Consider the following 69,854-nt stretch of genomic DNA (forward strand, 5'->3'; position numbering starts at 1 on the left):
CTCTGGGCAACCTCGTCCAGTGCCTCACCACTCTTATTGTGAAAAACTTCCTTATATCCAATTGAAATCTCCCCTCTGTTAGTCTGAAACCATTTCCCCTCATCCTATCACAAGAGACCCTGCTAGTCTGTCCCCTTCTTTCTTACAGCCCCCCTTTAGATACTGAAAGGCTGCTCTCAGGTCTCCCCAGAGCCTTCTGATATTTGACCAGCTGGTGAGGTGTCAGGAGCACAAGTCTTACGGGAAGTAGCTAGGGGACTGGGATTGTTCAGTCTGGAGGAAGCTCTAGGGAGACCTTATCCTTCTCTACAACCCTCTGAAAGGAGGTTGTATTGAGGTGGGGGTTGGCCTCATCTCTCAGGTAACAGTCATAGGACAAGAGGTAATGGTCTAAGTTACACCAGGTGAGGTTCAGGTTGGATATTAGCCAGAATTTCTTCTCAGAAGGAGTGGTGAAGCACTGGAACAGGCTGCCCAGGGAGGTGGTAGTCACTGTCCCTGGAGGTGTTCAAGAAATGTGGAGATGTGGCACTGACGGACATGGTTAGTGGGCACGGTGGTAGTGGGTTGGTGGTTGGAACTGATGATTCAACATGAGCTGTCAATGTGCACTTGCAGCCCAGAAGGCCAATCATATCCTGGGTTATATGAAGAGAATGTGACCAGCAAGTCAAGGGAGGAAATTCTGCCTCTCTACTCTGCTCTCATGAGACCCCAGCTGGAGTACCGCGTCCAGTTCTGGAGCCCAAAGCACAAAGACATGGAACTGTTGGAGCAGGTCCAGAGGAGGGCCACGAAGATGATCAGAGGGCTGGAGCACTTCCCCTACAAGGACAGGCTGAGAGAGCTGGGGCTCTTCTGCCTGGAGAAGAGAAGGCTCCGAGGAGACCTCACAGCAGCCTTCCAGTACCTGAAGGGGCCTACAGGAAAGCTGGGGAGGGACTTTTTATAAGGGTGGGTAGTGACAGGACGAGGGGAAATGGCTTTAAACTGGAAGAAGGTAGATTTAGACTAGATATTAGGAAGAAATTCTTTACTATGAGGGTGGTGAGACACTGGAACAGGTTGCCCAGAGAGGTTGTGGATGCCCTCTCCCTGGAAGCATTCAAGGCCAGGCTGGATGGGGCTGTGAGCAATCTGGTCTAGAGGAAGGAGACCCTGCCTATAGCAGGGGGGTTGGAACTAGATGATCTGAAAGGTTCCTTCCAACCCAAACCGTTCTATGATTCTACCATCTTTGTGGTCTTTTCCAGCCTTAATGATTCTACTAACGATGCTATGATTCCAGGTGACAGGCTTTCTGTAAGCAGAAAAAGCAATAGAACCGGGCTTAGGTGGGCATTGGCACGGCTGTACTTCCCAGAGAACAGGCAGCAGAACTTCAGATGCCATACGGCAACAGGACCGTGCCGAGAGGGACCGCGCAGGACTGCCTCCCGGGTCTAATTCTGCTCGCTTTTAATGGGCGATGCGGGTGATACAATGACACAAGCCTGCGGTCGGCTGCCAAGCTCACAGGAGGCCAGCCTCAGGCATACGACGGAATTAAAATGGGGCAGCCCCGCCCAATGCAGCGGGTGTTCCCGCGTTGCTCCCTCCCGCTGCGGGGCTGACTACAGCTCCCAGAGCCCCGCGCGGCGCCGTCGCTTCCTCCGACGGCACTTCCGCCGGGCGCTGGTGCGGTGGCGGCGGTGTGCGCTCTCGTCCGGTACCGGAGGCGGCTGGAGATCCCGCGGCAGCATGGTGAGCGGCGGGCGGCCCCGCGCCGTGCCCGCGGCGCTTCCACCCGAGGGGGAGAGGGGAAGGGGGCGGCGCGGGGGTTGAGGGGGCCCGCGTGGGCCGTGGGGGAGGGGGTTGGGCCTGGAAGGTTCCAGAGCGCGCACGAGGCGCGCCCGTTAGGCCGCGGGCGGGACCCGGCGCCGGGTGGGTACCGCTGGGGGGGGGGGGGTGGGGGGGGGGCGCTCACCCCGAGGGGCTGTGCCGGGCCGGCCCTGCGGAGCGGGCGGGCGGCGGCCCGCTTCTGGCCGTGTAAATTCGGGGAAGCCGTCGCAGTCTCTTCCAGCAAATGCAGTCTATCTCGTCGTCCCTTCGCCACATAATTCACGTAATCTCGCAGTTAAGAGATGGCGGTATGGATTTCCAACGAGTAATCAAGGTCTATTCAGGATTAATGTAGTTGTTATCAAAACCAAACGTGTCACAGGAATTATTTCAGCAATAAAACTATTGTTTAGATTGTTAGCGTCGGGGATTTGTTCTTAAAATGCAGTGTTTTGTGAAAGCTACAGAAGTATTTTCTGCCCGTGCCGTTGTAGGCATCCATTTCCCTTGCTCCCGTCAACATTTTCAAGGCAGGTGCAGATGAAGAGAAGGCAGAAACAGCTCGGTTGGTAAGTACATTCTCTAAGATAAACTGGTGATGCTCTGAATAATTATAGTCCTTCTTTTAAATTTAAATTTACCATCAGTTTGTAGTGATGTAGAGCTTCATCTGTCTCTTATTGTCTTTTGTTGCAGAAGGTAGAAGTGTTTTGTGTATATCGTTAAGAGTTTCTCTGTATCTCAGCGTAGAAGGTTCATGTTCCATGGAAGTCTTCTTTTGGTTCTGATACGTGGTTTTATGCTTACTGCAAAAAATTAAGCACGTTTCATCTGATTATTGAAATGTAGCACTTAAGAAACTTGGAACCAGATTCTGCTGAAAGGAGTTTCTCTATAGAAGAGCTTGGTTAAGATGTCCCCTTGGAAGTTATAGCCTAGCATTTACTTATTCTTTTAAAGTAGAACTACAGAATTTTCTAAGGCATATCTGCTTTCATTGCAGTCCTCCTTTGTTGGTGCAATTGCTATTGGTGACCTGGTCAAAAGCACTCTGGGACCTAAGGGCATGGTAAGATAGCTGCAAGTTCTCAGTGGTCATACCTGTTAATCTGTGACTTTGACCCATGCAAGTGGGTCATGGAGTGCAAGATCTTGCACATGGGTCAAGGCAATCCCAAACATGAATACAGACTGGGCAGTGAGTGGATAGAAAGCAGCCCTGTGGAGGAGGACTTGGGTAGATTGTTGGATGAAAAGCTGAATATGAGCCAGCAACATGTGCTTGCAGTCCAGAAAGCCAACTGTATCCTGGGCTGTATCAAAAGAAGTGTAACCACCAGAGAGAGGAGGGCATCTTCCCCCTGTTCTCCTCTCTTATCCAGTACTCTGTCCAGGTCTGGGATGCCCAGCACAAGAAAGGCATGGAGCGATTGGAGTGGGTCCAGCAGAGGTCACAAGGATGATGGGAGTGCTTTTCTTATGGAGACAGGCTGAAGGAGCTGGGCTTGTTGAACCTGGAGAAAAGAAGGCTCCAGGGAGACCTCAGTGCAGCCTTCCAGTACCTGAATAGGGGACTACGGGAAGGCTGGGAAGGGACTCTTTATCAAGGAGCATAGTGACAGGACAAGGGATAATGGCTTTACACTGAAAGAGGGCACGTTTAAATTAGGTGTAAGGAAGAAATTCTTCACTGTGAGGATAAAGAGGCACTGGCACAGGCTGCCCAGAGAAGCTGTGGGTGCTCCATCCGTGGAGGTGCTCAAGGCCAGGTTGGATGAGGCCCTGGGCAGCCTGAGGTGGTGGGTGGCCCCCAGCCCATGACGGGGGGTTGGAAGTGGGTGGGCTTTAAGGTCCCTTCCAACTCAAACCATTGCATGATAATTTAGTTTTAATAGTTACTGTTCTTTTTCAAACTGTTCCAATTCTTGTATTGTGTAGGACAAGATTCTCCTAAGTACTGGGAGAGATAGCACGGTGACAGTGACCAATGATGGTGCAACCATCCTGAAAGCTATTGGAGTTGACAACCCAGCCGCCAAGGTCTTGGTTGGTGAGTTCATAACAATTTGTCATTGTCGTTCTTGGACTTTCTTCATTTGCAACTTTCTTACGTAGTTTTAACTTGTTCATAGAGAAGTATTCTACACAGTGTGAAAAACTGACGTATTCTGTGATAGATATTGCACATCTGTACCTGAGAGCATCTGTCTGGCCTTACTTTGTTTTGATGATATCTTTAGGCGCAGGTTGAGAGAGGGGTGGCTCTTGACCACTGACAGGCTAGAATAAGGTCTGTGTTGCAAATGAAGATGGGGAATTTGAGGGATGCTGCATTTAATTTGCATCTCAGGTTTTTCTGTGGCTTATAGTTTATCAGCCTCTTTATCTGGCAGTAGAATTCTTTTTTCTTCCTTAACGTAATGTGAGATAAAAATGCTCTTGATTATAGCTGCTAGGATTGATCAAGGTGTTCCGAATCAAATCATTAATGCAGTGGCTTTCTTTTAGATATGTCAAAGGTTCAAGATGATGAAGTTGGTGATGGAACTACATCTGTCACAGTGTTGGCAGCTGAGTTACTGAGGGTGATGTATTAACATTTTTAGATGTTTTTATATAGGCCATGTAGTCCTGTGATATCAATAGAAGGTGTATTATTGATGCTTATGAAGAGGGCTCCCAAAGGATAGGAATATTCTGCCCCATTGCCATTAAATTGATAGGAAAAAAGCTTTAGATATGATTTTCATATATTTTTAAATTTTAATTTTGGTCCTTTGAAAACCTTTTCCACAATGTTAGGGAGGGGGAAAAACAACCTTGTCAGATTCTGTTGTTGTGTGCACAAGACCTGAATTCATAACATTCCTTTAAATGCTGCATATTGAAGATTACCTAACTCTAAATCTGAAATCGCTGTGAAATGAGTCTTAGAAGTGAAGAACTCAAGCTGTACCAGGGGGTCTAATGATCATAGTTCCTCGATCTGAGATCAGGAGCATCTGAGAAATGGTGCATCAGCTTGCTGACTTCCTTGCAGAAGGGAGTTTGAGGGTGTTCCTTGCTGTCCTCTGGGCCCCCTCTACACCTTAAGTTACAGATTTAAGTGAACCAGGAACTGATGTGCAACTCTCAAGTGAGAGTCTGCTATTTTGATGCATCTGGTTGCTCTTCGTATTAGAAGACCATATTAGTTTTGTTACTTAATTCCAAGGGCAGATCGTATTTGCCTAGATTGGAGGAGGAGGGGGGTGTCTAGAATGTTCTCCCTCTCTTAGGTCTTTAGTTCTTGTGCTCTTACTGGCATTCAGAATTTTCAGACTACTCAGAAGTATCTCTTCTAGCTAATGTAAATGTCTTGTGTTTAAAAAAAAAAAAAGCTAATGATTAATTTTATTCAAATAGGAGGCAGAATTACTGATTTCAAAGAAGATTCATCCTCAGACCATCATTGCAGGTTGGAGGGCTGCCACAAAAGCTTCGAGAGAGGCACTCTTGAAAGCAGCTGTGGATCATGGGTTAGTAATTTAGAGTTGCAGTAGCTCTTTATAAACTATTTGAGATTAAAACTTATCTGTGAGAACTATGTAACTCTGGGAAATTTTTTGCTGTCTTTTAAACGGAATAAATGAACTCAACAGTTGAGGGGGAAAAGAAAGACTACTTTTGAGTTAGGCAAGCTGTAGAAGCTCTGTAATGTTATTTACAGTTACTTGTGATATTCAGAAACAGAAAATTAACTCTAATTTTCTCCGTAAGAAGTCAAAGTAGTTATTTCAGATTTCTTACTCTGTCTGTATTCTTTACATGACAGCACAGGCTTTTCCAAGTGAGTGCGAAGTTTTTGTTTGTAATCGGTCCAAACTATTCTTGTAGTGAAATTACACATTGTAGAATCCCAATTCAGTATTGAGGTGCAAATAGTACAAGGACAGTGAAATAGGAGTTGTTTTAAAGCCTTGCTATGGAAGAAGAGAAGAAGCACCGATCTCTAGTTATCTATTCTCAAGAAACTGTGGAGAAGCAGTTTCTGGTATTTGACAAAGTTGTGCAATTTCTTGTTCTGCCAGGGGCCAGGGTAGGTTTAACTGTTTTAGATATTATGTAGCCAAAAATCTGGGATGCCATCATGACGTACAGGCTGCTGATAGAATATGTGCTATCATGGTGTCTGATCAAAATAGCAAAACGCAGGTAAGTCATTGTAAGACTGAACTGATTTTGTTAATTTTGTTGTCGTTACTTTTGTTGAACCAGTGCTTTGTAAAAATGAGGCTACATTTAATTAAAACCAGCTTCAAAGAACTACTTCACCTGTGGCTTCTCCGATTTCAAAATGAGTATGGATCTTATTTCTGCTTGGTGTTTTGAGATACCATGATAGTGGTAGTCTAGAGACAGTTAAGACTGTCAGATCGAGACCTTCTGACATAGCTGTACTGCCTTTATTGCAGTGACGATGAAGTGAAGTTCCGTGAAGACTTGATGAACATTGCAGGAACGACTCTTTCATCAAAATTACTTACTCATCATAAAGATCACTTTGTCAAGCTAGCTGTAGAAGCTGTCCTTAGATTGAAAGGTTCTGGAAACTTGGAGGCTATCCACATCATTAAGAAGCTTGGTGGAAGTTTGGCTGATTCTTACTTAGATGAAGGTAAGTGTTTTTACCTTCATCTTGTGCTTAAGAAATGAAACTGTTAAAAGTTATATATCGCTATGGTAATACTGAATTGTAAAGTATAAGATATTTATTCTTGCAATAATATAAATGGTCCGTTGTCCTTTCTTAATTTGAAATTCTTAAAATCTTTTATTACTACAGGCTTTTTGCTTGACAAGAAGATTGGTGTAAACCAGCCGAAAAGAATTGAAAATGCAAAGATTCTTATTGCAAATACTGGTATGGATACAGATAAGATTAAGGTATGTGATGGAACTGCTGTTTTGAAACAGTGTTTTCATAAACAATTAAATGTTCAGGCTGAATTCCCTGTTTTCTTTAATTTAGATTTTTGGCTCTCGCGTTAGAGTGGACTCTACAGCAAAGGTTGCAGAAATAGAACAGGCGGAAAAGGAAAAAATGAAGGAGAAAGTAGACCGTATTCTTAAGCATGGAATAAACTGCTTTATTAACAGGTATGTTCTCTTGGAAAAGGGATAGAGTTTATAATACAGAGTAGTGAGGTTTTAATACGGTATGTGTATAAATAATACTGTTTATGCCCATATCTGTAAAACTAGTTGATATCACCTAATGCTTAATTGATTCGCTTCAGTGAGGCTAGTGTTGTTTTCATTGCACCCCCCCATGTGCCGTACACCCTTGTCCTGCTGCTTGGCTCTTCTGTAAGTAGGGATCCATGTCTAAGCCCAAGTAATCTAAGTAGTGTTGCTATGGTTTTATAGTAACAGATTTGTTTAGTTATGTAATAACCACTGACAGATCTATGAATCTCAGTCTTTTCATCTGTGTCACGTTTCACGTACGCTGTGTTCTAGTGTAGGCAAAATGAGTGGTCTGTCCAGTAAACGTGGTACAGATGTATAGAGTCCTATAGTGGACTGATGGAAGAATACTTGAAGGTAATGCAGAAAGAATTCTCAGCTTCATAGCTGCTAAGCAGTATGCCTGTAAAACAGGTGGTGGTTGCCCTGAGAAGTTCAAGTAGTGGTCAGTCATTGTAGCCAGGCTAATGATATTCAAGTTAATAGTCATTCTAACTTTGATTTATTCACTGATACAATTGATTTCTGCTTGCAGCCATGTTGTAGATCTCATCCACATCTGATACGTTTGCCACTTCAATACCACTGAGGAGATGTGTGATGGGTCAAGGCAATACTGATCTAGAGTAGGAGGAATCTTCTCAGTACATAATCAGCAATGCTGACTGTCTCTTCGGAAGATACGTTATAAGTATCTATTTTCGCAGAGGTGACATCTCCTAGCTTCTGCATTTCTACTGTTTTCAGTCTCTAATTTGGAAGGGAAAAATAATTTGGTTGTTGACCCTATTTTGGAGAGAGGAGAGTATGTATAAGTAAAGAAGCACATACTTTTCTCTGTAGTCTTCTGTGTATGTTAGAAGACAGGCCGTGTATTGTTCCCACAGAGTTGTGTACTGTTTGGATTTTGCCTTAGTAAGGAATTAAGGAGAATCTTTTACATGTTGTTCTAGTGCACCCTGCTGTAGAATTGGCAACTAAACTTCTATAAGGCACCTAGAATCAAAGGACTTGGAATTTAAAGCATTGATAGTGTGTCTTCAGAGGCAGCGTATTCAGAACTATAGTAGTTTGAAATTTTTTGGGGGTAGCTTTTCTTTCCTGTCATTGATTGTTTGCTTCTGTGTGAGTGTAACTTTGGGTGGCCAGTGCTCACATTTAGTGAGCTGGGGGTCGGCCTCTTCTCTCTTGTAACTAGTGACAGGACGAGGGGGAATGGCCTCAAGTTGCGCCAGGGGAGATTTAGGCTGGACGTTAGGAAATACTACTTTTCTGAAAGAGTGGTCAGGCGCTGGAATGGGCTGCCCAGGGAGGTGGTGGAGTCACCATCCCTGGAGGTGTTCAAGAAACATTTAGGTATAGCGTTGAGAGACATGGTTTAGTGGGGTTATTGGTGGTAGGTGGATGGTTGGACTGGACGATCTTGTAGGTCTTTTCCAACCTAGCTAGTTCTATGATTCTATGATTAGGGCTGTTCTTGTTGCTTTCAGCAATCTACATCCATACTGCTAAGAATTGGCTGTCCTTTGTTACTCTGGTAAATCTGGTATAATTGTGTAAAAGGTTTGTTCTTTCTGTAATGGGAAGCTGTGCTTTTGCTTGAATTGTAGACAGCTGATCTACAACTACCCTGAACAGCTGTTTGGGGCTGCTGGCGTCATGGCTATTGAACATGCAGACTTTGCTGGTGTGGAGCGTCTGGCTCTTGTTACAGGTATGTAGGCTGCCTTACTGCACGGCACTTGGAGGGCCACATTATTTGTTTGATCTTCAGCAAGTGTCAATGGTTGATTACCTGGCTTTTACTTTCTTTCAACTATTAAGGAGATCTGTGAATGTGAAAAGTACTTAGCATAAGCTTTATTTTACACAGCTTGCATACAAATGTGTATGGAGGGCTGTGAAATTAACCGCAAGTAACTTTAAAACTAAGTTGTGGATTTATCAACAGTCAGTGTGCTTCCAATAGCAGATAATTCAGTTTCTGTTTTCAGTATAACATTTCACTTGTAAAATGATTGATTCTGAATCCTTCCTTCGTAATGATTTAAACATGTTTTCTCTACCAACTGTGAACAGAGGGTGATGATACAAACCGAAAAACATTACTTAGCCAGTTCATATTCCTCTTCTGTATTTTAAAAATACTTTCAAATTAAGCCCCTGCTTGATGAACATTAGAAAAGCTTATTTTGTAGGGAAAAGATACCTTAGCAATGGATAGTGCAGGATAAGTCCACAAATTAATACCACCTTGTTATAAATGTCTGTTTGACTGTAATAACAGAAGAGAGTAAAGGGTCATCTTATGTTAAAAATGTGGGCCTGAGTCATCAGCTTGAGGTAGACTTCAAATAACATGTACAGTCTGGGTGTTTTAGTCGTGGTCAGTCATCAGGAAAATGGAGAGTTTGTTTTGCAGAGAGAAAAGTTACTGTCTGGTTTAGTGCATCAGAACTAAAACTGCAGTTGCATGCAGCTGTCTGTAGGCACCTTGACACAGTCAGGTGCTTCATTGGGAAGCTTTGTTCTGGAAGAAATTCAGATTTTGTAGGCAGAACAAGTGGACAGTGATGGATGACCACACTGGATCAAATCGTAGAGTATAAACACGTACTGTACTGCAGATCTCATCTTTCCTTGTAGCTACAACTAAAGCAATGCTGTGAACTGATGTGGGATAATAGAATGTACATAGTGAATGAATGCACATAAATGATTTCCTAGTGGGAAAGTTCTAGCAAAGTGCTAGAGCACTATTTCATTCAGAAACATTCTGGTCTTTGTAGTATTTGTGATACGAGAGTTTACCGATGGTGAGCACAAGTTTCAAAGCAACAAATGTGAGGTAAGATTTTATAAGCATGTAATGAGTGAATAACACAAAAACTTCAAACAGATGCACGTTTTAAGAGACTGCATGTTGTTATCTGCCAGTATTATCTGTGCAGAACTCAAAAACTGTACAGCTATTGTAGTTCTTTCGACACAAAACACTGATGTCTTAAGGGTTTATCAACATCAGTAGAAGGCTTCTGGTACATATACTGACATCAGAAAAATTTGGCTTCTCAGTATTGTTATCTTGAATTTATTCTTACGCAATTACATGGATTTTTTTTTCTTTCCTTTTTGGGTCTTGGCTAGAACTGAGGATGCTTTTTGACTTTATATAATCTTACATTTGTAGGTGGTGAAATTGCATCAACCTTTGATCACCCTGAGCTAGTAAAGCTAGGAAGTTGCAAGCTTATTGAAGAAGTCATGATTGGAGAAGATAAACTCATTCATTTCTCTGGTGTGGCAATGGGTGAGTGTCTTAACAGGGATGGCACGTTGAGATATTTGTTTTAACTCTGTGCTAGCACCGTTCGGTTACCAGGATGGTAGAGCTATATAGTGACTTACCTAACTGTTTTTCTGAAAGCCTTGCTCTTCATAAAAACATGATTCCTGCAAAAATACCATCTTCATGGTTGAAAACTGTTAACTTACGTAATACTAAACATTTACATAAGCACTTGCGAGGATGGTATCCAAAATTTCTACTTTGGGTGATTAAATTGATGAGAGAAGTAGCGGTCTGTTGTACTTCAAGACATGGGTAGCTTGTTCTAATAAACTTCCAGGTGCTTGTTTTGAGATAAAAGATTCACTTTCTGTTGAATTAGCAAAGATATTTGGAACAATTCACTGATGAAGGCACTAGTGTAGTGCACGTCATTTCAATCTGTCTGTGAAATGTCATCACTCTTCCCCTTTTCCTCTCTACATATCGATCTCGTGTAGAACTGCAGTGATAGCGAAACCATTTCAAATGCTTTGTGATACTGTTGTCTTCTGTCATGTTAACACCCTCTTCTGACTGGTGTGTTTGTTTTAAATCTTCCTGCGTTTGAACTTCATAGGTGAAGCCTGTACCATAGTTCTGCGTGGAGCAACACAGCAAATTCTAGATGAAGCTGAGAGGTCTCTGCATGATGCTCTCTGTGTTCTCGCCCAGACTGTGAAAGACACTAGAACTGTTTATGGTGGAGGTGATTATTAAATTCTTTATCCTATGGACATGATACACATTTCATATTACTGTTCAACTCACGTATAAAACACTTGTGTGTCTTCAATGTACAGGTTGTTCAGAGATGCTGATGGCTAATGCTGTTGCAGAACTTGCCATCAGAACACCTGGCAAAGAATCTGTTGCAATGGAGTCCTTTGCTAAGGCTTTACGAATGGTAAGTTTGTTTAATCAGAGTGCTGGGTTAGTAGATGTAAAGTTTCAGGAGCTCATTGGTTTACTGACTTTTTCTAATTTCTGATCAGTGTAACAGATAATCTGCTGTGTTCTTGATTAGTCGCTCTTCTTGAAACTGAATAGCCAAATAGCAGTGTCAAAGTATATTTTTGATGTTTACTAGGAATCAGTCTGTGTGCTAATTAAAACCAACCTGTGTTTATCTGCTTAGATCCCAACAATAATAGCTGATAATGCTGGCTATGACAGTGCAGATCTGGTTGCTCAGCTCAGAGCTGCTCACAGTGAAGGGAAGACAACCTACGGACTTGGTAAAGAGCTTGATATTACTTCTGTTCTTGGATTGGTGTTTGAGTGGAGGGGGGGGGTAGCCTTACTGAGCTTGTTTGTCACTAATAAATTCACCTGGAAGAACTGAGTATATTGATTCCACAGTATATGCCTGCCATCTGTATTCTTTTGAAGTCTGTTGTGCGGTGGCATTCCTGTTACTCTAGAGATCTTCTTGGATTAATTCTGTTTTCTTGGAGATAGAAACCCCCATGGATCTAAGTTCAAGTTCTTAATTTTTGATATGGTGATGGCTCTGTGTCAGTGCCTTGATTCAGCTACTGCTCTGATAATAAAGGTCAAGTAACGTCAGAAGGGGATGGTAAACTTGTTCATAAACTGACTGGAACCATATGTTGCTGTAGTCAAAAAGTCTGTAATTTATTGCTGCTGATAAAAGCAATTACGATAAAAATTTACTACTTCAAGTTCAAATATTACGCTATGCCTATGTGGTTTAAATCGTAGATGCATTTCATATCAAATGCAGTTTGCAGGATGTACTTGAGCTTTTACTTGCTTATGTTACAGAACAGAGCGATGTAGATGACTGCTTATTCTGTTTGCTTTGCACTGAACACGGCCACACGGTTACATTCCTTTGTTCTACCAGGCTTTTCATGCTAGAGTGAATAAGAAGAGCAGTGATTTAAAATAAATAAGTAATTGGAGAGGAATTTTGAACTTAAGGGAGGAACCTTGATGTCAGTTATTTTATTTAATACTTCCCCAACTATCAGTATGGTTCATTTAAGCAGGAGATAAACTTACTGGGTAGTTAGCTTCTGGTAATTTCCTTTCAAGTAAGCAAGGGAAGAAAAAAAAAAGGAAAAAAAAACCACAAAAACCAACACTTCTTAACCTGTGTTTGCTTTCAGATATGAAAGAGGGTATCATTGGAGACATGGCAGCGCTGGGAGTAACAGAAAGTTTCCAAGTCAAGAGACAGGTTTTGCTGAGTGCGGCTGAAGCAGCAGAAATGATTCTTCGTGTAGATGACATTATTAAAGCAGCACCAAGGTATGACTGGGATGTCTGCATTGAGCATAAAGTAATTTCCTTCCATGGAAGAGTAACCGCAGAAAAGGTCTCGTTCTTAAACTGTTTTATTTGAAGTGGAGTCTGACATCTGACATGCCAACGCTTGTTTTATATGAATTTTTTTGTATGAGCAATATGAACAGGCCTTTTGAGCCATCAGTGCACTCAAAATAGTGTTCCTGAGAAATGCCTGGTTAATCTGAAAACCCCATCTACTCATGTGCCACTTAGAGTACTAATACATCTGCAGAAGTGGCTGACCAAAATGGAAGGGACTTTTCTTTTAGAATGTGTTAAATGCACAGCTGCTTCTGAAATAGAATCTGCTGCTAAAACAAAAGAATGTTCTGTTACAAAGCACGGGAAATCTTGCTTCTAGGCAGATTATCCTGCCGCTACAGGGTAGTTTGCACTGTTTTATGAATCACAGTTCTTTCTTACCGTGGTCAAAGCTTGTGTGTTATCACAAAAGGCAGTACCATCTCAAAGCCGTGAGATGAAACTAGCACTGAATGCAAAATATCAGTTGAAAAATGAAGGCAGGTAGGGGCAGGCTGGTCAACCTCGGCATGGGGGAAAACTTTGATTTTTCTTTTTCTCCTCAGAAAACGCGTACCAGACCATCGCCCATGTTAAACTTCTCCTGGTACCTGAGACTGCGTGGACCAGATCTCACTTAGTAATTTTTTTTAATGACTTAGTTTTCGTGAGGTTATGGAACAGAAGCTAAAGATGAGCAGCTCCATCAACAGTGGCAAGAAGAAACCGTCTTCAGCTTATTTTAAATTATTTCAGTTTATGTGTGTTGTGGCTAAGATTCACTTCCACATAAAACATGGGCTTTATACACCCTACAGCTTCTGTTCCTTTCCATGTTCCACTTAAGATACACAGAAATAAAAAATAAAAATAAAAAAAATCAGTGTGGTGTTGGTCTTGGTGTTTCATTAGGCAAGTCACAGCGTACATCTTCACTCACTCTTATTTGCCTACTTCAAAGTAGCTTAAGTTAGCACTAGTGCTGTCCTCCCACGGTGGTGTGTGTACCTTCATTGCATTCTCCTTTAGGTTGAATTGTTCATTTTTTTTCATAAGCAATTTATTCCAGTCCTGGCTGCGTAGGCTTGGAATCGGGATCCTAGAAATAGGCTCTGAAGTTGTTACCCTTTTCTAGTGCTACTGGAGTAGCATTTGTTTTCTGATGCTTAGAAGAAGACACAAAGCTGAAGAGGAATTTTAGCCAATGCCCGTAATAGTAACTTAAATCACACTGCAGCTTTCTGCACTGCAAATTTAATGTAGGATGCTTCAGAAGGTGTTAGTTGGGAAGAAACATCAACATGCTGAACTGAGTAGTCTGTGTGTGTGTGTGTGTGTGTGTGTGTGTTAGGTTTTAGACACAGGCTTGCTGCCTTGGCAAATATCTATTATTAAGTTAGTAGGGCAGTTGGTGGGAAATGTGCCGTGCTGCGCTGCTTTCCCTTTTCTCTTCCCCCTTCAAGCCTGTTTCTGTTGGGAACTAAATGTTCCTTCCTATTCCAGTAGCTGGTGCAAAGGTAATACGTTTCCTTGTTGGACTAGTGCCTTTATCAGGAGCTGAAGCAGCAATGAAGTCTGTGATTCCTGCAGCAGGTCTCACGTAGGTTTTGATGGTGATTCTGAGCAGAGACGAGCGGCGGCGCCCTGCCTGCGTGGCAGCCTGCAGAAAGGAGCTGGCTGGGCTCGGTGACCCATCTGGCCCTTCCCGGAGTAACGCAGCACCTTGGCAAATGACAGGGGATGTCTGCCAAAGCAGGAAGATTAATTTGAAAACAGGAAAGTATCTATCTGTGCAAATGGTTTTTCTTCCTGAAATGAAGACTATCTACTTGCAGAATGCTCCTCTAAATCAATATAGACTTCACATTACCACAGTGATAGTGCTGCCTTAACAATGTTAAACACAAGCCTTCAAGAAGCAGGTGAAAGCACATTTTCTCCCACCACCCCCAATAAACAGAGTGCCAAGGTAGTTTTGTAGGAAACAAAACATTGGATGTTGAGTTAAAGCCCCAAATTCTTGTCCTGTTTGTAAAAAGAAATAGCTTGTTGGAAAAAGTTTAGGAAAGGAGTGGGGAAAGGGAGGGTTCAGTTAGTTATAAAGTAAGATAGCTCAATGAGACTCTGGAACGCTTTATTTAATTTAGTGAATATAGCAAGTACACTATGTGGGTGCCAGCCAGATCTAAATGCAGACTTCATTTAACAAGCCAGCAAGTGTGACCAGAGTCTATATATTTTCAGAAAATTTTTCAAGAATGACGTTAAGCAGGCACAAACCGGCACTGGCTCCAAGCTTGTAGGGTTGGCCAGCTGTTACTGCTGCCTGCTGCGCTGGGAAGGTGGCTCTGACCACGGGGGAGATGTGGAGAGGGACGTGGCCGCGCTGTCACTGAGGGCTGCCCACCCTGAGGTAGAGAGCTGTCTTCCAGTAAACTGAATACGCAGTGCTGTGGAATCAAAAGATAAAAATGTCACGTCACGTTGAACCACGTCTCTGTTCTGTGCTATACAATCAAAGCGTTTTGCTGCACTTCAGAAAATAGAAGTTCTGTGCGTTTCCAAGGGAATCTGACGAGGTCTGAGTTTGGCCAGCTGGAGCCATTCCCAGCTGGTCAGTCAGTAAGCTTGCCTCAGCTACAGCTCCCATGTGAGCCTGGAGAGGTGGGCTCCCAGTCCTCTGGTTCCACATGCACGGCTCCCTCTGCTGCAGCTGTGGTTCTCCTGTTTTAGCCAGGGCTTTGGTTTTCTTTGCTATTGCATCAAACCTCGGCACACGCAGCTGCCACTAAGGCAGACCTTACAGGCACAAGAACCAGCAGAACCGCACCCAGCCACCCTCACCATCATTCTAACCGCTACTTGGCAACGACAAAACTGGAGTGGTCACAGATCTTCCGGGAAGAAGACGGCAGCTGTAAGAACAGAGCTCTCTGCTGCATGTTGCTTCCTCTGTCGTGCTGTGGGGCTGTGGACCGGCAGCAATTAGCAGGCCTCGGCTTCTGGCTCAGCTTTGATGGCAGGCAGTGGCAACGGTCTCTCACTGAGCGAGATTTCAATCACAGCCCCAGAGCGCTTGCGGGGCTCAGGGCTCTCCTCCGACCACCTCCCCACCCTGCGTACCCCCTTGGCCACCTTGGGGGCATTGCGGCAGGGGTTGTGGTCGTAGATCACCAGCTTGAGGCCGGGCAGGTGGGCCAGGCTGGGGAAGAAGCGGATGGCGTTGCGGTCCACGTCAATCACCTCCAGAGAAGGCATGTGCAGGAGCACAGAGGGGAACTCGGCCAGTAAGTTGCCTGAGAGCCAGATGGAACGCAGCTCGCGCAGGCTCCGCAGGCGGGTGGGCAGTGTGCGCAGCGCGTTGGAACCGGCGTGCAGTGTCTTGAGCAAGCTGAGTTCACACACCACCTCAGGCAGCTGCTGCAGGTAGTTGGACTCGATCCAGAGGGTCCTGAGGTTCTGCAGGAGCCGCAGCTCGAGAGGCAGGCTGCAGAGCTTATTGTTGCCCAGGTAGAGGATGCAGAGCTGCTTCAGTGCGCACACGGCCAGCGGCAGTGCCCTGAAGTTGTTGAAGTCCAGCGCCAGAATCTGCAGGTTCTGCAGCTGCTCCAGCTCAGGAGGGAGGTGCGTCAGGTTGTTGTTGCTCAGGTACAACTTGACCAGTTCCCTGAAGGAGCAGATGTGCAGGGGCAGCCTCCGCAGCTGCCTGCTGCTCAGGTCCACCATTTTGTCCACAGGCATCTCCTCCAGGTCCTCCAGGAGGTACTTCTGGCACTCATCGGAGGGCACAAAAGCAACAATGGCTTTCAGGCTGTTGCCCATCTCGGGTCCTTCTTTGTTCGGAGTCTGAGGTCTGGGGCCGGCCTTGGCTTCTTCCCACTGTGTGCTGGCCTGCTGGTAACTCCGTCTGCCCAATATAAGGCTCTGTTTACATGGCACCAGCCACTAATCTCAAGAGCTCTGAAATGTTCCTGATAACGGAACGAGTGTTTGGTGATGGTTGCAGACATGGTGACCAGCAGTGCAGGCCTCCTCCTGCCCCACAGTGCTTGCCGCCCCTCAGCTCCCCGGGAGCCATCCTCCTCCCCGGCCTGCACACTGCCCCTGTCCTCCGGTTGTGTCCAAACTGCCGCTTCGATGCCCCCTCACTGCGCTGTGGCAGTGTGGTCTGTGTGGCTGGCACGGTGCTGGGGATTGGCTGCAGAAAGGAAGCACTACGGAAGACTGAATTTTTCAACTACAAAGTTTAGCTTTAATTAAATTTTCAGTGGAAATGTTGGCTGTGATCGAATTGCTGTTTGAAATACCTGTCAGGACTTGACCGACTTTGCAGACAAGTGGCACTTTTATGGACTTGCCTTGCAAGGTGCCAAGTACACAGTTGAACAGCGTAACCTGCCACCCAGTACTTATCTGGAACCTTTCACACAAATCCTTGGCAAACTGCTATCTTTAGCTGCTCCAGTGTTTATGTTCGAATGTAGCCACATTTACTATAGCCCCTGGCACCCTGAGCTGTGCAGGGCCTTCTCATTGGGTTCTGCTTTGCATCTTGCCTGAATCCCAGCTGCATACATACGATCACAGCCGGCCGAGGCTGCTCCCCTGCCACCTTCCGACTGTGTGACAGCCATCCCTGGTCTGAGGCCTGATGGGAAACTGCTGTGTGTGTGAGTACACCAGGCCATGGCAGTGCTGTACCTCCGAGAGCTGTGTCAGGAGGGGAAGCAGCCTGCCTGGCAGCTCTCTGCAGCCCAGCACTGCCATTTTCCACATTTACCCTGCTTCAGGGAGGCTATTTCCTTCAGGCAACCTGCAGTCACTTTCTGGGAGTCAGGAGCTACATAACCCACAGATGTGAGTGCCGGGAGCCACATATCCTTGGAAAAGCAAAAGGCAGAGCAAACAGGAGGTTCAGAAAAAGGCAATATCAAACAGTTAGGTGGCCTCACAGTCTGCGTTTGGATCTGGTGATACAGAGATCTCTGATCATCTGCTTTTAAATGTACAGCAGCTCATAGATATGAGTATAGGGTGTTTTCTGGGGTCTGCGCCGCACAGAAGCAATGGCACAAGGTGTATGAAGGTTTGCAGGAGCGCAGCAGAGAGGGCAGCTGGGGATGGAGAGCAGTGAGTACTACAGCCTGACGCCATAGCACAGGCGTGGGGCTGAGGAGCCAGGCGGAACGTGGAGCTAGGGAACAAAAGGTCCTTGTATGGCCACCTGCTCCACGGCGGCTGCAAGGAGCAAAGGCGTTTGGTACAAATACTGCAGGCTGAGGGGTAGAATTCACACCCATAAAAAAGACACGTCCCATAGGCAAATCCCCTCAGAGACCTGCTGGTCACATGGCATAGCAGCCTATAGATGACAAGTTGTCAATAATGTGGTTTTGGTATAGTTTTCTTAATAAGCCATATGGAGAGAAATAACTTTGCAATATATGTTATGTCTATAGACACGTCTATGTAGATGTATTTTTCTACTTGAATTATTTCTACTTAATTAATCTTTTAAGCTTCAGGAAACTATTTCTTTGGGATTTTCTGCATTGTAGATTAATCATTATTCCGGCTTATCAAAAAAAGTCACAGTGACCTTTTATTGCTGCATTTTGTACCTCTGTTGGCTTCAGTGAAGGTCTGTTTGGAACACAATGTGAGATGAGAGTGGTTGGGAAAAATAACCTTCATGTTGTGGGATAATAAATGTCTGCATTTGCAATAAAATGAATGATCCTGGACCTTCTGTGAATCAGTGACTCAGTGGAGGACATGAGGCAGAGATGGTCTCCTCTGCAAACCTGCTGCAGAGCTCTGGAAGTCACTTTGTGTCTTCGGAGCTGCTCCTGATGCCCTACAACACGGGCATTAGTGACTGCCCAGAAGCATTCATGGCATTTGAGGAAAAGTTCAAGCGATAAAGGTGCTCAGCACAAACGTTGCCTTGCTCCTGTCAAAGTGACAGTGCTGCAGCAGAGGGCATGGCATTGGCTCTGCTGTACATGGAGGGTCTGGAGGGGCTGTGTGAGCAGTGCTGCTGCTTTCTGAGAGCCCTACATTGTTAACTTTAAGGCTCTCATCCCTCTCTTTGGTCAGCCTGATGTATTAAAGAAAGAGGCTCTAAGGAACAGGTTTGAGAAATGCCATCACTAAATGCTGCACTTTATTTGATACACATTTATTTTAAATCTATGGCTGGCATTTAGATCCATTCTTTGCTCACAAATGTTGTATATTTGTTCTTTTTTCTTCATTGAAACATCACTCTTAGAGCAAGTGATGACTTACCTTATCTTGGCCTGGTTTTGCCATTCATTCTTTGTCATGCACTTTCACATTCCAAAGGCTCAAAAAGTCCCATAAGGAAGCAGGCTGGGTGCTAAGCCCCCTCCCAGGGGGCTGGTGGGCTGCTCTTTGCTGTCCATCACATCACTCTCTTTTTAATATCATTGCTTTCCTGCCAGCCTGAAGTGAGCTCTAGGGCCAGGTGGAGTGGGAGCAGCCAAGAACAGTGGGGAAATCAGTCCAAGAGATCTGCTCTGAATGCGCACAGCAGAGCCCCGGATCAAAGCAGCCTTAGCTGAGAAAACCACTGGCTGTTTATTGCTTTGTCAGCTTTTTTACTTTTAAGACTCATTTATAGTTTTTTGGAGTGGCAATTGTAATTATATCTGGACTGGAGCTCTCGTGTAAATAGGGGATTAATCTTCAGTTGTTAGAGGATGGCTTCTCACCAGCCAACCAAGCGCACATGTGCTCAGTCCTGCTACAAGTAGAAGTGAGTCGGTTGTGTGTTCTGTCTTCTCTCTCTGCCTTGGACACTCCTGGCCTTCTTGTCATTAAAGCAGGTTTGAAAAATAGCTTATGCAGAGGGGGGCAGGCAGCTCCTTGGGCTGCCTTCTCTCTCCCATGCTAACAGGAGCCAAGATTCCCCCATTTGCTATAATTACGTGAAAGATACTAAGGATTGCCAGTAAATATATTTTTGGTCTAGACTGTGCCCTGGCTATCTGTTCCCAGCTTCTCTGGGCACCAATATTTGCTTAATCCAGTGGTTGCTCTGAGAACAAATCCCTCCGCTTGCTGCCAGAGCTCTGACCTCCTCTGATTGATTGACCTGGCGAGCAGCTCCCTGCTCACAGTGGGGTATAAAAAAGGGACTTCAGAGGAAATGAGTGTTGTTGGATTCGGGGCCAGCTGAAGCCATGAAGGCCATACTGCTGGCTGTGGTTTACATCCCCTTCACTGTGGCCTTGCAACGGTAAGAGTGTGCTAGGCCTCCCTGGCTCCTCCTGTTCCAGCTGGCTCCTGGCATGACAGTTATTATTGCTACTCGGTCTCCCAAAAATTACAAAGAAAAGCGTACATGGACTCTAGAAAGGAGATCCAGGTAGCTTTCATGTAGTTCTTTTATTTGTGTAGAGTCCCACTCGTTCGATTCAAATCTATCAAGACACAACTTAAAGAAAAGGGAGAACTGGAGGAATTCTGGAGGAATCACCACCCTGACATTTTTGCCCGGAGGCACCTGTATTGCTTCCCTCCAGATCTTACTTTGTCGGTAGGAACTGCTTCAGAAAGGCTGTACGACTACATGAACGTAAGTATGGTTATGGTAATGCAACCATATGGGCTCTCTTCTATTGAAGGCAGATTTTTTCCCCTAGCACTCTTGAAATAGAGTCTCTCCATTATGGGACTCGAGATGGGAGGCTCCTTGTAAATATTAGATTATCAAAATTAGTTTAATGGCCTGCAAAATAGAACAAGTATAGATAGAGGTTAACATGGGACCTTAACAAAAAACCGGTATAATCTATCAGTGGTTTATGGATGAGTGGATGAGTTTAATTTTTGTACAGATCTGTTTTGGCCTTCAACAAGTCTTCAAACAAATGTGGAAGGTTTGCCTCTATCAGTCTTGGGTGAGGACCGAGCAGAATCTGATTAGTTCAGATTGATCAGAATCTTGGATGTTTACATATTGTAACAGATCCCCAAGATCTCATTTATTTCATCAGTTGGAGTCATAGATCAGTGATAACAAGGGCCCAAGTAGAGTTTTTATTCTTTTGCTTTATCTGCTGAGCCTAATGTGTGTTACATATTTGAGACTGATCTGGGTCTCTACACTGAGAAAGGAAAAACCTGAGTTTCATTGGATCTGAGACAAATAAGTGAGCAGGTCAACCATTCCGTAAACTGTCGCTCTTGGTTTTAGCATTTTGTCCATTTTGTTGGTCTGTTTTCTGCTTTCTTTGGTTCATCAGTTATGTTTGTCTAAAGAAAAGCGAAGTTGCAGAAATGCTGTGAAGGCTGCTGTGGACAGTGGGGGGAAGGTGAATTATTCAGAAGAGCTTTCTGAAATTCGAGGCTTATGAAGAAGTCTCCAGATAAGCTGGAGATGTAAGTGAAGAAGAACAAAGGCAGAAAGTTTTCAGCCTGCTCTTAGACTTATCAAAATAACAAAACAAAAGCCACTTCCCCAGCATATCCGGCTTGCATCTGTAACACTTTTTGTGAGGGGTTTTTGCAAGTTGGTGGGAGTTTTTTTCTTTTGTCTTTCTTTTTTGACCAGAGTGACAAAGAGCTGCCTCAGTTTATAGGTTAATCAGTACAGGGTTGTTTGATACGGAAAGGGACAACTCTCTGCTGTACAGCTGGATATTCTATTACATAGCACTCATGCTTGCATTATGGTTATCTTGTTCAGACTGTAAACCCTGGGGTCACAAACTCTATTCAGTGTATTAATTAACAAGCATACACGTGAAGATACATATTCAAATATTTTTGTTGTTACAAAAGACTTGTGCCTTTGAGTTCCAGAAATACTTCATCCTATAAATAGGTCTCTTAATGCTAAAGAGCTCTTTCATGGCCAGATACAGGCACTCAGAAAATTGCATGCTGTGTGTTGATAAGCTCTTCACTTTGGCAATCATGTGTCCACAGATATCTCTATCTTCAGCTGATGCCCAAGGACGGTCAGTGGTTCCTTTAACCACTGGATGAACTTTACTCAGTACATCAGACACAATCTGTGGAACAGAATTTGTTTCTGACTTGCACATAGCTGCTCATTGCAATAGGCCCAAAGGAAATCACCGGCTCACTACCTTGGCAGTGGGGCTGACCTGGTTGTCCTCCCCAGGCACAATACTACGGAGTCATCAGCGTTGGCACGCCACCTCAGAGCTTCACCGTGGTCTTTGACACCGGCTCCTCCAATTTTTGGGTCCCTTCTGTTTATTGCATCAGTGAAGCGTGCAGTAAGAAACCTTCCTGTTCCTTGTGCTCTCAACATCCTGGGTAAATTTGCCGCAGCCAAGCACGGATCTAACTGGCATTTGATTTTCTAATAATGTCATGTGTGGGCAAAATTCGGAAAGGGCCAAGGTGTTGCCCTCTGAAATTGTGAGGGATTTGTGAGGAGGGAGGGCCTGGAGTAGCCCTGAAGCCTTGCTGGCCTGCTCCTCCCTGTGCTGGCAGCAGCTAGGGTGGGCAGTGTCAAGCAGAAGGCATGAAAAAGGACCCGGGGAGTTACAAACCAAAAATAACCTCCGAGATATCCTGAGAGCAGAAAAATGGGGTGTCTGCGGGGGAACAGTGCCTCCTTTGATGACTTCTTCATACAGAAAGTCAAAGCTGCCTTGCTGGCATGGCGGCCAGTTCTATATGGGGAGCAGGTGAATGGCTTGGCCTTCTCTTGGGGTGCAGGTGTGGTCTGTTTTGTGCAGGGGTGCACCAGAGGTTCAAGTCCTTTCTGTCAGACTCATACGAGCACGGTGGGGAACCCTTCTCCCTGCACTATGGCACCGGGCAGCTTCTGGGCATTGCAGCCAAGGACACGCTGCAGGTGAGCCTCCGGCTGGGTGGGGCCTTGGATATTTAGTCTGAAACATGCCTAATTCATTGGCACTGATGGTGTCTTTCCTTTCACCGCTTCTTTTTCTCCTACTGAACAGATCAGTAACATCTCCATCAAGGGACAGGACTTTGGCGAGTCAGTGTTTGAGCCAGGAATGACCTTCGCCCTTGCCCATTTTGACGGCATACTGGGCCTGGGCTACCCCTCCCTAGTAGTGGGCAACGCTCTGCCCGTGTTTGACAGCATCATGAAGCAGAAGCTGGTGGAGGAGCCAGTCTTCTCCTTCTACCTGAAGCGGTCAGTCCTAACAGCGCCAGGGCCAAGCAAGACACAAATGCACTTTAGTTCTTGATAGAGACAATGGAGCATCTGTGTAAATCTTCAATTCCAGAAAGTAATTTCCCCCATTTCATTGATTTTTTTTTCCAGTTTTCCACAGGGAAAAAATGGAGTGAAAAAGAAAATTGTGTTGGAGTGGGGGGGGACCACCAGTTTTTGGACAGACTGTTGTTGTTGTAGCTGGTCATGGACAAAAGAAGAGCTCCTAACTCAGACTTGAAGTGTCCTGAGCTGCTGGGGCTTTCCCTCTCATCAATGGAGATGAACAGAAATGCAATGCTACACCCAAGTGGCTGCATTTCAGAAGATAAATGTTGCTCTCTAATATGAACCTAACTGTAACTCCACTAATTTGTCTAGATTTAATTCTGAGGGGAGAGTGCAACTGGCTGAACATGTTCCTAGGGCCTGCTATCAGCCCTCGGCAACTCACAGTACATTTTCTCAGAGAGTGCTTGAAGGTTCTGAATTGGGTTCAGTTACGTTCAGTTCCAACTCAGAAATAATCAGGGTCAGCCAACCATGCTTGAATTTAGAAAGGACTGTGGTTTATCTTCTCCTTTTAAGACTGATCTAGTTTTTGTACTCCAACATACTCCCATGCCTCTGCTGATGTATGCTCTGCTTCCAGGGGAGACGACACTGAGAATGGTGGTGAGCTGATCCTGGGAGGCATAGACCACTCCCTCTATAAAGGCTCAATTCACTGGGTCCCAGTCACTGAGAAAAGCTACTGGCAGATACATCTGAACAAGTATGTATGCACTATGTGGTGAAATTCACCTCCACAGGTAAAGCCCACAGAGGCAGAAACATTCAGCAGTGCAGATGAAGGAGGTTGTAGCGTTTCCCCTTTGTGGGCCTCAAGGAGGAGGTTTGCCAGGACAAGTCTGAAGACTATCAGCTCTCCGAATCTGCTGTGACACAGATGGCTGGTTTCTGTGACGGCATTTTAAAATGCTTTAATATGGTTCAAAAATGGTCAAACTACCTCATGGAAGTGGCTAAGGCACCAAGGAACTGAATCCAGCCCCAGGTCTTGCTCCAATCTTTCTTTTGAACCTTGGTTAAAGTTGTTCATGTCTCTTTGTTTGTACTGCATAAAACCGATGAAGACCCAATGAGGACATTCATCAGCAAATGACTGAGGCTGCAGGAGTCCTGGGAGAAAAGCGGGTTCACTTGTAGGTCTTCCTAGTGCTGCTTCTTTTCGTTTCTCATTTTTTAAAGACATTCTTGTATTTTCAGACTGGGAAAGCTTGGCAGCCAGTTCTTCAGATTGTGCCCTGACTTGGAAGTCAGATAGCGATGGTGTATTGCTTCAGACACAGTGTATATACCATTTGTTTAAAGATTCCTTGTTTTCCACTTGCAGTATAAAGATCCAGGGCCGGGTGGCATTTTGCTCCCATGGCTGTGAAGCCATTGTTGATTCTGGCACCTCTCTTATCACCGGTCCCTCATCACAAATCAGAAGATTACAGGAATATATTGGGGCAAGTCCATCGCGTTCTGGAGAGGTAATAACTATGCAACCTGAAAGCAGTCAGAGAAACAGAAGCTGGTATTTGGTGCAAAGAGCTTATAGGGTGGGAAAAAAAAAAAGAAAATATCCAAAATAATGGCTCAGAAAGATCTCAGAGAAAGCCTCATCTTTAGGGCAATACTGAACTCAGAGCTGTGCTGGTTTTGATGTATCTGCCTTCTGACCCAGCCTTCCTCCCAGTGTCTACCTCCTCTCCAGTTCTCTTCAGTGATGGTGTATAAGGAAACAGTGGGGGCATCTGTTTAAGTACTGCTCATTTTTTTCCAAAAGGTAATTTTCTTTTGGAAAATCAGAGTAGTACTACCTTGCCAAGTCCCCAGCTATAGCTGTGGGCTCCCCAGAGCTGGAAGGAGTTGATGGCCATCCCAGCCAACATTAGAAAGAAATGGCAATGGAATGTTAGTTCCCTTAATTGCCAATAAGAAATAGTAATGTGTTAATTACAGCCCCAAGTGGCTCTGCTGGTAGGCCTCCCACTGCCTGCTCTGTCTTCAGAGCAGGAGGCTTCATGCTAGGGCTCCTGGGAGGGACACGTCCAGGTTGCTCGCAACGTTGGCTCTGGGTAGATGAACCCCAGGAGTACAGGACAGACCTCACTGCCTCTTGCTCTCCCTGCCTAATGCTTTTCTTGTGTTTCCTCATCGTTTGATATCTCTTCCCTCTTCCATCTTGCATCCCCCTTCCTGATGCCAGCCAGCACTCCCCCTCCTCACTGCTGTTCCTCCAAGGAGCACCTCCACCTCCTCCAGTCAGCTGAGGTGGCTGGGATTTGTTGCTTCATGTCCTCTCTGGCCGCAAAGCTGCACTCCTGGTTCCCCACACTTCTCTCTGGGGGTTACACAGGCTGAGGCTGCTGGAGGTTGGGCTGGTCGCTGCCCTCTCAGCAGGGATGTCTCTCTACTGCCCTTTGTACCTGAGACAGTGATCCTGCAATGGCTAATTTGACCCAGCTCCAGAAAGGGGTCAGCTTATTTTTCCATGCATTATTGCTGACCTTCGGCTGACTCCCACAGTCAATTTCTACCCTGCCACACACCAGTACTGCAAGTAAAGCTGCTGCCTGCAGTTCTGGGTGACTCCATAGTTGTCTTGATCATGACTCAACTCTGCACTTTGGAGAGAATTAAGTGTTACTTTTGCCCTATGTGTGAAGCAAAGTTCAGAGAGAAAGCGAGCTTTAATCTGCCTCCCTTTGGGAGGGGGAGACCTGGAGGTGCTTCTGTGTGACTGATGAGGCTTCTGGCTTCTTTTTCAGTTAAACCTTACATTTAGTTTTCATTAAAGTTTTCAGACACATGTTAAAGAGTTTGTTTTGATAACAGGTTTTTTTTATGACGGTACATGCTCATGGATGTAGATGAAATACCTATTTTCAAAGTAGTTACATTGATAAAATATGAACAAGCATATTGTTTCAGCATAAGGCTATTTATTCCAGTGCTGACTGGAATTCTGTACAAACAAATCTGAAAGACATTCTTTATGTCACTGTTTTTTTTTTTAACACAGGCAGGCTGAGTGCGTTGGCTCAATTTTATCCTGGTGTAAGTGGGTGCATCCATCAGTGATTTTACCATAACTTCTATCTCTTTAGAGAAAGGATTAATTTGCTCTGGATGTACTGATGATATAAATGAATTATGTTTTTCTTCTCATATCCTGCAAATCACTATGCTGGCTCTGTTACCCTTACCTTCTCTATCCCATGGTTTATCTTGCTCTAATGGCATGACACCTGCTTGGTATACAAAAGATTTAGGGCGCTGTTTTGATTATGCTGATTTAACAACAGCAAAAATAGCATCTTCCTTGTGGGAAGGCCCTAACACAATGACTTCAAATGCTACAGTTGCCTCAAAGATCCCTCTGGGCTTGGAGCATCCTGCAGTGCTATTTCACACGCCGGTTGGTTGGTGAAATAGCTGGGAGGCCAGGAAACGATCTGCTGGGTTACTGTAAGCAAATGCATTATTTATAGAAATTAATGGACATGCCAGTGTTTAGTCCTGTTCTTCAAATCCCACTCCAGGGCAGGGCAACATAGAAATGTATGATCGTATAAACATATAAAGTGCTGTGTTCCTCTTGAGCTTTCTGAATGGGTCCCTTTTTTTTCCTAAAACGGTGATGTTACCTTCAGTTACGCACTGCATGGGCTGGAGGCAGCTCCAGGACCCCACCACAGCCTGGCACCTGGAGGGGTTCTGCTCAGCACACCTTGCTTCTCTCTTCTTCCTCGTGGGTCGCAAATTTGGTTTTGTATATGGGGGACATCAGAATGCCCCCGCACCTTGTCCCTTTGGGGCTTGCAATGCTTTTCAAAGTCCCTGGGGGCTTTGGTGCAGGGGGGCTGCTAGGCTGCTATGACCCAGTTTGTGACCTGCAAAGTGTGGCACCTGCAGGCAGTGCTGGGCCATGAGTCAGCCCAATGTTGTTCCTCTGCAGTAAATTCACCATTAGCTGTGTCAAAAAGCTTGAATGCAAAGGACAGTATTTTAAAAAAGGCAAATCAATCACATTCCAACATTGGAATGTGATTGTGTATTGCGTACAGTTTCTTGTAGACTGCAGAAGACTGTCCAGCTTGCCCCACATCAGCTTCACCATCGGGCACCATGAGTACAAGCTGACAGCAGAGCAATACGTCGTGAAGGTGCGTGTCTTCCTGGCTCTCGGCTCCTGGTCAGGGCCAGAAGAGCCACTGCGAGGAGATGTTCCTTCTCTTCCAGGAGTCCATCGATGACCAAACCTTCTGCATGAGCGGCTTCCAGTCTCTTGACATCCCAACTCGCAGTGGTCCGCTCTGGATTTTAGGAGATGTCTTTATGTCTGCCTTTTACTGCATTTTTGACCGTGGGAATGACAGAGTGGGATTTGCAAAATCTGCTCATAGGGACGATTATTAGTGAATTGTAATAGCATTCATTCTGCATCAGCATGAATGCTGATATAATGATTTTGAGCAGACCTGTGAAAAAGGACTAAAGGTGAAATTCTGAACCAGAATGCAGACCTCCTCCTCAAGTTTTAAGTGCTCGGGGCAATCCTTGTCCCAAGGATTCAGTTCAGTTCAATTTCTACTTACTTACAACTGGGATACATGTCCTTTCTGTATAACTGGTGAGCACCACAGCTCTCTGGATGAAAAGAGCTCATCTCAGCATGTTGTGTAGCTCTGCAAGAGAGCAGGGAGGACGAAAATGCTGAACAGCACAAGACTGATGATATAGCAGTTAGAAATGTGTGAAGCTAATCCCAGTCTGGTTTGTTTGTACCCCTTTTTTATTCCTGTGTGCCATTTCCATCTCATTTCCCACTGACTTCATTTTCTTCTTTATGTTCTTGTTTTGGCAACCTTCTCTCCTTACTGCTATGTACATTCTGCTGGGTTTGTTCCAACCAATTCTTATGAAGAGGAGTTGGACTGACCCCTGGGTGACCCCCACGCTTTCTCCCACTCTTCCTTGCAGACAGCTTACAGCTCTCTCAAACCTGCTCTTCCCCTAGGTTTGCTCTCTTGACTTTTTACTTCTCCTCCTCTGGGCCTGGGTGTTCAATGTCACTTGATTCTGACCTTCCGGGTTCAGACAGCTGGGAGTAGTATCTATCTGCATTGCAAATACCAGACTGCAGTCTGCACCAGGGGAGTTGTCGAGCTTTCTGCAGCTGATTGAGCCAAAGAAGATTTACCTATATGATACCTGCTGGAATATTTGTTTTGATTGTTAAAACCAGTGCTGCCTCTGTACATGTGAATAAAACTTAACCAAATGAAATCTGCTTTGGACTCAACGTTGCCTTGGATTTTGTTTCCTTACAGTGGCTCCTGCCATGCCAGGGCCACCTGCTCTGAGGGGGGTTGAGAGGGTCGGCTGCAATTAAATGTACAGCTTGCTTGGCAGCCTGGAGGGGAGAGATAGGACACGCTTGTGCCTCTTCTCTCCCTAAAGCTGAAATACCTGTGTGTGGAAAGCTTCTAGTGAGGCTAATGAGAAAAGCCATGACTTGAAGGCCTGTATCTGAAGGATCAAATCCTCTCCATCAGGTCCAAATGGTGTGCTATCTCCCACCTCCCCTCACAGCTGGGCCTAATGTGAGGTGGGGCCAGGATGGAGGCAACAGTGGTGGTAGATATGGATAGGATTGACCCGTGGTGGTGTTGGAGCAGTCTCAGCACCAGGCATCAGGCACAGCCTTGGTAACACGGGCTGGGACTAGCTGAGCAGAGCCCATGGCCTGAGCACAGCTGTGGGGCACTGGGAACCCACCCAGCTTTGGTGTCCCTGGGTCCCATGACTGACAGCCATGAGGAGCTGTCTGGATGAGCTCTGCACACAGTCAGCACAATCCCAGCACAGTCAGCTGGGGTCTTGGCAGGGTTACCATCATGGGTCTGAGATTTAAGGTTTCAGCTGTAAGACTCATTATGTATTCACAAAGTGAGGTGGTTTGTGTGTAGGTATCTTGGAGGTGCTGATTTTGCCTCCAGATATGAAATACTTTCTCTCTCTGGTATGTGTTTTCACAACTCTATATTTGCAACTGCATTGTGTTGGACTTTTGATACCACAGCTATCAGCCTACAGCGACAGCAACTCATCTGCCATTTCTTTCTTTTTGTGGGAAAGTTTAAACTGTATGAAGTTATCACTTCTTTCATGCTTCCCTTGCCTTATTTCCTCCTTGTGCATATCATTCTTAAAGAAGAATGGCCATAAGAAAACTTCGTTGTTTGGAAAACATATTTTTGGTCATAAACCAAGGCAAGAAAGCATCTACAAAGAAGTATCACTCATTTAACAGCAGCCAGTATTTTTGTTTTTCCTGTTATGCAGTTGACTTACCATTCTGATACATTTCTGTTATTTCCAAAATGCATATATATTTCTTGAATGGGAGATTGCAGGAAGAATTAGAGATCTGCTGTTTATGACTGAGGATTTTAAAGGCGGTGGGATGTGTCCCTGCAGCACACTGACATCTTGGCTCTGTGAATCCTGTCATGGAGTGTGAACACATCTTAGAAATATGTGGAAAATCAGGATGAACATTCAGGGACTGTCCCTCTCTTTATTCTGATGCATCTCATCCTATTTGACATCACCTGATAGGGAAGGAGTAGATAAATACGGCAGAACACCACCTCGCTCCCATCATTTCCTCAGTCTTTTCAAGCTTTGCCCACTTTTGTAGGTCTGCCTCTCTGTTCCAGGTAGACATCAAGCTGACTTGCATGGTAGTTCAAATCTCTGCCAGAAGTGTTTCTTGACAGTTCAGTACAGTCAAGACACCTGTGTTTCTCAAAATGCCTTTATTCATGCAATAATTCTACATTCTTTAGACCAGTGAACGTGAATTGTTGGGGTTGCTGAAATAGTCCATTTACTATGCTAAGGCAAATACTTTACCAGAAGAAGTGCCGAAGGGAGCACATCATCCCAAAAGACAATTCAATATAAAGTCAGAGCCTGCAGATGTTTGCAACAGTGAGATAGACTAAATGCGAGGAAATTTTTCTGATAATTCATCCCAGCACTAGTTTCTTTGCGAGCTAATGAATGGAATATTATAACTAACCTGGGGCTGGCCTGCTGCGTGTGAAATACTATTTGTTTACTGCATGATAGACCGTGGGACTTCAGAACTGTCATTCCTAAGCTAACATCTTTCAGTATCTAATAGATGCCTCTGTGGGACTTAACTGAAGCTTAACCACCCAGTGGCTACTGTATGGCTCCCCTTGGCCTCCACTGGAGGGGCACTATCACTGGGGCAGGGAGTGCAGGCAGAGTGAGTGGGAGAAGCAGCAAAGTCATTGCTTGTGAGATGCATGAAAGTCTGGTGGATAGCATCAGTGCGTGCTCTCGGCAGTGGCCAGGCTGAGAAGAAAATGGTGGAAGATGAGCAGAGCTGGACAATAAGAAGCTGGGAAGGCTTCTGTAGGCTGAGCTGTGCTTTGACAGGTCAGCTGACGTCTGAGCTGGGGGGAAGACCATAGAATCATAGAATCGTTTGAGCTGGAAGGGACCCTTAAAGGTCACCTAGTCTAGCCCCCCTGTTATGAACAGGGACGCCAACAGCTACATCAGGTTGCTCAGAGCGCTGTCCAGCCTTACCTAGAATGTCTTCAAGGATGGGGTATCCACCAAATCTCTGGGAAACCTTCTTCCAGTGCCTCACCACCCTTATTGTAAAAAACATTTTCTTTATATCCAAGCTAGATCTCCCCTCTGTTACTTTTAAACCATTTCCCCTTGTCCTATCGCAACTGACCCTGCTAAAGAGTCTGTCCTTTTCTTCTTACAGCCCCCCTTTAGATACTGCTCTCAGGTCTCCCAGAGCATTCTCTTCTCCAGTCAGAACAGCCCCAGCTCTCTCAGCCTGTCCTTGTAGGGGAGGTGTTTGTTCCATCCTTTGGATCGTTTTTGTGGCCCTCCTCTGGACATGCTCCAACAGGTCCACATCTCTCCAGTACTGAGGACTCCACATCTGGACACAATACTCCAGGTGAGGTCTCAGCAGCACAGAGCAGAGAGGCAAGATCACCTCCCTTGACCTGCTGACCAGGCTGCTCCTACACCTTGGTGAAAGTTGTGTGAAGGAAGATATTGAGGAGGTGTGGTGGGACTGGACTCTAAGTGCAGATCTGTGGGGGTTTTATATTAAAAACAGAATCATCTCCAATTTCTGGCTTAAATCTCCTTTCAGAGGGAAGAACAGTTCCTCAGCTCCAGGTCTGTAAGAACAGAGCCAGATAGTAGGCCAGATTTTTTTCTCCACAGCTGCTGAAAATCCTTCCTATGCCTGTGCTGCCAGCTGCAGCTCCCCATGAGTGGAGGCCTCAGATCAGTTACCCCTGCTGCTCTCCTTCTTGAGAGAGGGCCGTGGCCCCTGGATAAGCTACATACTTGCTCCTAGGAGCAGAGACCGAGACATATCTCCCATGTCTAGTTCATCAGAAGTTTTGCCTCTTCCATTTTTCTTAATGGAGTTAAATATGAAATATATGTTTTTCAATATGTAGTGGCATAGCTTCAGCAGGAGCATAGCAGGCTCTTGCCCTCACAAGCCACAATAAGGAGCCTGATTTGTTCAAGCATTCCTCTAAGTACTGGAAGTTAGTGGGCTGAATGTCTTCACGTTGAGGAGGGAATTGAGCCCAAACCTCCCCTTCCAGCTCCTTGACTAGAAACCAAAAGTGTTGGTCATCTTACAAGGATGTTATGAATTTAAGTCTGAAGGAGCATCCATCAGACTAGATGGCAATGTTCAAGGTGCATCTAAAGTGGAAAAAGCCACCTCTGCTCTTCTTCACCTTAGTGTTTCCTCTAGGCAAACCCACACATTTCACCACCACGTCTGCTGGCTGGTTTGAATCCATTTTTGAGGCTCTCAGTTCTCTCCATAAGTGTTTTCCCCACAGGGTCACAAAATTGAAACCAGTGACCAAGTGGCTTGAAGTATGTCACTGCAATGCCTCGTGTTCAGGTGCCTGAATCCTCTGCTGGATCTTGCTCAGGACTTGTCTGAGCATCGTGTCTGCCTTTCTGGACCTTCCAACAACCATACATGAGAACCACTTTCAAGAAAAGACAGGAAGCTCAGCCAGAACCACAAGCACTGTTAAGGATTTCTTTTACTTTTCTCATTAGAAAATTCTACTATGGCTGTTTCTTTGGTATCCAGGTTATCCAATAGGTGGTGCATTTCAAATGTCTCCGGAGCAGCAGCAGAAGTAAGACTTTTTGCATCGCTTACCACAGTCCTTGGTTGTGGAGATGTTGCAGGATCTGTTACAGGAGGTGCAGAGTCAGCACTGGGCATTGTACTGGGGCTATGGAAGCTCGGTAAACTCCATCGCTGAAGGTTTCTCTCGTGGTCTGTTACGAAACCGGCTATGTTACTACTGTGGGCTTCGTGTTTGGGTTCCCCTATCATGCTCGGCAGCGACTGATGCGTCTCAGTGTCTGGGAGGTATGTGGTCACTTCTGGGGGGAATAAAGAAAGGTCCATAAGAGACACGTCTGCCTCGGTTAGGCTCCTTTGGAGCTTCTCTTCTGGCATGGCTTCGGTGCCCTCTGCCTGCAGAGCTGTTTTGCCCAGCACATCAGGTGCTTTTTCCTTAGCTTCAGAGATGACGACCTCAGGAACTGGCTTGTTTGTCTCAGATGAGGTGTCACTGTCATTGAGCTGTGCCTCGTTCCTCGAGGTTTCACTTATAGGTCCTAGATCTCTGCTATTGTGAAGTCTGCTGCTTCGGTCAGCTCCTTCATGTTTCTTCTTGAAGCTGGAGGTAGAATGTCTCCCTCTAGTGTGCATTTCTTGCAACCGTCTGATGTGTCCCTTCTCATCTGCGGGGAAAAACACTGAATTTTCGCTTGTCTGCCGGTTGTAGCGCCGGTGAGCGGGGGATGAAGGGCCCTCATGGACGCTGAGAAATCTCTTAACTCTTCTCAGCACTGAATGTTGTCTGTGGTGTTTCTCCTCTTCCCAGGGCCACTCTTCCCCATAGAGGAATTCGGTATCAGCCACCCTGACAAATAAAGTAGGTAAGTAGGTGTTACCTGTAGGAAATGTGCAGACTACATGCGCATATATCCTACTATCTTGACAGGAAGACAGAAATGCTAGGAATCAAAAGCCCTAACGTGTCCCTCAGAAGGGCGTGGAAGGGATGAACAAAGTGTGAGGGTGCCAAGAAATAGCACCTTTTCCTTTGGACCAGCTGGGTCACCCAGGAAGCTCTTTGTGTCCAGGTGTCTCTTTTGAGGACGACACTGGGAGGGTGCATCTGGGCACTGGGGTCCATTTCATACTGGGATCAGGAGCCAGGTAGGCCTGTGAAGCTGCTATGCTGGATACTTGGCTCCAGCCCTTTGAGCATCTGCACACAGCTGGCTTGCACTTAGGATGAGGGTAGGGGGAGAAGGAAACCCTGCTCAGTGCTGTATATCTAGAGAGTCCTTCAGGCAAAAATAATCATGGAAAAGCTACTCCTGGAAGCAGAGTATAGTGGTTTCAGGAAAAAAATGTTAGAAGGACTCAGGTGGTCAAACCTCATTTAATTCCAAGGCATGACAGAGTGTCTGAAAGTCTCACCTGTAGCTGGTGCTCTTCCCCTTTCTGGCCTTGTGGTTAATGAGAACAGCTATTGCTTTGTCTGCCATACCATGTGCTACACACTGTTGTCTGGGTGCATCTCAGAAGACAAGTCACATTAGACTGTTCAGCTTCCTAAGGGTAAGGACTGCCAAAGGATGTTGGCCAAACCTGAGGTGAGGAGTGCAGGGAGGCAACACTGATCCAGAAGGACTGAGGAAATCCCACTCCGCATTTATGAAGCTGTTTGCTTCTTATTAAAAATGGTTCTCAGACTTAATAATGTTAATTCTTTTTTTTTTTTTTTACCCCTGGTAATTAGAGTAAAATAAATTATATTCTATGCATTTCTCTTTTCTCTTGAGTAACTTATAGTTTTTTTCCAGAATGAAAGAATTTCTGAAAAGGTTACATGCGATAAAAGGAACCAATACAAAGCACTGTTCCTTGTATTAGAAAGCAAACAGAATTGGAAAAATAGGAGAAACAAAAATGAGAAAGCGTCGATTTGTTTTCCAAGGCCAAATGAATTAAAAAAAAAAAAAGACACATTTTTTTTTATTTGGTAAGGCTGGATTTTTTTTATTTTTTTCTGAAAAATTGAAAACTTTTTGAGATAAATTATAAAGTTACAAAAAAGACTACTGTACTGCTTTTGAAAACATATTCAGATAAAAATGTCAGCTTGCCCTGGTGTTAGCATAGGCAGGATGGTGTTTACACACACTGACTTGTTTTACCCTACAGCATGTCACAAGTGCTTAAACTCAACACGTTCTAAGCTGACGGGCCCATCGCTGCAGTCTAACATAGATCCCAACCACTCTGGGTAGTCCTATAGACTCTCAGTATTTCTTTATAATGAGGGTTATTGTGTATAACTCCTCTTCTTCACCCTTTCACAAGCCCTGACCATTCCAGCTTCCTCACCTAGATTATTAGTCAATGAAAAGCCATATCACATTTAAGATCACTTCCTGTTTAGCTTCACAAAAGTCTGGACTAATTTCAGTCATCGTCTGCTAATTGAACAAACAAAGGAATAGCTGTTTGCTGGTGTATGGAAAAGCTATAGTAAACTGAAAATTATTAAGAAGTCTGTCACTGTCTTCGGGTGCTGTCTTGTACTCTGAGAACATCTGCGAGCACTCCCCCCAGGCATCCTCTAGTTATTAATTAGACAATATGTGCCATGGATGTGCAATCTGTATGAGCACAGGGATTGCTGAAGACACCATCCCATCAACACCAGCCTGCCCATCCCCTCCCAGCAACACCCTCTTCCTGTCTTGATCTTCCCCACTCACAATGTCACAGTATCCCTAAGCCCCACGCCTCTTTATCACATTCCCCCAATGGAAATGGTCTTAACTGTGTTACAAAATGCAGTTCCTGAGGCAGCTGTCCCACATGAGTGCCAGGGGGCAGGACTGGACACCGGGGACCAGTGAAGGTCCTGCAGCAGCTGCTGGTATCAGCACATGGCCCTGCACTGAGCGTCCCTCAGCCGCAGAGGTGGAGGCTGCAGCCATGGCGATCTTGCTGGTGGCAGTAGGAACCATTGTGCCACTCACCCCATTTCAATTGTTGATCCAAGGAATGAAGGAATGCAGTAATCAGCAGCTGCTTTTGTATAGGGCGGCCGGGCGGAAGAATCGTTCCAGTAAATATCTCTCTCCATTCTTGGTAAGTTCATGTGCATCTCATCCACCGCCAGAAGTGAGACCTTAGATTTTTTGCATAAATCATGTCACATTCAATATATCACAGCTTACAAAATAACATGCTTTGTATTCCTCAGCTTAATGGTTTTTTTTGGAGACACTTCAAAATAAGCTGTGTGCTCTGGGCATTGTGAAGAGACTCAGTATTACTAAAATCCAACCTCGATACCTTTCTACACCCATACAAATCTGAATGTTATTGCAACTTGAATCTCATGCTGTGAGATTCTTTGGGACTGAAGTCCTTTCTTCACCAATGGTGTGGTTAAATGGACTTGCGATCCCACATGTGCAATGGGCAGTCTGTAAATTGTGTTAATTGTGTTCCTCAGAATATTCCACAGGTCAAGAAGACTTTTGTTAGATTTCATCCAAATTTAACCCCTTCAGAATCAAACGTGACCATCCTGGTTTAGGTCCTTGCAATAGGTCTCATCAAAAGGGCTCTGCAGCACCCTTGCACCAGCAGCCTGAGGTAGCATTAAGCCAGAGACCACACTTTAGCCTCTTGTGAAGTCACTGCCACAGGCCCCACTCACTGCCTCAGGGCTCTGATCTGGGATCTTCTCTGAGATATTTTAAAAGGAAGACTAATATACAGTTTTGCAGTTGTTGGACATTCAGATTAGCAAAGCTTGTTTTCATCTAAATGAGAGTAGATGGCTTTTGGATTTGGCGGGATTGACCCACATTACTTGTTTTTCCCAGCATAAGGTGAGCTTATAGCTGGAGGTCAGCAGTTCACATGTTAGTCAGAAAAGAAGCGATGCCAAATACCCAAACCAGAATGCATTAGCTTATGAAAATACAATCTGGGGATCATAGCTATAGGCAATCCTTCAGGGAAAGAGTTTGTTTTAATGACACTCGTTGCCCTTAATTTGTACCTCAATGTAAGAAAGGGGATTAAATGTAATGACGATCTATGATACCACAAAGCTGGAAGTAGAAATAACAACAGCAACCTGTAAATTTCTATCGATGCACCAATTAGTTTCAAAATCATCATCATCTTCTCCAAATGGATTAATAAGCTGTTCCGCGACCTGAGAGGGAAATGAGACAGTGAATAGAGGTTAACATGCAGTGTCAGGACTGCTGCCTCAGAGAAAATATGATCTGATTTTTCTCTCTCTCCCCGCCTGTCACTTGCAATCATAACATGAGCTTCAGCGTGATGTTTGTGCCAGCCAAGCGGAGGAACATCTTGCTTTCCCTATGCATGCAGACCCTGGTGCCTCATTGGTGCTGTCAGTCATGATTGTCGGCTCTGGTCTACAGGAACTGAGAAATGTCTGGGCTGCTGTGATTGTCACATGAGATAATCATTACCTTCCCTCACTGCTTCTCAGGCTGACTTATATTAGCGATTTAGCAATGGAAGACTCTTTTATTGCATTATGGTCTACGATACTCCACCTGCCCACTCAGTTAATATTTCTAGGCAACATAGCTGCAGTCTTTTGGAAGAAACAAAGTCCATCCCCCAGGTCCTGGATACCAGCCCCTGTCCGCTGCCTTTTGAGCTGAGGTCACGCTAACTGCACCTCTCTCAAGGTTTGAGGAAAGCAGCCTACCAAAAGCCTTGGCTCCAGTGAAAGTCATTTGTCAGGATAGCCAAAGCCAAGAGACAGCATCTGAGTTTGTTCTTTAATTCAGCCTGGAGGTTTCGGTTTCTGTAAATGAAGTGATTAAAGCTGCAGGAGTAAAGCCCATTTTGTGGAGGACACGACTGCTCAGGGATCTCAGGTGGCTCCATGGTGAGGTGCCTCAGGCTGCTAGGGCTGGGGAAGGAAACCTCTTGGGCTGCCCCTTGCCTCACCTACTCCCCACCTGCTAAGAACTAAATAAGTGGAAAAATAATCAGAGACTGCCCCAGGCCTCATGATCACCAAAAAACATTGTGGGGATGAAATCATAGCTGTTGAGGGAGAAGAAAAATCCGAAATAGGAAAACTGAAAGAAAAAATAGCTGTAGGAAATTCAGATTACTTATTTCTCAGTTCCTTGGTGAACTGATGTTAAATATCCTCCCCTCTTTCACATTTTCCCCATTCCTTTTGTCTTTTTAAGCTAGTGATGCTGTTGCTGATCCTGGAGATGGCCAGGGCCATGCAGAGTGAGTGGTGAGGTCCCAGGTTCCACGTGGTGTCGGGCAAAATGACCGCTATGGGCTGCTATGATCTAAATAACTTATAATAGTAAGGCCATCACTCCCTGGCTATTTATTCGCATGTGCCTCATGTTTAAGGACCGCCCAACTGCGCTGCTATCTAACCACTTGCTGACTCTCTTTGGCTGGTGGTGGAAGATGACGAATGAACTGCTGAGAAGACAAACTATGAGAACCCCACAGGAGGCAGGAGGAGCGAGCAGTGGATGGGGGACACCTCTGCTCACACTCATTTCTGTGCCCTGGGGCATTATGTTTCAGTACAGCTATGTGGCTGCTGGAATCGGAATATGGCAGAATGCAAATGGCACTGGGGCTCTCCAGGGAAGGTACTGGATCAGCTCAGTGTTAACCCAGAAATTACTGCCCAAAAATGCACTGCAAAATCTCTCCTATGAGCTAAAAAAAAACAGTGAACAGGGTTAGGACAGAGGACTTTTCCTGGCCACTAGCTTCTATTGTCTGGAAAGGAATGTAATGCTAGACAGCTAAGCCCTGTATTTGGATGGTCTGTCTACTGCAGCCATGTAATAGGGATTTAGCAGTGTCTCATGTGTTGGGAAACTTTGCCCCTGTATTGCAGGTATAACAAACCAGGCCTGAGGCCAAGGAATGATCTCAGTTTTGCCATCATCTCTGAGGAATTGCCAGGTTCCTGGAAGTCAATAGTGCTGGCCCTGTACACACTCTGGCAGCCAAAGCCCAATGCACTCAGCAGGAAACAGCTTTAACCTTCAGAACAGAAAGACATGGACTCTGGCACTGGAAGTCTGAGGGAACACTGCTGATTTTAAGTGTGGTTTTTAAAAGCTTCTTCTCCTCCACTTCATTTTCTTATGCAGAAGATTTCTCAGTTATAATGATATACTGTATCTGTTGCCTGGAGTTGGCTGGAAGCCTCTAACTGGAAAAGATGGGTGTAGATCGAGAGGAAAGCGTCCCCCCATTGCTCCCTGACACATCGGGCAGGGTGGTCAGTAGGAGAAGCTTCTAGTTTTGTAACCTGCTGAGACAACCTTGAAAGGCAGTGCCTAGAGACAAAGCCTCACATCTATAATTTCAAGGAAAATCAGTGTTGAAACTCACTTTAAAAAGATCGGGATTTAAGGCCTGCAGGTATCTCACTTGCTATTAAACATAAAGCATCATTAAAACATAAAACATCATTTATTAACATAAAACATCAAATGGAAATCAAAGAGGTATTTTATGAAGGGAAGAACTGATCCTACCACTAGCCCATGTGCAAAGTTCTCCCCATCCACGGGCAGTGTGCTCCTCCTGCAGCAGGATCCTCTCCCTTCTCCCTTCTTCAGGCTGGCCCCTATACTGCAGCCTCCTTTCCCCCCCAACAATTTCCTTCCATAAAGGACTAGAGGAGCTTACTTTGCAGGCCTCTGAAGAGGGGCAGCTTTGCAATCCCTCACAAAACCCTTGCAGTCCAACAGTTTGGTATGCTGCATTTTTTTTTACCCTACTGTTTTGAGATGGCTGTGGGAATAGAGCTCTAAAAATGGGGGCATTAAAGGAAAGAGGGCCAATTTTGTGCCATTTATATCCTAACAAATGTTAACTCAATATTTCCAGCCATGAGTAATAATCCCAAGAGGAAACCTTAAAGTACATAGGCCCTAATGTACAAATTTGCTTTTTACTCAAAGATTTTTTTCAGTTAGTCTACCTTGATCCTCACTGCAAAGAAGAGAGCCAGTGTGAGGTGCATGACTTAATTACTCATCTATCAGATAAATAGCACTATGTTAACTAACCAGGCATCAATGGCTGATGGGTAGCGTCCAAGTCCTTCCATAATTATTCTTTTAATGAATGTTTTTATGCACTGAGACTGTAGGCAATATTAACTATCACTGTTTGATAGCCTGAAACCGGAGGCCTTAAATTGGCTGTGTCATATTAGTTAACAGCAGACACTGAATGCAGGCTGTGATCATAAGAAAAATTGTGATTTAGTCCCTTTCAGCCCACGCCAGGTCTGCAAAAGTATTTGCCCACCACACAGCCAAGTGGGAAAATGCCTTTTTTTTTGTCTTTTATCTGTTATTTTATAGTCCACATCCAGGGACCAGATTTTGCTAGAGTAATGCTTCCTTGGGGAGTTATTGCTGCGCTGCTCCTAATGAAATGGTATCTTTCAGGTTCCTGAAAACTCCTTACAGTAAGATCTTCTTGAGTGGAATTAAAAATGTATTGGATAATTTTTCTTTACAATTACAGGACACTTTGGAATGAATTTAGCTTTGGTGTTACTTCATTAAACCTTGGTGACTTTAGTGCATCACAAATCTGACACTGATACCTTCAGCAGCTCATACAGGGATGGTTCCCCTATTGCCTTCCCAGAAAGCCAGCTTACCTTGAGCCATCCTGCATAGAAGAAGAACTGTAACAGCGTGAAGACTGGAACATAAAGATCTAAGTCATGTCCCTGATACCCTTGGTCAGTATCCAAAAACTGGCGGCCTATCAGGCAGGCAAGGAAAAAGGTATAGACTGCAAGAGTAACGACCTGCAAAGAGAAGAACTTAATTGGAAACCTGTAATTGTACAGTCTTATGTATAAGGCATCACATATCCAAAGGCCTCTGACTGCCTTTTGTAATGACATTTACAAAATTGGAATGAAATGTTACAAATAAAGAGGACGCAAGAGTAATTACTGCTGTGGGGTAGACCCAGGAAACAAAAACATCTCAGAGCTTCCTTGCTCTCCCAAATAATGAAAGGATTTCAAAACATCTCCACATTAAACAAGACTTAAATACTTAGCCAGATGCCAATATTCCAGCGGGACTTAACAAGCACCCAATATGTTGGGGATGCTAGTCCAGTCTATGGATGTTTGGCACAGATCTCTACTTTTATGGAAAACATGTTTCAAATTTTGTAAAAGAAAAAACCCAGTACCTGTGTATAGACCAGAGGAATTCCAACCCAGTCATAGCCAAACAAAAGGCTACACCAAGATCTGAACTTATTCATTTCCTGAATGGAAAAAAAAAAAAAAAGAAGAAGAAACATATCCCAACAAACTAAAATGGCGTTAATTCTGAATTATAAACATTTAGTTATAGTCCATTTTTATACATGCAGAAGGACAGGGAGATAAGATGGTGCTGTCTAGACTGATAGAATAATAGTACTCAGCAGCTCATTGTAATGTTTGAACATTCACTTAATTTATGGAGTTGGAATACTTAGTACAATATCTATTTCTTCACAAATGATCTTTTGTTTCTATCTTATATACAATTTAGTGATATATACATTTTATTATGAAAATAACGTTGGGCCACTTAATAAAATAGAGATTGTTTTCCCTGAAATAGACACTAAAATCTTCAAAATGCCAAACAATGATCAGATTTTTTTTTCTACAGTAATGGACCAAGTATGAATTTACAGTGAGGCTTTTACTCACCAGATTGTTGTTTCAAGTAATTCTTTGTTAGTCATATAAATACAATCCCAGTGAACTTCTGCTACGTGTGTTTGAGTGTGCACTGCCACACCAGAAAAGCGGTATAGATTTTCTCTAAGATCATTTAGATGACACTGGAAAGCTGAGTGCACCAAATCAAGTTATGTAAGTGAAAAGCTACTGCATAGCAATTTAACACCAGTTTGCTGTAGGTTTACTTTTTCAACTTACATTCATTAGTGTCTGCATATCCACACTGTCTCGAATTCTACCCTCATTTCGTGCCTTCGATGCCAAATTTCCAAACCAGACAAAGGGAACCCAATATTTCAGATGGGGAGACTTAAGGTCATCAAATATTTTTCTTTCATGTCTTGTCATAAAACCTGTTTATAGAACAACAACAAAAAGGAGTTGATTTGTGTTGACAGTGCAACTTATGTTACATACAATTATATTTATATGATATTTGCATAGGACTATGCAAAAGACCAATTATGATTCCAACTAGTAGCCTCCTTTTTATTTATTTTCTCAGGGTGGATCTTGTTTGAAGCAATTGTTTATGCCCTAACTATTCGAAAAACAATCCCTGTCAATCTATATGTGTGATAATTTGCTATGGCTCAGCTCTCCTTTTTGACTGCTGAAATACTGCAGATACGTTTAACACTAAGCATTGTACAGATTCACTAGATTACTCTCTAGTTTCATATTCTATTTTCAGGAAAATAAGGAACTGGATAACATCAGTCAATAAACGATCACTTTTCGGCAATAATGGCTTTTAGCAGGATGTCATCATCTGTTCTGAGGGCAGTTGGATGACCTTATTCTAATAAATTTTTGGTAAATCTGCAAAATAGTCAGCAAGAAATGGAGCATACAAGTGCATGTATGAAATGGAGCTCAGATGAGAGCATGCCTTCTGCCAGTTAAATGCTTCTCTGCCAGATTTCATATTTTCTTTGGGGCTATGGGGGGGCACGAGGGGAAGGAAACAGAGCCATGCAAAGAAGTGTCACTGCTAGCAGCGCAGTGGGCCAGGCCCCACTCTGGGCCTGCAGATTGAAGCGGTGTTCTGCCTGGCGGTCTGCCCGGCCTGGCACTGGGAGGGCACCATGCTTCCCATGGAGGCAGCCTGGCTTCATGAAGCCCCGCTTCCCTCTGTTGTAAGGAACTACAAGGGCAGCCAGGGCTGCATTTGACAATCCCACTGCCTGAGATTGGCAAGGGAGCTGCTGGATTTTTGGAGCAATGCCTCAACCGCTTGGGCTTTGTGGGTCAAAAAGCTTTGCTCTGCTCTGCTGTCCTCTTTCCATCCACACCTCTAAGAAAAACATCCTTGCAAAGCTCACGAAGGGGATCTTCACATTTTCCTTTGCCTAAATCTCAGATTTTCTGGGATTGGAGCAATCTTTATGTCTGGGGAACTTAAGTTTTACTCAGATGGATACAAGGCTTCTTTGTTGTGTTGTTATTGGCACTGAAACAGCACAAAGTTACTAACAAAGTAGCTGCAAAATAAGGGACACATCCAACTGATTATAAGTTTGAACAATAGTTTGAATACTGTAGATTTGATTTTGTGGAATTGAGAATAGACATTAATTTTTCTAGACTCCAGTTATTAACTAAGAGTTGGCCTGCTCTTAGTAATGTTGCTAATGCTACATGAAGCTGTGAAAAATAAATATATACAAAATCTCACAGTTGTTTTTCTTGTATAAAAATGTGAATAAGGCAAGAACAGATTTGTTAAACAAGGAAACCTTGTTGTTGAGACTGATGCCACTGCAGTTCATTTGGAACTGCACAATACAGGAGGTATGAAGTATAATGTAAGTACTGAGAAGGAGCAGAAGGATAGGACACACTGCTGTTGAGCTAGAAGAAAAGCAGGTCAGCAGTAAGATATGGTACTTCTGCAGAATCCTGGAACTTAAGATCAGAATAAGATATAACTTTTAACGGTCCCTGCACGGTTTGCAGCCAGCTCTCATAATGAGTTGCACAGAAGAAATTGGGCAATCAATTTGTCTTGCTAGTTATGACTGCTCTGACTCCTGAGTGCCACTCTTTTAGACTGTCTTTGATTTTCATCTGGCCAGCTTTCTTATTGCACGACGGAAAAAGATGTTTTTAACTTACTGAAATAGACAGACAGAATACAAAAAAATTGACAGTCTGGAGCATGAAATTCCCTGGAGAGGCTCTGGGAAGTCATTATCGAGGACACAGCCTGAGGGGGACATGAAGAATAGCAAAGCTCCAGGGATCAGTTCAGCTTTCCACTTAAATTGGGTACATTTTTGTTCAGAAAATCAAGACAAAGCAGCATTCTTTTCACAATAACATTCAAATTGCCATTATTTTTAAAGTTAAGGCATTCATGTTTATACTAATTAAACATTGTCTTTGATGGACATTTATAATAGATAGTAGAAAATATTAAATATTTCTTGATTGCTGTTATTGCTGGTGAAAGCTACTGCAGTAAAACCAATACGCAGTACAGATGCACTTGTAACTGCTTGGATAAGGAAACCCTTCATATTCCATGAATTACAGGAGATTATATGAAAGCTCATTTATTAAAATTCAGTGGTTTCTAAATATGTTCATATAATGTTTATTTAAAAGTATTCAAAGAATTAACTGAGAAACTCTCTGAACAAGAATGTTGGTTTTGACAAGCACTGGAAGACAGGGGCAGTTCTAGAAAACTGGAAATATTTGGTAAATACTGTGCCAAGATTTTGAGAATAATGATCTAAGGAATGACAGGGAATTAAATGCTTGGGAAAAAAAGTATTAAAATCTTGACAGGTGATGCAGCCAATAAAGAATGAAAAGACAGTAACTTGAATAGTGTCAGCCAAAGTAATCTTATGGAAAAATTATTAATGAGAACATAACCCTGTCTGGAAAAATGCACTTGTGCTCTCCCTGAACCGCTTCATGGAATGTTCAGGTCTCCCATCAAAATGGTATGGACTGAGGCAAGACTGGTTCAAGGTACCCATGTAAATTACTGTAACAGCTTGTGGTTAGAGGAAGAAGGAACTGATTGGTGATCATCTCCCACATCTCCACAGACAGTGCGAACAAAGGTTAAGCAGATGAAAGTTCTACTTTCTCTATTATGTGACAAAGGATTAGTTAGGTGCTTCATTTCAGTGCTAGGCCTGGGTCTGTGAACTTCAACCAGCAGTAGGTGGTCATGTCCCTGGGCTCACACCTCATGTTTCTCTTTGTCATTCCCTACTGCTTGGTTTGCGCTGCTCTCTGCCCAGCTGTTGACTCATTACTCACATTTTCCAAGATTCCTATTCTCGATCATCCAACTTTGCTCCCTCACCTTGCAGCTAACAGGATTGTAAACTCATGGCTGCAAGGCGTTGATGCTTGTGGCACGTGTGTCACAGTACACAGCATCTCAATGTCATGGATCTACATCAACCTGCTCCCTATAGTTCCATAACAAATGCTAAAGAATGGAAAAGAGTTTAGAAAAGAGCTATGAGGAAGAACTAGATATGAAGGCCATACCTTGCTGGGAGAGACTAAAGAAGACCAAGCTTGTAAGTTTTCTCAAGCCACTATACAGTCTGCTAATAAGCAGCTATTGAGAGAAAATACTGATTTTATCTAATTAAAAATGGAACAACCAAACCCATTTAAAAATCCAGTGACTTAGAAGATGACTGTATGCAAGTTCAGACTTGGAATGAAAGTTCACTTTTCAACAGTGAGTTCACAATTGTGAATGTCAGATCTGTTTATTCTCCATTGTACTCAGCTGAATTTTAAATCAGGGCTGCTCAGATTCCTAGAAGGTATTATAGTTCAGTCAGAAATTGCAATTTGAAAAAGAGGTGGTGAATAAGCTTTTGTGCCATGCGTTGTGGATGAGTCAGACTAGATTATCATAATACTGCTCTCAGATTTAAAACTATGAATTTAAGCAGTTCATCTGCTGAGAAGGGAAATGTGTAGCAGTACTTATACCGTGGTGGTTCTCAGTTTGAGAACAAAATGCAAAATCGGCACAAGTTGTTTCAGTGATGATTGCTCTTTAAGTATCAGATTCTGCCACTCACATTCATATTAAATATTGCAGCCTGTTATATAATGCCGTAGGGACTTAGGGAGGGGATAATTGCAGAGTACTATCTTAATCACTCGATGCTAGTAGTAGCAATATCTACCCTCAAGTGCTCAACACTACATCAACAAAAATTCTGTGGCACAGTATGTATAAGAACCTACGCAATCTGTACTGAAATCCACCAAGATGCCTATACTGTCAATATTTAGTTATGCTGTTTATACTAGAATGTTTTCCAATGTACAGGAAAAGAAAAAAAAAGTCTTGTTTCCCAGTCTACAATTTTTGTCTCTTTCGGAACAGATTGTCTTTAGCAATAGGGAGTCAGAGCTGGATTAGCCTGTTGGAAATGTGGTAATTTTCCAACGTGTGCTAGAAGCAGATTGCTGAGGAGAGTGACAGAAGCTTCCTTGACCTCTCGCAGGCTCAGGTAAACAATTTTATTGTAATGCAAAAAGAATAGAACTTCAAAGTTCTACTGAAATTTCAAAATGGGGTGAAAACACAAATGATTTCTTTTGGTAAGATGAATGCATTCTTCATTCTGCCTGGATTTCTTTTTTTCAACACCCAAAGCTTCTTGCATATATTTGAATTTGTATATATATATACACACTGCATAATTTAACTTGCTACAACTTTGCTTACTAATCTGTGCCAAAGGAATAATTTTAAGAAATGTAAGATTTTCAGTAAAAATATGACTTCTTCTATTTGGAGGAGATCATCAAATCTCTACAGAGAGAAAATGAAGCCTTGTTTAAGACCTACATGAAACAAACCCCTTCCCACCCTGTGCCCCCACTTGTGCGGGAAAGGAAGAAATTTTGGGAGAAGGATGCAGCAGTACCTGCACCCACCACGTGGTCCATGGTGGGAAACCTTTTGTACACAGCCGTGCTCACGGAGCGAAAGATCAGCAGAGAAGTTAAATTCACATAACGCATTAGAGTCCTCCTGATCAAGCGGCCGTATTCATCTCTTCCCTGGACACAGCTAGAGATTAAGAACATCAGTCGGTCTGGCCATGGCAAATTCACAAACTGGTTCCACCAGCGATTCACCACCAGCGTGACATAGAAACCTGCAGGTGAGAAAGAGAAATGTCCAGTGCCTTTCAGGGCTCCAGTTTAGCTTACTTTGATTTAGATGGTAGAGTGTTATTTGCATCACTAAGCTGCTCCATTGACCAAAATAAATGGAGTAAGTCATGTGAAAATCAGTATGCAATCAGAACTTATTATTTAGTAGACACTGCAACTTTATGACCTTTTACAGCTGAGTATCTCATACAGTGTTAACACAGACTTCCAGATTCTCTCTTCTGTAGTAAATGTTGAACATATTTAGTGCTTTGAAAGGTCAGGCACCACGTATCAGTGTTAGTGGGCACTATATATATTTATAGATGCATATGTATGAAAATGCTTTTTCTTGGGATATTAAGAACTTGAGCATAAGTGTTGATGTGACAAAAGCAACTTGGCTTTAAGGAGACCTTCTGGAAGCTGGGGTCTTTATTCTGAGCCTCTAAACTCCCGTATGACCCTCATCTCTGCACTGCTTCCATGCACTGGCATTCACAAGATGCCTGAACAGAGACAGTGTTGGAGAATAATTTCACATGTAACCGGTACTTACCAAGCACAAAAGTTACTGGGATTTGTTCAGCGTATTTGTCACAGTAAATTGATAATTTTTCAAAGAACCGTTTTTGGCTTCCTGTAAGAAAAAATCTGCAGCAAAAATAAAATGTATACATCCTTTTGTAGTATTGTGGCACTACCTACAGAGTGCAATTGCATACAAGAGAGCAAGCTTGGCTTATGTCTCCAGGCAGATTCTTAAAGAACACTTGTAGTATGTAATAACAAAACTGGAGGAGAAGACAATATTATTCTCTTGTCTTTGTAGTTTCCTAATTCGACTAGCACTACTAATTAGAATCAATGCACACTGAGAACTAGCATGCTATCCCATCCAGGCCAATGATGATAGTAAGAGGTAAGTCAGCAAGCATAGCTTGCTCTCCCGTTTTCCAGAGAACTGCTTAAGAAAAATGCTCAGGTCTGTTTGAATTGCAAAAGGTTACCAATCTCTGCTGGCTGTTATTTGAAAATGCCACATTGTTGCAGCAGTTTTTGCTCTTACTCCCACAAAATTTTGCTTATCTACGAAATGAAAAACACAACAGCATCTATCTCATAGTGGGGAAAATATTCACCACATAGTAGGAAATGAGTGGAGCACAGCAGCTTCTTCCCATGGAGAAAGTTATCTACTGAAATACAACGTGAGCCATTATTTTATTTGGATATGTGAGTATTGCAGCTACTCTTTGATTTCACATAAAAGGGACACATTACAAATATTTGGTGGATTTTCTTATGGTTTTGTAGTAAAGTCTAAAATGCATATGAAATGCTTTCCATGCCATATTTACTATGGTTTTTAATTGCTTAACTTTTTTGTGAAACAAGTTAATTTAATAAACCTCAGACTTCAGTGGTGTTTTTTTAATGTATTAATACTGTAATTTTCTTTCTGAATGCACAGGAATTGACCACTGAATGTGTTGCCAAGTTGTTGATTAAACATAGACAAACAGAAGCTAATTTTCTTCGTTATCTGTAAAAAGAAAACACTGTGATGTAATTACAGATCAAGGTAAGAGCTGAACCTTGATTTTGATACTAATGTTAGTGCACTTCATCAATTAAAGGCTCACTGCACTGACTGATGCATTGCTGCTGCTTAATTCACACCTTGGTGGAAGAAGTGTCTCTTCCTCTGGCCTGGCCCTCCCAACGCTGTGCTGCACACAGGCAACTAGCACAGCCATGTTCCGTGCAGTCTTGCAAGATTAGGTCCTTAAGAATAAAGCTTGGCATTCTCTCCTAGCTTTAAGGAAAACCTCACAATTCCTGAGAAAAAATATATATAACCTCTGCCTCAAATTATTCCTTTCAGGGTCATCAGTGAAATTACCTCTGAGTGGCTGTAGAACTACAGCAAGCAGAATGAAAGGCCTATTCTCATCACTCAGAGCAGAGAGGCATGCTTGTTGTCGGAACAGTAAAGGCCAGATAGACACCACGGGCTAGCTATGGGCATTTGTTTGTTGTAACTAATTCAGAGTAACTTATTTAGCTTAACTTCATCAGAAGGACTGTTCAGCACAGGCAGAGGACTGAGCTCAGTCAAATCATAGACTCATAGAATCACCAAGGCCGGGAAAGGCCTCCAAGATCATCCAGTCCAACCATCCACCTATCACCAGTATTTCCCAGCTAAACCATGTCCCTCACTACAACATCAAAATGTTTCAAATAAGATAGACCATATTTTATTAACACTCCACATTCTTTCTCCGGAACTTTAAAGTAAATGTGGAAGTGAGAGGAAATTAGAAATGTCCAAGGAAAAGACAACTTTGTAGTACCCCCCACCCCAAACTCACTTATCAGCCTAACGCTATGAAGTGTGAAACTTCAGTATAACATTTAATGAGATGTGAATTGGAAAGAGTGTACCTGTATAATACACTTATCGCTGTGTAAAGGGTAGCAAAAACAATAAATTCTCTGTACAGCAATTTGTAGATGCTGCCTTTCCACTTTAGGAGTAATCTGTGAAATCCAAAGAAAGTGGCATTTGCTACTTTGCTGGAATAAGTGACTGTCATCGTCTTGGCAGGCTGTGCCTAGAAACAGTAGAAGAGAAGCAGGAAACCAACAACATTTTAGACAGCGTATCCTAACCTGAATGCAGCCATGTATAGATAGATATACAGATACACACGCACATACACACATATAATGCTAGATGTATACGGATATACGTGATGTTTCTAGATATAAAAAGAGAGAGAAGTGTGGAGCTGTTGTGGTTACGTGCCCTGCTGAGACCTGCAGGTTGATGGATGCAGCGCTGCACTTGGGGCTGGCCCCGGCCACCAGCCCAAGGCATGGCCAGTGCCAAACCCTGGGTGGCAGCAGCAGTGCCAGAAGGGATGCATCACACCTCCAAAGCCTTTGTGTACTCCCAGTTTGCTCCAGTCTGGTGCAAGCAAAGAAAAGAAAGCAAATTTGCTCGAAAATTTTCCAGCACTCTGGCAACAGAAGCAAAGCTAAATTTCACAAATGCCCCTTCCTCCCCAGCCAGTATTTTTAGCTGGCTTTGGTAATTATGGTCATCGAGAAGCAAAGGAGATCTGGAGGCAGCCTCTTTCATTAACAGTGACGACAGCAGCGGAGGGTGGATGAGGAGCCCTGTTATTTTGCTCCTTGGCAGCCAGGCACACTCACCACTCTGCTTCGGCATTGCACGGCCATGCAAAGAGCTGCATGCTTGTGCAAAGAGCAACTGCCACAGGTGGGCAGCATGCGTGCAGAGTTGCACGGCCATGCAAAGAGCCACGGGGTTGCTCAGGTCCACAGCGTGCAATGCAGGCTAATTAAAGCAGTGCTAAAAACATACAGGTAAATATTATACTCTGGTGTTCGTTCTTGCTTACTGAGCGTAGTGATGCTACAGAAGCTTTTATGTGCTTACAGAAAACTCTAAATATGGATGACAGCAGTTTTGTACAGCATTTAAGAAAGGGAGAAAACAAGACAAGTGCAAAGCCTGAAGGTAGTCATTGTGTAGACACTCGCCTAAATTGGTTCTTGTCTGTATTTTCTTGGTGCCAGTGTAGGTCATTAACTCTCAGAACAAAAAGGTTAATTGATGGCTTGATAGTATTTAATACAGCTTGGCTACATCTCCTACGCAGAGCATAAAAACCGGCCATTAAAATTCAGCTGTAAAAGTGCCACTTTTTCTTTTACTTATCGGGGAATCAGCAGGGAAAAGACACCATAAGCCTCCTATTACTGACAGACTCTGTTCCCATGTGCCAAATGTCTGCTTGAGTTTGCCAGCCTGGGCTCTGAGATTTTTGTTTTTTTGGTGTTTTTTTCTGAGTTGCATAGGTTTTATCCCATAGCATCCAAATGATAGCTTTTCTGCTTCTGAGACTTGGCGCATCCCTTTCAATTTCATTGTTGTTGTCATTGAACTCCAGAAAGTTCATCTCAGGAGCCAAGCTGACTGCCTGGCAAGCAGCAAGCAGCCCTTCTGCTGGGAAGCCTGTGGTCAGGATGCAACATTTAAGAAAATGGAAGCAGAGATCTCGATTCTTGAGCAGAAACAGGGCGTTATAGGCATGGAGAGAAGTCTGTGGCTAAGCTATAGGGTGGGAATAGGGTAGAAAAACATTGTCAGTGCACACTGAGTGTCCTGAGATGGCTATAGGAGATTTTTGCCCTTGCCTGTGAATGACAAACTGTGTGTTCAAATAGCATTGTGAAACATCCTTCTCCCCACTAATATACAGCTCGTAATGGAACTGTATAGAGGCACAGATATTGACAAGATATCTGATAATGTGATGACTTATAGCCGGGCTGGTACTCTTGCAGGATGCAGGGATCAGAAGGAGAAATCAGACAAATGCAGTCTGAAGTAAAACATAAATTCTTGATTAGGGAGGCAATCAAACATTGGAACTGGTCTCCTCTGGTGCTGAGGTCTCCAGAAATTTTTCTGTTTATTACCCTCTGTCAAGGACCATGGAGGGAGAAAGGCTGCAGCTATGCAGGAAGACAATGATTCACATCAAACGCACAGCTGTTCTGCCTATAGGGTTCAGAAACCACCATCACTGCCACTCCCTTGAACTGAGCACAGGGCTGTGTTTCCTCCTTCACTTCCCTCCCCGTCACTGAGATCTGTGTATGTAGTGTGTCCCCCTTGGCTTTCCTCTGAAGCATCAGCGACTGCACGGTGCCAGAAATTGGCACTAGCTCAGCTGGACAAATTGGGTTCACCTCCTCTGAGGACCTGCAGCAAATCCTACCTGGAAATGTCCAGGGGGAGGATTTTGGCTACAACTGCAGAGCTGTAATGGTAACAGGATTCCAGATTATGAATATTTTCCCTTACATTAGACTGGGAGAGATGATTTTTCTGCAGTGTATCTGCTTAATTCCAGCAGATACATTTCTCTTATACAGATTCCTGCCACTTGTCTTAGCACTTTGCTTGAAGCTCTTCTGAGCAGAAAATCTTCACATGAGTTTAGGAGGTGCTGGATACCAGCAAATTTTTATTTCTGCCACTGGAATGGGGCAAGTAGAAGTGGGACTCTTACAGCAATTTCAGGCTGTGGTGCCTTTGTTTTTTTTTCCTTTCCTCACCTGGGATGCTCTGCATTTTACGTTCCTGTTAAGCAAATGCTTTACTGAACATTTCTCACTGAGTTCACACAGGGGATTCAGGGTGAAATGCGACGTCCCAGAATATACATTAGGTCATGTTAGGTGATTGAAGATCGCTTTGGACTATAGGAAGCCATGACAGACAGCAACATGCCTGTCTGGTTAGATCTCACAGCACCACAAACACACACTTAAGTCTGCGCTTGTGTTTTTCCTCCATGAGCAGCTACCCTCCCCGGGGTACAGCACACCCACATTTACGTGGCAAGTTCTCGCATAAATCTTGTCACTGTGGCTGACTCCTGCCCGGTGGTCCCAACTCATGGGGCATGGGCAGCATTTGCCTGAGAGCCCTTCCAGCACTACTCATGATAACAGGAAATTAAAAAGCTAAAGCTGAGGCTGACAGGAAGAGCAAAGGATCCCGATGCCTCTAGCACATTCCTGCCTATCTTGGCTGGGGCACAGAGGGACAGAGCTCCGGATCAGACACCGCAGTAACTGCTGTAGCGGACTTTCCTATCAATCGCATTGCCCTACCTTCATCAGCAGATACAGGGCTAGGCTTTCTGCTGGTTTGGATTTGCGGGTTTTGTTGATGTGACACAAGCTACACACCTTTTGTGCCGGCAGAGACATTGGCTCACATCTGTGACATTGCTTTTTCTTTGGCTCAGAAAACTTTCTCCAGCCTGGACAGAAATGTGAGTTATAAAGCATTTCACTTTTGCTAAGATCATCAGAAGCCCTTAGACATAAGTGCCTAAAAATAAAAGATTATTTTCCCTACTGATACTGAGACCAAATGTAAATGTTTTCTTTGCCTGGCTGAGAATTTCAGGATGCATTAGTGTTCAGAGAGAAACCACAGTAAAAAATAACAGCAATCAGTGTTCCCTAAGTGTCCATTAAAGGGACATTACTGAACATATAAATAAATAGTGCCTCTGTGCAGACCTACCCCTTGTCATTGTGTTATCTGATTTATGAGTGTATGCTATATTAGAGAAAACGAGCGAGAGAGAGAGATTCGCGCTAACCAAATACAAAAGCACGCCGACCACACTCTGTGCCCACTGACCTGCTACGTGGATCTGGCAGTCCAAGCACAAAGGCAAATCCCAGACCCTTCCTCCTGTTCTGGCGTCCCACACGGAGATCTCCTTGGGCTGGTGTTGTCCCGTGTTCTTCCCGCAACCTGGAGCAGGGGATTGCTTCCACCGAGTCCCGGGAAGAGAGGACTGACAAGCACAGGGGTTAAAATGACTTTCCACTTCTGGAAGGCTGTTTTTGCCAAGTCCTCTGTCCTGTCAGTTACACAGGGAACAAACGCAAGCAGCAGCGGCAGCGGCAGCTGCTGATCTTGCTCTTTTCTAGTCTATAATTATAACGCCGGTTGCCGTCGGAAGGACCCCTTTCATTTGGATGCAGAGTCTTGCCATGGCTTGGCTGGCACCTCCCATTTTCTCCATTTTACTTCCTGTCCCAAACTGGGACAGACAAGGAGCGTTTTCCACCGTGACCTTTGAAGAGTCGCCTCCTTGTACCTAACCCTGTGGAGATACATTAGGGAATGGCATGGACTTCACCTAAACAGGAAGACTGGACAACCTGGGCAAATTTGGGAGAAATCAGGGGATGTGCCCCAGCTGCTCCTGGATCACCCCCTGGAGCGCATTTCTGTTCTCTTGCTGACCTGCTGCCTGGAATTAGGAAATCAGAACTGCAGGGCATGCTGCAGAAATCACCCATTCCTCAACACAGGTGCAGTTGCTGTTACATGAAGTCCTACCGGGCTCTGTGAACCTGGTCATAACAGCCTTTGTGTGGCTTCTTCCCCTCTTCCCCTCTGCAAAATGAGATGAACTCCCTCTTTAATGACTCGTGGCATTAAGAGGCAGCTGTAAAAGGTGACAGACAGAAAGCCCAGGAGATATCATAAAACATTGACATAAATCTCTGTGGAGAATGGAATAATGTGACTATGAAATAAATAAAAAAATCACAGGGGGACAGAGTAAGCAAGATTTATAGATTTAATACATTTTACTATGAAAGATCTTTCCCCCTGCCTCAGCCCCATTATAAGGCACAAAGCTATTCAAGAGCACTTATTTAATTAAAACTCTCTCTGAAAGCAAATGAGTCGCTGTCATTGTTTGCCTTTCTTCTCACTGGCAGTTGCAGGAGGAAGACACTTCGATGTCAAAGTGGGTGAGACATGAGACTGGGGCATATGTGTTTCAGGCAGTGGCCTGCAGTGAAAGATGACAAATCATTTTAGCATTTGGTGACTTGGCATAAGGAAACATGCTGCCCGATCCTATTACAGAGAATGCCTTCTGCCAGAAAGCTCCTAACGACAGGGATCTTCTAAGGTTGCTATTAAGATAATTACTCAGACTTAAAATATGGTTGTTTTTTTTTTTGCTGAACACAACCTTTTGGTAGCCTCTACCCCCCTTGGCATTGGTGAGGCCGCACCTTGGGTACTGTGTTCAGTTTTAGGCCCCTCACTACAAGAAAGACATTGAGGCCCTGGAACATGTCCAGAGAAGGGCAACAAAGCTGGTGAGAGGACTGGAGCACAAGTCTTATGGGGAGTGCCTGAGGGAACTGGGATTGTTCAATCTGGAGAAGAGGAGGCTCAGGGGGTTGTAGCGAGGCGCGGATCTGCCTCCTTTCCTGGGTAAATAGCAATAGGACAAGAGGTAATGGCCTCAAGTTATACCAGAGGAGGTTCAGGTTGGATATTAGGGAAAATTTCTTCTCAGAAAGAGTGGTGAGGCATTGGAACTGCCCAGGGAGGTTGTAGAGTCACTGTCCCTGGATGTGGTCAAGAAAAGGACAGATGTGGCACTGAGGGACATGGTCTAGAGTGGTCGCATGCATGAGTTGGTGATTGGACTAGATGACCTTTGTGGTCTTTCCAACCTTACCGGTTCTATGATTATATATGATTCTCCCTGTACAGTAAATGCCAGCACCACCATGTCAGGCCACAGATGCTGTGTTCTTCAGGCAGCTCCTCACTTTTCTCCTGCACTTCTCTCCTAACAGCAGAGCTGTTTTTCAGAAGACATGAGATTTAGGGCACCTTTGTTTTCAGAGGCAGAAAATAACTGTGTATATCCTCTGCAACTGTTTTTTTAAGAAATTCTCTTTGTCACTGTCATGGTTTTGTGATTTTTGGTTATTGGTATTCCACATCATAACATCATGTAGTGTATGTACTTGGTTCTCAGAAGAGAAGAACTACTACATTCCCCAGGGTACTTTGCTCCCCTGTTACTATGTTCCAGTCAGAGGGAAAGATAAAAACTCACAGATCACAAGACCTTTTCTCTCTTTCTGCCTGTCTCTCATCCCAGCAGCACCTCGCTTCCCAGCCGTCTCACCGTCAGTATTAGAGTAAGGCCTACTTTTAATTTTGGACACTCTCATTGTATTGGATTTATCAGCTTAAATTGTAATTATATTGTATTATAGTGTGTTATTTTGCATTCCAATATCTTATTTAGTAAATTAGTTTGTTTCTCCTCAGATCGTTGCCACTGTTTTGTTCTCAGGCCCACCTCCTTACCCTTTTTTCCCTTTTCCCTGGGTCCATGGGTCCCCCACCCCATTCGTCATGGAACCAGGCCAAACGCCCGTAAACCGTTGACGGTCACTAAGGTGCCCCTGGGTTCTCAGTGGGTTTTCCTCAAAGACAGGCCATGTTCTCACCTCTCTGTTCCCTGCTCCCCAAGAGAAACAGGTTTTGTTAGCGCAGAGCCCTGTTAGCAGGCTACTGGGCAGCTCTCTGCACACCCTAACCTGGTGAGGTAGATCCCATCCCCACTGAGGATGCTCCTGGCCCAGGTTGCCTAGGACCTGGAGGGGTTGCCTAAATCTGCCTGAATATGGCAGAAGATGGGAAGGGCTGTTTGTGGCTGCCCCTGCAGAGCACCTGCTTAATGAACTCACTGCCTTCTCTTGCCAGTGACAGCGTTTGTTTTAGCATGAGTGAATGGGGACCTTTTCTGTAAATTGTAAGGCAGTCTTACATTTTTGTTCAGCTCTTCTGTTTATTGTTATATTGGTATCATGAATGCCTATCATGAACAGTACATTGGTGGCAGCTCCAAAAGCTCAGTTATTAGGGAAAGGCTGTGAAAGCCATTAAATCATGTCTATGATTTCTATGTCTCTCTTTTCACTAAGGACTAGCAACAGAACTCCACAAAAATCCTTTTTTCAAGACCTTAGAAGCTTCTTTATAGGCAGAGGACAAAGTGGGTGACTTGGGCAGAGGAAAACAGCAGCAAATGCTTCTCCTGACTCTGACAAAGCATCAGTGTTGTCAGCTAGGGCTAAGGACTGAGGAAATATTGGGCAGACACACTCCTTTGCTCTTGGGTGGTGCTGACACGGTCATGACAGTCCCACCGTGTATGAAATGCCCACTGGAGCGCTGAGCATGCTGGCCAGAAGGAAGCCGTGCATCTCCTCTGTCACTGCACAGTTGAGCAGAGCTGCAGGAATACTCCTGGGGGTAGGGAGGCTGCTGGGCTCCTCTGCCCTATGCTGCTGGACTGCGGACTCAAAGGGTGCAGCACCAGACATGGGGACAGGGAGACACCAGGTACAGTCGTGTCATGAAAGAACCAAGCTGTTGATCAGCTTCCAGAGGGGCTGGTATGGGTAAAACCTTCACCTAGCTGAGGCAGCTTCAGGCAATGGGACCAAAAAAGGGATGTGGGTTTCCCAAAGCATTACCTGCCTGGAGTTACCAAGTAATCAGCCTGGACTATTTCTCATAGATTCAACAGAAAGATTTTTTTAATACTTTTGATGATTTCTTCCAAGCTGTTACAGTAAAACTCCTCCATCAGCTACTGATCTTGAGAACAGACAGACCTGTCACCTGTGACCTGTTATTAGAAACTAGAACAGACAGTTCGTACTTTCTTACAATCCTGTCTCTCTGCCAAATTTGTTGAATGAACAAATCTAAGCTACAAATAACTACTTGGGCAATCTGAACGGTCTTGTAGCCCTTAAATGTACTATTTAGCAAGGAAGTGTGCTCAGATAGGCTGCAAACTAACTAACTGGCTAGCAGGCTGCTGATGTGTACAACATAACAGGGGAAGTAAATAAACATGTATATTTGAAGAAATAAAAAAGACTTCTGTAAGGATTTGTACTTTTATTGTCTCCACTCTGCTGTGTAACTGCTTCCACCATAGGACGTGTGAGTGTTCATCGTCATATATGAGATTTTTAAATGTAACTGAGTGCACTGCAGCAAACGAGGAAGTTTTATAGCAAACTCTTATCATCTCATCATAATGAGTAGGGACCTGCAAATTACTGCTAGAGTTCCAGTGATCTTTACACTTGAAACCACTAATTATTTCACCTTTGTAGTTAAGGAATGATTTTGCAGATCTTGCATGCCTTTTAAATCTTATTGTAGATCATTAACCCAAATGAAGATATCTTCAGGACATGATAAGTGAGCAATACTTTGTTTAAGATACTCACACCTTTTCTATTTTTAACAGGCGTCATATGCCAAATAGCATGAAGAAATTATGTTTGAATACAGCAAGTTTCTAAAAGATTATCAAATACTGTTGGATTTGTGAAGCATGCAAAATAGTATTTCACATTTGCAACCAATGGTCTAATTTTATAACTTCTTGTGCTTTTTGAGATTTTTCTTGAGGGGCATCCTTTGCATCATTACCAAATATGAGCAAAATATGTCCTTTGGCCTTACAAGTGTATATGGAAGACAAAAATTTGAGAGGTCTCATCTGCAATAATAGTTGTCAGGAGCTCCTCTAAACGCGCAGCTCCACTGGCAGTCACTACTAATGATCTATTTTACATTCATGTTTTCTTGATATGTTTTGGACACGTATAAACTGCACAGGGACAAAAATATTTTTTGCATAGCGTAATTAGACAGGTTTCTGCTGATATCATCAAAGGGTGTTTAACTAGACAAGTGAAGCAGATGGTAGATATCTATCACAAACAAATTATTTCATTTCTTTGTGCTTTCTGCTCCTCTTCTTTTTCGTTGCTTTCCTTTTGGTTTTCCTTCTAGATTGGAAGATTTCTGGAACAAAGACTGATTCATACCGTGTGTTAGTGAAGCTTCAAGCAAACACGTCAGTATCTCTAACAACAACACATTATGCCAATATCCAAAGAAATGCCATAATAACTAGGCTAAAATGTGGTCTGAACAACATGAAAGAATCCTTTCATTGAAAGGAAGTGAATAATTAAAATGCTGGGATGAGAGCAGTATTAAAGAAGCTGCTGTCAGATTTTCTCAGATGAGAATGGATTGGGTTTTGCTTTATTTTTCTACTTACTGTCACTAGCTGCTAGAATTCCTGTCTTAAACAAATGCACAAATTAACATAAAATGTCCTCTGTCCTTAGACAGAACATGTAGAGAGCTGCTTTCATATCTTACAGCCACTTTCATGAGAGAAATGGCAATAATTAAAAGTTAATCTAGTGAGAGAGATACCACCATACTTAGCATCACTTGGTGTGGGCTGTGGAAATACACTATAAAGCAGGCTGTTTTATCTCTGGAAGTCACATGGTAGAATATTTCAGAGGATTACAAATGAATTTGTCTGGAGGATAAAGCTGGCTGCTGCTACAGATTAATTCTGAGTCCCACAAAACCATGTTCAGAAACACTTTATTTGCAACTTCCTTGTAATAAAATAAACATCATTTTTAAAGTAGTAGTGCTGAGTTTGGTATTAGAAATATTGTTATCACTGAGATTGCTATCAGTCTCAACAAGCCCTTTATTCCTGCAAGGTGCACACGCACAAAAGCAGACTGATGTCATGGCGTGGGAGCTGTCAGAGATGGGATCAATAAAGCAGCTGGGAGAAAGTTGACTAGGAACTGTACTCAAAATCCAGTACCTGGACTGAATGGGACAGCTTTCTCTTGACTTCAGGTCTGCTTCTCAGAAGTGCTATTGTTTATCTGGAACAGGCTGCGCGGGCTGGTCAATGAATACTAATGCAGCTTGCAGTCAGTGCCACTTTACTTTGCAAGAGGACCAAGTATAACATGAAAGTATACTTCTGAAAGAGTGGTCAGGCACTGGAATGGGCTGCCCAGGGAGGTGGTGGAGTCACTGACCCTGGAGTTGTTCAAGAAATGTGTACACATTGTACTGCGGGACATGCTTCAGTATGAAATATTGGTGGTAGGTGAATGGTTGGACGGGATGATCTTGGAGGTCTTTTCCAACCTCCGCGATTCTATGATTCTATGTTCTATGTGGCTCAAAAGGACAGGTTTTTAGTGGGTGGTAGCAAGTCCCTGAGAGTAGCAAATGGGAACTCCTGTTCCCTACATGGAAACATAATAATAATACCATGTAACAATGAACAATATGTTTAATACTACAACCAAACACTCATATTCCTTCCACTTAATAATTATGAGGACAACTTTATTGATTCTTTGAAGAAATACTCTTTATGAAAGTATTTTGATTCATGTATGTGAAAAATCATTCATGAGAATGGAGATCCAGATTAGTGCACAACCTGAAGAGAAATGCACCATGCAGTAATGACTGATGTAAAACTACGATGCAATATATTGCCACTGGTAGAGGTGTGATTGAACCACACTGCTGCAACTGATGGGAGAAACTACACTCTTCATTATCTGCACTCAAATTATAGGAGGACTCAAAACAAAACATGGAGACATGTTGCCAACAAACCTGGCTGAGAGGGTGAGGATGTGGGATTTTCTTCATTTGCGTCTCAGGCAGAGAGATTTGTGTAAGTGTTTGACTGCATGAGAGAAAAAGGCAAAGATGGCACAGAAGACATTCAGAGAACAAACTGGAGGCTAAGAATGCCTCCCTGGAGGTGTTCAAGGCCAGGTTGGATGGGGTCCTGGGCAGCCTGATCTGGTGGGTGGCAGCCCTGCCCATGGCAGGGGGTTGGAATTGGGTGGGGTTTAAGGTCCCTTCCAACCTAAGCCATTCTACAATTCTATGATTTACCAGGACTACAAAGTTTGTTAGGCTCTCACAGGGGGAATTTTCAGGTGAAAATGCATTTTATGTTTTTATTGTCTGATTTCTGAGCTTCAGTTTGGCATCTCTGCCATTTTCCAACCAGGGATGAACATGTTGTACTATTTTTAATTGCACTCACGATCTGTCCCTGGCTTGCTTCTAAAGATAAATGAGATCACATGTCAGTCCTTACATAAGTTGGTGAGGCCAACACAGCTTTTTTGTTCCTTCCGTTTAGTACTGAATTACATTTATAAGCACCTTCAAAAAACCTAGAAGCACTACCTGTTTTGTAAGCAACAGAAGAATCTGCTTAGCCCAGCAACAGCCCTGTCTTGTTTGCAGAATAAGTCTTACGGTCAAAGTGGACAACTGCAAGCTGCTCAAAGGGGAAAATTCTTTTTAATCTTTGCTACTTAATAGTTGCTTTGTACCCTTGAAAATGAGAATTGGTATTCTTTCTTCATTCATTCGTATGTTCCCTAATTAGGTTGGGTTCTGTACAGTCGTGCAGAAGTATGATTATCTTCTTTTTGAACATGGCCAAGAATTTGCCATTCTTGTTATATTATGTCAGTGAGTTTCCTGCAGATCGTGCATAGATGCAAACTGTGTACAAAAGGAATTTCTTTCCCAGTGTTGCATTTTTTGGTATTTAATTCTCAACTTTCATTAAGGAATACAAATCTTTAATGAACATTTACTTTTAAGACGTCATTTCAAGCCCTTATTTCTCATGCTGATTCAGTTGACAACTCTAACAGAAGAGAGGACTACAAACTGTATTGGGGTTTTGATTCTTCAACAGATTTATTGTCTGATTTGAGCAAATCATTTGACTCATTCCAAGAGAAATAAGAAAGAAGTAATGTATGTGATGTAGACAGGCTTTTGACAGTCCCTCCTATGACATGTCATTAAAAGTAAGGGAAAAATCTGTCTGGCATAAACTACTGTAAGACAGGACATGACTGTTTTAAAAACCATGCTCAAACCACAGTTTTGAATGGTTAACTATTAAAGCATGTCATCTCAGAGGATCATCCTAGTTCTGATAATATGCAATAATTTAATTAATGACTTGGCGTGGGAATAGGGAGTGTACTTACTAAATTTTCAAGATAGGAAGGTCCAGAAATTTTTTTCTTGTTGTTTCAGAATGTGATTAGGGTTCAGTAAGAATCAACGGGATGAGGACTGGCTAAGCAGCATTCTGCTACCAAGGGGAAAAAAACAAGGCTTTTGCTGGGATATAGAAGCAGGCATGTGACGTAATAATCAGTGCTGTTTAGACCTTGACTTGAGCACTGCTCTTCTACAATGAGGTCCAACAGGAAGAAGCTCAGAGAGAATAATAAAAACGACTGCAGGTCTAAAAACCATGAGCCACGAGGAAGGACTAAAATAACTGTGTTTAGTCTTCAAGAAAACGGAGAGGATAATGCTACCAAATAGACTAAAGATTGTTGTTTCTCTTAACCACTGAGATAAGCTCATTATCTCTTGTCCCATGCTGCAGCAAAGAAGATTAGGTTAGACTTTAGGAAGTATTTCTAACTTGAGGATAGTTTGGCACTGGAATGCACTGCTTAGGGAGGCTGTGTGATCTCCACCATTGGAAGTTTGAAGAAAGAGTTTCAGGAGCAGTTAGCATCAACAGTTAGCACCAACCTTGTCTACTTGCTGCTATTCTTTTTTGTGTGTATGTGTGTATAAATTTGAAAAAAATACAGATATCATGCTATACCACTTGAATCAGAGAAAGTAGCAAAAAGATAATCATTTAAGTCACTTTAAGACTCCATAGGCTTGGTACTTACTTATGCCAGAGTACCAGTTAGACTTGCATTCCAAATGTTGAGGAGATACACCAGACTGGGGAATCCCTCACTGTTCTGTGGTTGCAAAACTGCTAGCACTGGTTCATTTGAACTAGTAGAAGGAAAAATAATCTTTAGAATAGATAACTTTTATAGTCTCCGTACCTTTTTTGTACATAGCAGAACATTCTTTGTTCCTTCCCACCACGCGATGGGGTTGCAATTACGTGAGACTCCTATTGGTAGGTTCATCCTCCGGTTTGCTTCAGTTTATTGTTTTGATTGTTTTACAACATCTTGTTTGAAACTGAAGTTATGATTACAGTTTATTCAATATTAAAACATAACAATGAAAGAATTTAGCAGAGTAACACAAACAAGTAAAAATAAGGTTTTAAAGTTCAGCTGCTTTATTTATTTGTGAAATTATTGAGACATCCTTCCACATCACACACTCAAACATCTGTTAAGAGAACAAATGCCTCTTTCATTTTCCTCCAAGCCTGGAGGAGGAAAGGTTTCATTAGCTGGAAGTAGTGTTTGTATGTGCATGTGAGAAACTTCAACCAATTCAAGTCAGACTGCAGGAGAACACTGCACTTTGTGTCTTTAAAGTCCTGCAGCAATTCCTGCCTTCAGAAGAGAAGACTGTGGTGGCCTGCGTCTAGCTTCTGTGAAATACCTCTGTCTCCTGCTTTTTCCTCCCTGAAACAAATTGCTTAGGCGCAGTGGGCTGTAGCCACAAGAGGAGGACGCAGCCTCTTGGGAAGACAGTCTCTGAGACTGATGGTTTAAATGCAGGAGAAGTCCTGCACGGGCAAAGGCACCATCTTCATGAGGGCTCTGAGCAGTGAGGGGAACTATTTGCAATGATATTTGCTACATTTTGTGAAGAGTGACTGGACAGAAGCTGCACTGATGAGACTATCACTTCTCAGTACATAGTTTGCTGTGGCCCAGTCTGATTGTGGCAAGATACCTATCCAGCTTTCTACTCAGCTGGAGAACGGGAATTTCTAATTTGGGGGCATTTTACCACACTGAGAAGTTCAAGAGGGACACATGAATTGATTTAATAAGCTGAATGGATAGATTTGGTGGGAGAAGCAAATACTAGTGGTCTTCAGAAACAATGCATTTTCAGCAAAAGCCATCTTCCACATACTATATATTGGGTGGTTTTGTTGAATGGTCCTGTCAGATTAAATCTTTTTAATCAGAGACGCATCCATGGCATACGCTATCCCACCGAGGTTGTAAACTGTACACTCATCACTTTCTATCAGCAGCAGCAACTCTGTTCATTTAAAAGAAGTGGGATGTGTGCTTTTATTTCTGACAGGATTTCCAGTTTTTCTCATTGCCAGGCCCTTTAAGGAAATGAATAGGACTTAATTGCCCTGATCAGACTTAGCTAGAGCTCTTAGCCAGGCACCTTCTTCCTATATGGGAAGAGGTTCAGGGGCTCCATTTTAGCTCCCAGGTCACCAGGATTTGCTTGTACTTTGTTCTGCGTTGTCTTGACTAAACAGCCCTTCCTGGTTGCTACCACCTTGGATGAACCTCAGGCCTACTGATGTGTAGCTTGGGAAGGAACCATGGTTGAATAAAAGTGTTCTTTAAAACAGATATTTTGGGAGGAGAAAAAGTTAACTTCCTTTTTATGTCTCCGGATTTAATCAAAATGGTTTCAGCTTTTAATTTTAACTGCAGTTTCTGCAGTTTGATGCTGTCTGACTACATACAGCATAATACAGGAATACTCTGACAAAATAAATCTGTTGGTGATTAATTTTAGTGCAGTCAAATGTCTTTGGAAGAGTATTGCTTTTATTTCTTGAAATGCAGGATGTCTAATCTGGTTAAGACAGCAGATTGTCATGCCAAGTACAGTCATGTACAGGATTAAGAACTATAGGATTACAGATCCTAATTATAGACTCTTGTCGGTTTACTATGTCTTAATACATTGTTTTCAGCTTCTGATTACACTTGTCACGTCTCCTTTGCAATCCTGTTTTAATGAACTTCCTGCCACATCTTCTAATTTGGCAAACCTGTGTTCTGATAGCACTGAGTGGGTTCTATTGCTTGGCAATATTAGCAAATTAAATCATTTTAAAGGTTGGAGCTCTTCAAGCTGAAAATCTCTGTTCTATGAGACTTTTTGCAACAACCTTCAGGTTATGCTGCTATTTGAGTACTCTGCTCTTAGCACTGCTCGGTTTACCAATTACATCCAGAAAAGCTGTGGGTGATGATTCTCTGAAGCCATTTTTGCTGTCTGAGCCCCCTGTGTAGATTTACATACTGAAAAGTGGTTTAGAGTATATTATCTTTTATAGTTAATAAGTGTACTTTCTGATGAATGACATTGATGTTTCTCTTTTGACATTGTCTTTCTCATCTTAATTTGTCATCTTAATTTGCCCTAAGTGAAGATCTTGCTTGGTGGATGCAATAGTTAATGCATCACAGAGAATATGATTTGTCTGTGGCTGTGTCCTGCAGGGCTGGTCCAACAGGATTCTTTCACATTCAGCGGAAAGCTGTCAAGACAATTAACATTTCAATTATTGACTAGAACGTGGCCTGGATTCTTGACTGATGAATGGGACAAGATCTTGTTTACATGCGTTTTTTGCTTGTGTTCCTTGCCACTGCGGCACATTCACATTTCAGTTCAGCTGTACTAACCAAGATCAAAGCACAGCGTGAAACAGATACTGCTGTCACGTGAAGCACTTATGGGTGATCTACAAGGGCTGTTCTGAAAGTAATGCCTCCTATTTTATTATGTTGGCTCATGATGTCACAGGCAGATATTGGTGGTATGGCAGGAGAGATTGAGCCTTCCTGACAACATCCTGTTCCATGTTGTTGCCGTGTGACAGATGGCAGCAGAGGGGCAGGCTGACACAATGGCATCTGACATGGAATGTGGATGAAGCAAAGGTGTGGCACTGAATTCCTCCATGCGGGAAAAATGGCACCCACTGACACTCATCGATGCTTGTTGAATGTTTACGGAGACCAAAGAGTGGATGTGAGCACAGTAAGGAGGTGGGTGGTGTGTTTCAGCAGTGGTGAAAGAGACAGTGGGGAACCTCCACCAGAGCAGATTTGGCAAGTGTGGCATGCAGGTTTTTGTTTATCACTGGCTAAAATGCATAGCTAAAGGTGGTGACTATGTTGAAAAGTAGTGTTTTGTAGCTGAGAATTTGCTCTATCAAATAGTGTTCTTGTGTGCTTTGTATCTGTTGTAGTTTCTATGGAAATAAACAGGAGGCATGACTTTTGGAGGGACCTATGTAATTGGGCCAGTGGTAAAATGGAGTCTTGTTTATAGCAGCTTTCCAACATTTTGCCTACTGCTTTTAAAGAGATATAAAATACAAAATTATATAGACCAAGACTTCAAAGGCAAAAAACCCATGAAGGCCGTGTGTTAAACTCTAAGCAGCTGGAGAACTGCTGGCACTGCCATGGCTCTATCGAGGTGGCCGTAGTGAGGGCTTATAGACGGAGGTGAACCAAGATTAGAAGTAGCGGTAATATCTTTATCGGACAAACTAGCAGAGCTGGAAAAACACATCCTTTTAGTGTGCGAGCTCTGTTTTAGCTGTGTATGTGGCCTTATTTTACAAGTCTTGTGTGTACAAGTCACAGTTTAGTTTTTATTACTACAGCGGACAGGCTCAGAGCCTGACCGGCGGCAGTGCGCGCCTCACCAATGAAAAATCACCACACAATGATCTGGTACATGTCTCATTTTCTCATTTGTAATTGTGAAATAAAGCACCTTTGTAACCACGTACCACTAACCACGGAAGGATCAACTTCCCTGCGTTTTTCACAGTAAAAAAGCATTCAGGCTTTAGTAGCCCTGTCCTTGAACACCCTTGAGCACAGCAGTGCCTCAGCCCTCTCTCCAGATGAGGAACACCGAGACACCGATGGATCGCTTCTGAAGCTGCAGGGCTGTCTCCTCACGAAGCGCCTGGCACCATTTGCACCGGTTCTCTCAGAGCGGCATTCTACTACGGGCGGCGTGCTTGCTTGTGGGGGTGTGAGGGCGACGCCTCCCATCTGAGGCGGTCTCCTCCCCGGTGGGCCCCGCCACCAGCAGGACGCCAACGCCAGCCCCGCGGAGGGCGGCGGGGCCGCACACACCTGCCCCCCACCCAGCGGGCGGGGCGCCGGCGGGGCGCATGCGCGCCGGCGGCCCAGCGCCCGCCTCCCCCCAGGTTGGCGGAGGGACGCGGTGCGGCGGCGGCCGTTGGGGCTGGATCGGCGCAGGTACGGCAGCGTGGGGCAGTGTCCTCGGGGTGCCGCGCGGGCGGGGCCGGGAGCGGGGCCCGACGAGATGCGGGGGGGGTGGCGGGGACGGAGCGCCGAGGGCAGAGTTTGTCGTGTGGCCTGAGGGGGAGCCGAGCAAGAGGTGCTCGGGTCAGTTCCTCGTCGCTGAGCCGCGTCTGCGGCGGGGCGGCCGCCGGGGGTCGGTTCCGCCGGGGGTCGGTTCCGCCGTGGCACGGCGTTGCGGAGCGGGGCGCGGAGGGGCAGCTGTCCCCGTGTCCGGCGCCGCGCTGCGCGCCGCTCACCTGCGGGCGCTGCTGGGAGGCGCAGCGCTGCCCTCGGCGGCTCGGGGCGGGCGTTCCGGCTGCCCACAGGATGGCCGGCTCCTCTCTCCGGGCAGATGTGAGGTTGTTCGGTCTAGGGGCGTGCATTGGCGGCTGCCATCTGTTCGGTGCTTGCGTTCCTCAGTGACATACAGGGCAAAGCCGTGGCTGTGCTGCTGTAGTAATTTTATTGTTGTTGTTATAGAGCCGCTCAGCGAGTGGGCTCGGGCCGGGCCTGCCGTGCCTCTGACTCGCAGCCGCTCCGCTGCCCTTAGTTCGTGTTACCGAGCGAGCCAGCGAGCGAAGAGCCATCAATAATTCACCGCTGTCTTATGCTTTTAATGAATAACAAAGGCGAGCGCACCCCCAGCTGCGGCTGAGGTACGGGGCCGGGCGCTCCTGCAGGACGCGGTCACGGCGGGATGCTGCTCGCAGGCTGCAGCGGGCACCAGCGCTGTATCAGCGTGATGCAAAATGCGTGGAAAGTGCCACGGCAGCCGATCTTTGTTCCGCTTAGGTTGATGGATCTTCCCAGAAAATAAATGCATACTTTAGATGTTTCTTTTTAATACGGCGCTCAGAATGTTGTGTACGGTGAATTGGCTAGAAGTTGTGTTAGACTCCTTAGATATAGTTAGTAATATGGAGTCATAGAACGGCTCAGATTGGAAGGACTCTTATCGACTGCCTGGTTCCAGCCAGATGCACGCACTTCTAGAAAGCTTTACATACCGTGAGAATTGTGATGGCTTTTACTAATTAAATGTTTTCAGCGTTAACTGGAGATGAGTGTATCTTTAGCCAAAGTCTTAACATGAGTTACACTGCTGTCACGGTGCAACCCAGAGTAAAACTGAGCTGTGCTTCGGGGCTCCTTCCGAGGTAAGGCAGAACCACGCTGTGCCTTCAGAACGGCGTCTGGAAAGAGAATACTATCTGCAGGCACGTTCACTGCGTTCAGAGAGGCTTTGCGAACTGAATGCTGTGCTTTGAATGTTTACAGTACGTTTCGGAGGATTCTACCTCCCAGAGCGCTGATTTTTCTCTGGAGTAGGAGGTATGCCATGTTGCACTCTTAAGCCATATTTATTTATAAGTTTCAAAAGGGCTTCATAAATAGAGCTCTCTGAATTTTGTGTGCTGCTTCTTCCCTCCTGTAAGAGAAGCAACGCTTGCTGTCTGCACCCAATTTCTTCTAGTTGGGGATATCCCAATATTAATTTAAAAATACATTTTTTTTAAATCAGCAGTTCAGCAAAACACGAGTTCTTTTTACTTTATGAAATCTTGCTACTAAATAGACTTATGCTTCTTTGAAACAGTGTGAAATGGTGTTTGGATGGCTAGCAGAGTAAAGAATGGTAGAAGACTGCATTACAGCATGATATCACAAAACAAAGGGGGATGCAGTAGAAAAACATCGTATTGAAGCAGTTTTTCTTTTCCTTTTCTTTTTGCTAGTTCTTGAATTCTGCAGACTTGCCTGTTTCTTTTACTATCTGTTGGTAAATACATTACCTAATGTCACTCACAAATAAAAGTAGTAACTAAACACTGGAAGAGTCCATACCTTCTTTTCTCGTGTATCTTCCTGCCCTCCAAATAACTTGTTGCAAATTTGGAATCCCTAAGTGAAAAGTTCTGCAAAAAATCCTCACTTTTACAACCATGACAAACTTGAAGGAAATTCCTGTGTCAAATGTGGAACTGTCTGTGCAATGTGCTAGCGTTGGTAGCAGTGTTTAAATTTGTCCAGTTCTTGTGGCTAAGCAGAAATATAAAACAGTTTAGCTCTGGGAAAAAAAAATAAAATTCACCAAACCTCTTTATCAAGTGCCAACATCTGGTGAACATCTCACATAACGTAGTTGAATTGGTGTTCTGAACTTAAAGTTAATGTCCACGTGAGCCTTACACACAATGCTGGGTATGCATTTGCAGTAATTGGACTGCTCCTTTAACAGGTATGTATTTGTTACTCCACTACTGTAATTCCCCGCTGAGTTCTTTTGGGCTTAAAGCATCTCACATTCCAGGCTGTATAAATGCCAAATATTTCAAAACCCACTGAGAAGAATGCAGGCGTTATGGTGGGCAAATGCCAATCCTGGGGAACCGGTACAAAAAATCCACTTGTCTATCCTGCTCCCCCTGCCGCCCCCCCCCCCGCAGAAGCAGGCTCTGGAGTCTAATAAATGAGGCCTTTGAGATTTCGTTGTCCCCACACAGCAGACCTTTCTGAGTATTAAAACACTACAGGTAATATGCACATTTTTTGGTAAATGCTAACTAGAGTTTTCTTGTCATCAGAATGTTTAGAAATAGTGACTCCGTTCTTCTTTTTTTTTTTTCCCTCCTGTTTCCTTGAGCAGGTAACAGTTCTGTTGTGCTCTTGACTGTTAAAGCTAAAAAATGAGCTTTTTGATGTATAAAATGTTGGAAAGTGATGCCACCACCAAATGGCTTTTTCCAGCAATTAGGGAGTTGCTTTCAACTACCAACAGGCTGAAATGACAGCTTTGAGTAGACCATGAAAGAGAAACTCCAGAGCTTGCAGCGGGCAGTCTTAAACAAAAGTATTGTTTTTCAGAAGAAAACTTACTGCTGTGATAAGTTCCTGCTTTGTGGTGGTAACTGCTCTGATTTGGGCAAGGAGCTGACCCCTTCTGAAACCTGGGTGAAGCATTTTAATTTGACTGTTCACAATGTTTGCAGCTCTTGGTTCCCGTTAGAAATGATAGGAGCGTATTAACTGTTGTTCAACTGGTTTCTTTGTAATACACTTTTATTTAATCTTAAATAACAGATTTGTGCGTTCCTTTGGGAAGTTGTGTGGGTAATCACCAGTGCAAGTGGGGCAGCAGAGAGGTAGGAAGAAAGGGCAAAGTTCTGACAGCATACACCAAATTTGCATTATTTTCAGGTAATAATATAAGGAAATTAACTTATGCTGTTGTTTCATACTAGTTTATGACAATTACTTGAATTTTATACGTCACTCAAGTTGCATACCATATCTAAAACAAAAATGGTCACAATGGGGAGACGCGAATGCTATTCCGACCCCTTGCTGTATATTAATATAGCAAAAAAAGTGTGAAGGAACTTCATGATTTTGTTTATTTAATGTGTACTGCCCTGAAATGTGTCAGTATATGGGCTGCTGTTCGCAGTAGCAGTGAGACAGAGCACTGTGTCAACACTGTGGCTTTTTACATGCAGTCAGCACGGCTCCTGGTAAACGCCCCGGCTTGCTGTGCACGTCGTCGTGCGCCTTCACAGCAAGGCTGCGTGTTTGTCAGTAATGGGAAAACCCACAAAGCTTGAACCAAACCCATACTCCTTAATAAGACTGACATTTAATACGTGGTGGTGGTTTTGTTGTTGTTGTTTACCATTATTTCATAGAGCTCTTTGCCAAAAGAAGCTTTTTTTTTTTTTAGGACTGCTAAGTTTTTTGCACATAGGTTTGGTTTTGTCCTTGCATAATGTGTTCAGCAGACATTTAGGTAAAAACATTCAGGCAGTGTCCAGTCTGAAAATGGAGCTGTTTGACACAGGCTTCTTCTCCTGGTATGGGTGGTTTGCCTCACCTCTGCCTCTCCCTACAAAGCGAGAAGTAGTGCGGGGAAGAAAAAAAGTTGTGAATGGAAAGTGTTCTACAGATTGCATGCCTGGCTGTGCCCATCTGACGATCTGTGGAGAGCCTAACAGAAGGGCTGTGCTTTATCACTTTTGCAAATTTTTTTTTAATGTACTATAACAGAAAAAGCTTCCTTTTTAATAACTGAGTAAATTTCATCTCAGTGGGGTATGCAAGTACAAACAGCTGGTGATGCTGAACAGTGAACTGGAGCACTGCTGCCGGGCATCATGTTGGGCTGTTTTCAGTGGAGCCAAAATGGAAACACTTGAAATGGAAACAAGTCACCAGAAGGGAAAAGAAGTGGAAGAGTAGAAGAGTAGTTGATCCCATTTTGCTTTCGTCTGCATTCTCTCTCTTTGATGCTGGTGGGTGATTTTTGGTGCAGTTTCCTAGGTGCTATAGGCAAAGCATGCAG

At 43.9% G+C, this 69,854-nt stretch overlaps 5 protein-coding genes across 9 annotated transcripts in view; 3 read left to right on the plus strand and 2 right to left on the minus strand.

Moving 5' to 3' along the window:
* On the plus strand, positions 1,468-13,598 carry CCT2 (chaperonin containing TCP1 subunit 2). Of its 3 annotated transcripts, none has more exons than XM_021385144.1 (16): positions 1,468-1,743; positions 2,316-2,390; positions 2,825-2,890; positions 3,760-3,871; positions 4,330-4,406; positions 5,227-5,339; positions 6,276-6,478; positions 6,647-6,747; positions 6,833-6,960; positions 8,661-8,764; positions 10,241-10,360; positions 10,959-11,087; positions 11,182-11,285; positions 11,517-11,616; positions 12,514-12,655; positions 13,282-13,598. In XM_021385144.1, exons 1-16 carry the CDS (start codon positions 1,483-1,485, stop codon positions 13,310-13,312), a joined length of 1,866 nt encoding a protein of 621 aa, XP_021240819.1. In that variant the 5' UTR covers positions 1,468-1,482; the 3' UTR covers positions 13,313-13,598. The 3 variants fall into 3 exon arrangements, with proteins under 3 accessions (XP_021240819.1, XP_021240820.1, XP_021240821.1); XM_021385145.1 differs by lacking the exon at positions 1,468-1,743 and adding an exon at positions 1,963-2,155; XM_021385146.1 differs by lacking the exon at positions 1,468-1,743 and adding an exon at positions 1,963-2,129.
* Positions 15,348-17,023, minus strand: LRRC10 (leucine rich repeat containing 10). The gene has a single exon (XM_021384336.1). It carries the CDS (start codon positions 16,535-16,537, stop codon positions 15,701-15,703), a length of 837 nt encoding a protein of 278 aa, XP_021240011.1. The 5' UTR covers positions 16,538-17,023; the 3' UTR covers positions 15,348-15,700.
* On the plus strand, positions 19,924-28,222 carry LOC110392329 (cathepsin E-A-like). The gene is made up of 9 exons (XM_021384479.1): positions 19,924-19,979; positions 20,141-20,318; positions 21,873-21,990; positions 22,459-22,577; positions 22,687-22,886; positions 23,560-23,682; positions 24,304-24,448; positions 27,029-27,127; positions 27,204-28,222. The coding sequence occupies exons 1-9, from the start codon at positions 19,924-19,926 to the stop codon at positions 27,378-27,380; spliced, it is 1,215 nt and encodes a 404-aa protein (XP_021240154.1). The 3' UTR covers positions 27,381-28,222.
* BEST3 (bestrophin 3) lies at positions 32,098-48,780 on the minus strand. The gene is made up of 9 exons (XM_021384551.1): positions 48,554-48,780; positions 46,662-46,756; positions 45,871-46,104; positions 41,141-41,295; positions 40,396-40,473; positions 39,845-39,997; positions 36,263-36,343; positions 35,148-35,299; positions 32,098-33,007 (listed from the first exon to the last, which is right to left on the minus strand). Exons 1-9 carry the CDS (start codon positions 48,703-48,705, stop codon positions 32,098-32,100), a joined length of 2,010 nt encoding a protein of 669 aa, XP_021240226.1. The 5' UTR covers positions 48,706-48,780.
* The window catches only part of RAB3IP (RAB3A interacting protein), a 28,111-nt gene continuing 23,599 nt past the window's right edge, over positions 65,343-69,854 (plus strand). The window contains exon 1 of one of the 3 annotated variants that reach the window (XM_021385158.1): positions 65,343-65,473. The gene's annotated coding sequence lies outside the window, so the exon portion shown is untranslated. Of the gene's footprint in view, positions 65,474-65,602; positions 65,624-69,854 lie in introns of those variants that run through there. The other 2 variants (XM_021385157.1, XM_021385156.1) reach the window with 2 other exon arrangements.

The sequence above is a fragment of the Numida meleagris genome, chromosome 1, assembly GCF_002078875.1.
Source record: "Numida meleagris isolate 19003 breed g44 Domestic line chromosome 1, NumMel1.0, whole genome shotgun sequence".
NCBI classification, from domain to species: domain Eukaryota; kingdom Metazoa; phylum Chordata; class Aves; order Galliformes; family Numididae; genus Numida; species Numida meleagris.

Bases quoted from the DNA above. Each gene is read 5' to 3' on its own strand.
- LRRC10 (XM_021384336.1), bottom strand. From the start codon at position 16,537: ATGGGCAACAGCCTGAAAGCCATTGTTGCTTTTGTGCCCTCCGATGAG.
- LOC110392329 (XM_021384479.1), top strand. From the start codon at position 19,924: ATGAAGGCCATACTGCTGGCTGTGGTTTACATCCCCTTCACTGTGGCC. The intron at 21,991-22,458 runs GTAAGAAACCTT...TGTTTTGTGCAG, and splicing joins TTGCATCAGTGAAGCGTGCA to GGGTGCACCAGAGGTTCAAG. The intron at 27,128-27,203 runs GTGCGTGTCTTC...CTTCTCTTCCAG, and splicing joins CAGAGCAATACGTCGTGAAG to GAGTCCATCGATGACCAAAC.
- CCT2 (XM_021385144.1), top strand. From the start codon at position 1,483: ATGACACAAGCCTGCGGTCGGCTGCCAAGCTCACAGGAGGCCAGCCTC. The intron at 8,765-10,240 runs GTATGTAGGCTG...TTACATTTGTAG, and splicing joins GCGTCTGGCTCTTGTTACAG to GTGGTGAAATTGCATCAACC. The intron at 11,088-11,181 runs GTGATTATTAAA...TTCAATGTACAG, and splicing joins TAGAACTGTTTATGGTGGAG to GTTGTTCAGAGATGCTGATG.
- BEST3 (XM_021384551.1), bottom strand. From the start codon at position 48,705: ATGACAGTCACTTATTCCAGCAAAGTAGCAAATGCCACTTTCTTTGGA. The intron at 46,105-46,661 runs GTAAGTACCGGT...TCTCACCTGCAG, and splicing joins CCCAGTAACTTTTGTGCTTG to GTTTCTATGTCACGCTGGTG. The intron at 35,300-36,262 runs GTTGCTGTTGTT...AAAAAATCTAAG, and splicing joins GCATCGATAGAAATTTACAG to GTCTCACTTCTGGCGGTGGA.